A 72,089-nucleotide genomic window follows, 5' to 3' on the forward strand; every position below is an offset into this window, starting at 1 on the left:
GCACCATGCTTAAACGGCTTAGAATCGGGACTTCAAATACGTTTTGAGCGTCATGGACCATATGAGATGTTCCAGGAGTTGAAGTTAATATTTCAAGCAAATACCCGAGTTGAGAGATATAAAGTCTCCAACAAGTTCTATAGCTAAAAGATGGAGGAGAATCGCTCAACTAGTGAGCATGTGCTTAGATTGTCTGGGTACTACAATCGCTTGAATCAAGTGGGAGTTAATCTTCCAGATAAGATAGTGATTGACAGAATTCTCTAGTCACCATCACCAAGTTAGTAGAACTTCGTGATGAACTATAATATGCAAGGGATAATGGAAACGATTCCCAAGCTTTTCGTAATGCTGAAATTGACGAAGGTAGAAATCGAGAAAAACATCAAGTGTTGATGGTAGAAAAGACCACTAGTTTCAAGAAAAGGGCAGAGGGAAGAAGGGGAACTTCAAGAAGAACAGCAAGCAAGTTGCTGCTCAAGTGAAGAAGCCCAAGTCTGGTCCTAAGCCTAAGACTAAGTGCTTCTACTGCAAAGGGACTGGTCACTGGAAGCGGAACTACCCCAAGTGATTGGCGGATAAGAAGGATGGCAAAGTGAACATAAGTATATTTGATATACATGTTATTGATGTGTACTTTACTAGTGTTTATAGAAACCCCTCAGTATTTGATACTAGTTCAGTTGCTAAGATTAGTAACTCGAAACAGGAGTTGCAGAATAAACTGAGACTAGTTAAGGGTGAAGTGACGATGTGTGTTGGAAGTGGTTCCAAGATTGATATGATCATCATCGCACACTCCCTATAATTTCGGGATTAGTGTTGAACCTAAATAAGTGTTATTTGGTGTTTGCGTTGAGCATGAATATGATTTGATCATGTTTATTGTAATACGGTTATTCATTTAAGTAAGAGAATAAATTGTTGTTCTGTTTACATGTATAAAACCTTATATGGTTACACGCCCAATGAAAATAGTTCATTGGATCTCGATCATAGTGATACACATAATCATAATATTGAAACCAAAAGATGCAAAGTTAATAATGATAGTGCAACTTATTTGTTGCACTACCGTTTAGGTCATATTGGTGTAAAGCGCATGAAGAAACTCCATGCTGATGGGCTTTTGGAATCACTTGATTATGAATCAGTTGATGCTTGCGAACCATGCCTCATGGGCAAGATGACTAAGACTCTGTTCTTTGGAACAATGGAGCGAGCAACAGATTTGTTGGAAATCATACATACTAATGTATGTGGTCCGATGAATATTGAGGCTCGCGACAAGTATCATTATTTTCTGATCTTCATAGATGATTTGAGCAGATATGAGTATATCTACTTGATGAAACATAAGTCTGAAACATTTGAAAATTTCAAACAATTTCAGAGTGAAGTGAAAAATCATCGTAACAAGAAAATAAAGTTTCTACGATCTGATCGTAGAGAAGAGTATTTGAGTTACGAGTTTGGCCTTCAGTTAAAAACAATGTGAAATAGTTTCACTACTCACGCCACCTGGAACACCACAATGTAATGGTGTGTCCGAACGTCATAACCGTACTTTATTAGATATGGTGCAATCTATGATGTCTCTTACCGATCTACCACTATCGTTTTGGGGTTATGCATTAGAGACAGCTGCATTCACGTTAAATAGGGCACCATCTAAATCCGTTGAAGTGACACCGTATGAACTATGGTTTGGCAAGAAACCTAAGTTGTCGTTTCTTAAAGTTTGAGGTTGCAATGCTTATGTGAAAAAGTTTCAACCTGATAAGCTCAAACCCAAATTGGAGAAGTCCGTCTTCATAGGATACTTCTATCACAGATCCGAAGGAAAGATATTCGTTGCTTTGAATGGATCCTTTCTAGAGAAGGAATTTCTCTCGAAAGAAGTGAGTGGGAGGAAAGTAGAACTTGACGAGGTAACTGTACCTGCTCCCTTATTGGAAAGTAGTGCATCACAGAAAACTGTTTCAGTGACACCTACACCAGTTAGTGAGGAAGCTAATGATGATGATCATGAAACTTCAGAACAAGATACTACTGAACCTCGTAGATCAACCAGAGTGAGATCCGCGCCAGAGTGGTACGGTAATCCTGTTCTGGAAGTCATGCTACTAGATCATGATGAACCTACGAACTATAAAGAAGCGATGGTGAGCCCAGATTCCGCAAAATGGCTTGAAGCCATGAAATCTGAGATGGGATCCATGTATGAGAACAAAGTATGGACTTTGGTTGACTTGCCCGATGATCGGCAAGCAATTGAGAATAAATGGATCTTCAAGAAGAAGACTGATGCTGACGGTAATATTACTGTCTACAAAGCTCGACTTGTCGCAAAAGGTTTTCGGCAAGTTCAAGGGATTGACTACGATGAGACCTTCTCACCCGTAGCGATGCTTAAGTCTGTCCGAATCATGTTAGCAATTGCCGCATTTTATGATTATGAAATTTGGCAGATGGATGTCAAAACTGCATTCCTGAATGGATTTCTAGAAGAAGAGTTGTATATGATGCAACCAGAAGGTTTTGTCGATCCAAAGGGAGCTAACAAAGTGTGCAAGCTCCAGCGATCCATTTATGGACTGGTGCAAGCCTCTCAGAGTTGGAATAAACGCTTTGATAGTGTGATCAAAGCATTTGGTTTTATACAGACTTTTGGAGAAGCCTGTATTTACAAGAAAGTGAGTGGGAGCTCTGTAGCATTTCTGATATTATATGTGGATGACATATTACTAATTGGAAATGATATAGAATTTCTGGATAGCATAAAGGGATACTTGAATAAGAGTTTTTCAATGAAAGACCTCGGTGAAGCTACTTACATATTAGGCACTAAGATCTATAGAGATAGATCAATACGCTTAATTGGACTTTCACAAAGCACATACCTTGACAAAGTTTTGAAGAAGTTCAAAATGGATCAAGCAAAGAAAGGGTTCTTGCCTGTGTTACAAGGTGTGAAGTTGAGTAAGACTCAATGCCCGACCACTGTAGAAGATAGAGAGAAAATGAAAGATGTTCCCTATGCTTCAGCCATAGGCTCTATCATGTATGCAATGTTGTGTACCAGACCTGATGTGTGCCTTGCTATAAGTCTAGCAGGGAGGTACCAAAGTGATCCAGGAGTGGATCACTGGACAGCGGTCAAGAACATCCTAAAATACCTGAAAAGGACTAAGGATATGTTTCTCATATATGGAGGTGACAAAGAGCTCATTGTAAAAGGTTACGTTGATGCAAGCTTTGACACTGATCCGGACGATTCTAAATCGCAAACCGGATACGTGTTTACATTAAACGGTGGACCTGTCAGTTGGTGCAGTTCTAAACAAAGTGTTGTAGCGGGATCTACATGTGAAGCGGAGTACATAGCTGCTTTAGAAGCAGCAAATGAAGGAGTCTGGATGAAGGAGTTCATATCCGATCTAGGTGTCATACCTAGTGCATCGGGTCCAATGAAAATCTTTTATGACAATACTGGTGCAATTGCCTTGGCAAAGGAATCCAGATTTCACAAGAGAACCAAGCACATCAAAAGACGCTTCAATTCCATCCGGGATCTAGTCCAGGTGGGAGACATAGAGATTTGCAAGATACATACGGATCTGAATGTTGCAGACCCGTTGACTAAGCCTCTTCCACAGGCAAAACATGATCAGCACCAAGGCTCCATGGGTGTTAGAATCATTACTGTGTAATCTAGATTATTGACTCTAGTGCAAGTGGGAGACTGAAGGAAATATGCCCTAGAGGCAATAATAAAGTTATTATTTATTTCCTTATATCATGATAAATGTTTATTATTCATGCTAGAATTGTATTAACCGGAAACATAATACATGTGTGAATACATAGACAAACAGAGTGTCACTAGTATGCATCTACTTGACTAGCTCGTTAATCAAAGATGGTTATGTTTCCTAACCATGGACAAAGAGTTGTTATTTGATTAACGGGATCACATCATTAGGTGAATGATCTGATTGACATGACCCATTCCATTAGCTTAGCACCCGATCGTTTAGTATGTTGCTATTGCTTTCTTCATGACTTATACATGTTCCTATGACTATGAGATTATGCAACTCCCGTTTGCCGGAGGAACACTTTGTGTGCTACCAAACGTCACAACGTAACTGGGTGATTATAAAGGTGCTCTACAGGTGTCTCCAAAGGTACATGTTGGGTTGGCGTATTTCGAGATTAGGATTTGTCACTCCGATTGTCGGAGAGGTATCTCTGGGCCCTCTCGGTAATGCACATCACATAAGCCTTGCAAGCATTGCAACTAATGAGTTAGTTGTGAGATGATGTATTACGGAACGAGTAAAGAGACTTGCCGGTAACGAGATTGAACTAGGTATTGAGATACCGACGATCGAATCTCGGGCAAGTAACATACCGATGACAAAGGGAACAACGTATGTTGTTATGCGGTCTGACCGATAAAGATCTTCGTAGAATATGTAGGAACCAATATGAGCATCCAGGTTCCGCTATTGGTTACTGACCGGAGACGTGTCTCGGTCATGTCTACATTGTTCTCGAACCGTAGGGTCTGCACGCTTAATGTTACGATGACAGTTTCATTATGAGTTTATGTATTTTGATGTACCGAAGGTTGTTCGGAGTCCCGGATGTGATCATGGACATGACTAGGAGTCTCGAAATGGTCGAGACATAAAGAACGATATATTGGAAGCCTATATTTGGATATCAAAATCGTTTCGGGTGAAATCGGGATTTTACCGGAGTACCGGAGGGTTACCGGAACCCCCCCCCCCCCGGGGGGGGGGGGTTATTGGGCCTACATGGGCCCTAAGGGAGAAGAGGAAAGGAGGCAAGAGGTGGCCGCGCGCCCCTCCCCTCCCTAGTCCGAATAGGACAAGGAGAGGGGGCGGCACCCCCCTTTCCTTTCCCTCTTCCTCCTCTTTCCCACTTCTCCTTCTCCAACTAGGAAAGAAGGGAGTCCTACTCCCGGTGGGAGTAGGACTCCCCCTTGGCGCGCCCTCCTTGGCCGGCCGCCCCCTCCCCTTGGCTCCTTTATATACGGGGGCAGGGGGCACCCTAGGACACACAAGTTGATCTTCGTGATCGTTCCTTAGCCGTGTGTGGTGCCCCCCTCCACCATATTCCACCTCGGTCATATTGTAGCGGTGCTTAGGCGAAGCCCTGCGACGGTTGAACATCAAGATCGTCACCACGCTGTCGTGCTGACGGAACTCCTCCCCGAAGCTTTACTGGATCGGAGCCCGGGGAGCGTCATCGAGCTGAACGTGTGCCAAGAACTCGGAGGTGCCGGAGTAACGGTGCTTGGATCGGTTGGACCGGGAAGACGTACGACTACTTCATCTATGTTGCGTCAATGCTTCCGCTTCGGTCTACGAGGGTACGTAGACAACACTCTCCCCTCTCGTTGCTATGCATCACCATGATCCTGCGTGTGCGTAGGAATTTTTTTGAAATTACTACGTTCCCCAACAGTGGCATCCGAGCCTAGGTTTTATGGTTTGATGTTACATGCACGAGTAGAACACAAGTGAGTTGTGGGCGATATAAGTCATACTGCTTACCAGCATGTCATACTTTGGTTCGGCGGTATTGTTGGATGAAGCGGCCCGGACCGACATTACGCGTACGCTTACGCGAGACTGGTTCTACCGCCGTGCTTTGCACATAGGTGGCTGGCGGGTGTCAGTTTCTCCAACTTTAGTTGAGCCGAGTGTGGCTACGCCCGGTCCTTGCGAAGGTTAAAACAACACCAACTTGACAAACTATCGTTGTGGTTTTGATGCGTAGGTAAGATTGGTTCTTGCTTAAGCCCGTAGCAGCCACGTAAAACTTGCAACAAACAAAGTAGAGGACGTCTAACTTGTTTTTGCAGGGCATGTTGTGATGTGATATGGTCAAGGCATGATGCTAAATTTTATTGTATGAGATGATCATGTTTTGTAACCAAGTTATCGGCAACTGGCAGGAGCCATATGGTTGTCGCTTTATTGTATGCAATGCAATCGCCCTGTAATGCTTTACTTTATCACTAAGCGGTAGCGATAGTCGTAGAAGCATAAGATTGGCGAGACGACAACGATGCTACGATGGAGATCAAGGTGTCGCGCCGGTGACGATGGTGATCATGACGGTGCTTCGGAGATGGAGATCACAAGCACAAGATGATGATGGCCATATCATATCACTTATATTGATTGCATGTGATGTTTATCTTTTATGCATCTTATCTTGCTTTGATTGACGGTAGCATTATAAGATGATCTCTCACTAAATTTCAAGATAAAAGTGTTCTCCCTGAGTATGCACCGTTGCCAAAGTTCGTCGTGCCCAGACACCACGTGATGATCGGGTGTGATAAGCTCTACGTCCATCTACAACGGGTGCAAGCCAGTTTTGCACACGCAGAATACTCAGGTTAAACTTGACGAGCCTAGCATATGCAGATATGGCCTCGGAACACTGAGACCGAAAGGTCGAGCGTGAATCATATAGTAGATATGATCAACCTAGCGATGTTCACCATTGAAAACTACTCCATTTTACGTGATGATCGGTTATGGTTTAGTTGATTTGGATCACGTGATCACTTAGATGATTAGAGGGATGTCTATCTAAGTGGGAGTTCTTAAGTAATATGATTAATTGAACTTAAATTTATCATGAACTTAGTCCCTGATAGTATCTTGCTTGTTTATGTTGATTGTAGATAGATGGCCCGTGCTGTTGTTCCGTTGAATTTTAATGCGTTCCTTGAGACAGCAAAGTTGAAAGATGATGGTAGCAATTACACGGACTGGGTCCGTAACTTGAGGATTATCCTCATTGCTGCACAGAAGAGTTACGTCCTGGAAGCACCGCTGGGTGCCAGGCCTGCTGCTGATGCAACTGACGACGTTAAGAACGTCTGGCAGAGCAAAGCTGATGACTACTCGATAGTTCAATGTGCCATGCTTTACGGCTTAGAACCGGGACTTCAACGACGTTTTGAACGTCATGGGGCATATGAGATGTTCCAGGAGTTGAAGTTAATATTCCAGCAGAATGCCCGGATTGAGAGATATGAAGTCTCCAATAAATTCTATAGCTGCAAGATGGAGGAGAATAGTTCTGTCAGTGAGCATATACTCAAGATGTCTGGGTATTGTAATCACTTGATTCAACTGGGAGTTAATCTTCCGGATGATAGCGTCATTGACAGAATTCTCCAATCACTTCCACCAAGCTACAAGAGCTTCGTGATGAACTATAATATGCAAGGGATGGATAAGACAATTCCCGAGCTCTTCGCAATGCTAAAGGCTGCGGAGGTAGAAATCAAGAAGGAGCATCAAGTGTTGATGGTCAACAAGACCACTAGTTTCAAGAAAAAGGGCAAAGGGAAGAAGAAGGGGAACTTCAAGAAGAACAGCAAGCAAGTTGCTGCTCAGGAGAAGAAACCCAAGTCTGGACCTAAGCCTGAAACTGAGTGCTTCTACTGCAAGCAGACTGGTCACTGGAAGCGGAACTGCCCCAAGTATTTGGCGGATAAGAAGGATGGCAAGGTGAACAAAGGTATATGTGATATACATGTTATTGATGTGTACCTTACTAGAGCTCGCAGTAGCACCTGGGTATTTGATACTGGTTCTGTTGCTAATATTTGCAACTCGAAACAGGGACTACGGATTAAGCGAACACTGGCAAAGGACGAGGTGACGATGCGCGTGGGAAATGGTTCCAAAGTCGATGTGATCGCGGTCGGCACGCTACCTCTACATCTACCTTCGGGATTAGTATTAGACCTAAATAATTGTTATTTGGTGCCAGCGTTGAGCATGAACATTATATCTGGATCTTGTTTGATGCGAGACGGTTATTCATTTAAATCAGAGAATAATGGTTGTTCTATTTATATGAGTAATATCTTTTATGGTCATGCACCCTTGAAGAGTGGTCTATTTTTGATGAATCTCGATAGTAGTGATACACATATTCATAATGTTGAAGCCAAAAGATGCAGAGTTGATAATGATAGTGCAACTTATTTGTGGCACTGCCGTTTAGGTCATATCGGTGTAAAGCGCATGAAGAAACTCCATACTGATGGACTTTTGGAACCACTTGATTATGAATCACTTGGTACTTGCGAACCGTGCCTCATGGGCAAGATGACTAAAACGCCGTTCTCCGGTACTATGGAGAGAGCAACAGATTTGTTGGAAATCATACATACAGATGTATGTGGTCCGATGAATGTTGAGGCTCGTGGCGGATATCGTTATTTTCTCACCTTCACAGATGATTTAAGCAGATATGGGTATATCTACTTAATGAAGCATAAGTCTGAAACATTTGAAAAGTTCAAAGAATTTCAGAGTGAAGTTGAAAATCATCGTAACAAGAAAATAAAGTTTCTACGATCTGATCGTGGAGGAGAATATTTGAGTTACGAGTTTGGTCTACATTTGAAACAATGCGGAATAGTTTCGCAGCTCACGCCACCCGGAACACCACAACGTAATGGTGTGTCCGAACGTCGTAATCGTACTTTACTTGATATGGTGCGATCTATGATGTCTCTTACAGATTTACCGCTATCGTTTTGGGGTTATGCTTTAGAGACGGCCGCATTCACGTTAAATAGGGCACCATCAAAATCCGTTGAGACGACGCCTTATGAACTATGGTTTGGCAAGAAACCAAAGTTGTCGTTTCTTAAAGTTTGGGGCTGTGATGCTTATGTGAAAAAGCTTCAACCTGATAAGCTCGAACCCAAATCGGAGAAATGTGTCTTCATAGGATACCCAAAGGAGACTGTTGGGTACACCTTCTATCACAGATCCGAAGGCAAGACATTCGTTGCTAAAAATGGATCCTTTCTAGAGAAGGAGTTTCTCTCGAAAGAAGTGAGTGGGAGGAAAGTAGAACTTGATGAGGTAACTGTACCTGCTCCCTTATTGGAAAGTAGTACATCACAGAAACCGGTTTCTGTGACACCTAAACCAATTAGTGAGGAAGTTAATGATGATGATCATAGAACTTCAGATCAAGTTGCTACTGAACCTCGTAGATCAAACAGAGTAAGATCCGCACCAGAGTGGTACGGTAATCCTGTTCTGGAAGTCATGCTACTAGATCATGATGAACCTACGAACTATGAAGAAGCGATGGTGAGCCCAGATTCCGCGAAATGGCTTGAAGCCATGAAATCTGAGATGGGATCCATGTATGAGAACAAAGTGTGGACTTTGGTTGACTTGCCCGATGATCGGCAAGCAATTGAGAATAAATGGATCTTCAAGAAGAAGACTGACGCTGACGGTAATGTTACTGTCTACAAAGCTCGACTTGTTGCAAAAGGTTTTCGACAAGTTCAAGGGATTGACTACGATGAGACCTTCTCACCCGTAGCGATGCTTAAGTCTGTCCGAATCATGTTAGCAATTGCCGCATTTTATGATTATGAAATTTGGCAAATGGATGTCAAAACTGCATTCCTGAATGGATTTCTGGAAGAAGAGTTGTATATGATGCAACCAGAAGGTTTTGTCGATCCAAAGGGAGCTAACAAAGTGTGCAAGCTCCAGCGATCCATTTATGGACTGGTGCAAGCCTCTCGGAGTTGGAATAAACGCTTTGATAGTGTGATCAAAGCATTTGGTTTTATACAGACTTTTGGAGAAGCCTGTATTTACAAGAAAGTGAGTGGGAGCTCTGTAGCATTTCTGATATTATATGTGGATGACATATTACTAATTGGAAATGATATAGAATTTCTGGATAGCATAAAGGGATACTTGAATAAGAGTTTTTCAATGAAAGACCTCGGTGAAGCTGCTTACATATTAGGCATTAAGATCTATAGAGATAGATCAAGACGCTTAATTGGACTTTCACAAAGCACATACCTTGACAAAGTTTTGAAGAAGTTCAAAATGGATCAAGCAAAGAAAGGGTTCTTGCCTGTGTTACAAGGTGTGAAGTTGAGTAAGACTCAATGCCCGACCACTGCAGAAGATAGAGAGAAAATGAAAGATGTTCCCTATGCTTCAGCCATAGGCTCTATCATGTATGCAATGCTGTGTACCAGACCTGATGTGTGCCTTGCTATAAGTCTAGCAGGGAGGTACCAAAGTAATCCAGGAGTGGATCACTGGACAGCGGTCAAGAACATCCTGAAATACCTGAAAAGGACTAAGGATATGTTTCTCGTTTATGGAGGTGACAAAGAGCTCATCGTAAATGGTTACGTTGATGCAAGCTTTGACACTGATCCGGACGATTCTAAATCGCAAACCGGATACGTGTTTACATTAAACGGTGGAGCTGTCAGTTGGTGCAGTTCTAAACAAAGCGTCGTGGCGGGATCTACGTGTGAAGCGGAATACATAGCTGCTTCGGAAGCAGCAAATGAAGGAGTCTGGATGAAGGAGTTCATATCCGATCTAGGTGTCATACCTAGTGCATCGGGTCCAATGAAAATCTTTTGTGACAATACTGGTGCAATTGCCTTGGCAAAGGAATCCAGATTTCACAAGAGAACCAAGCACATCAAGAGACGCTTCAATTCCATCCGGGATCTAGTCCAGGTGGGAGACATAGAGATTTGCAAGATACATACGGATCTGAATGTAGCAGACCCGTTGACTAAGCCTCTTCCACGAGCAAAACATGATCAGCACCAAGGCTCCATGGGTGTTAGAATCATTACTGTGTAATCTAGATTATTGACTCTAGTGCAAGTGGGAGACTGAAGGAAATATGCCCTAGAGGCAATAATAAAGTTATTATTTATTTCCTTATATCATGATAAATGTTTATTATTCATGCTAGAATTGTATTAACCGGAAACATAATACATGTGTGAATACATAGACAAACAGAGTGTCACTAGTATGCCTCTACTTGACTAGCTCGTTAATCAAAGATGGTTATGTTTCCTAACCATGGACAAAGAGTTGTTATTTGATTAACGGGATCACATCATTAGGTGAATGATCTGATTGACATGACCCATTCCATTAGCTTAGCACCCGATCGTTTAGTATGTTGCTATTGCTTTCTTCATGACTTATACATGTTCCTATGACTATGAGATTATGCAACTCCCGTTTGCCGGAGGAACACTTTGTGTGCTACCAAACGTCACAACGTAACTGGGTGATTATAAAGGTGCTCTACAGGTGTCTCCAAAGGTACATGTTGGGTTGGCGTATTTCGAGATTAGGATTTGTCACTCCGATTGTCGGAGAGGTATCTCTGGGCCCTCTCGGTAATGCACATCACATAAGCCTTGCAAGCATTGCAACTAATGAGTTAGTTGTGAGATGATGTATTACGGAACGAGTAAAGAGACTTGCCGGTAACGAGATTGAACTAGGTATTGAGATACCGACGATCGAATCTCGGGCAAGTAACATACCGATGACAAAGGGAACAACGTATGTTGTTATGCGGTCTGACCGATAAAGATCTTCGTAGAATATGTAGGAACCAATATGAGCATCCAGGTTCCGCTATTGGTTATTGACCGGAGACGTGTCTCGGTCATGTCTACATTGTTCTCGAACCGTAGGGTCCGCACGCTTAACGTTACGATGACAGTTTCATTATGAGTTTATGTATTTTGATGTACCGAAGGTTGTTCGGAGTCCCGGATGTGATCATGGACATGACGAGGAGTCTCGAAATGGTCGAGACATAAAGATCGATATATTGGAAGCCTATATTTGGATATCGGAATCGTTCCGGGTGAAATCGGGATTTTACCGGAGTACCGGGGGGTTACCGGAACCCCCCCGGGGGTTATTGGGCCTACATGGGCCCTAAGGGAGAAGAGGAAAGGAGGCAAGAGGTGGCCGCGCGCCCCTCCCCTCCCTAGTCCGAATAGGACAAGGAGAAGGGGGCGGCGCCCCCCCTTTCCTTTCCCTCTTCCTCCTCTTTCCCACTTCTCCTTCTCCAACTAGGAAAGAAGGGAGTCCTACTCCCGGTGGGAGTAGGACTCCCCCTTGGCGCGCCCTCCTTGGCCGGCCGCCCCCTCCTCTTGGCTCCTTTATATACGGGGGCAGGGGGGCACCCTAGGACACACAAGTTGATCTTCGTGATCGTTCCTTAGCCGTGTGCGGTGCCCCCCTCCACCATATTCCACCTCGGTCATATTGTAGCGGTGCTTAGGCGAAGCCCTGCGATGGTTGAACATCAAGATCGTCACCACGCCGTCGTGCTGACGGAACTCCTCCCCGAAGCTTTGCTGGATCAGAGCCCGGGGAGCGTCATCAAGCTGAACGTGTGCCAAGAACTCGGAGGTGCCGGAGTAACGGTGCTTGGATCGGTTGGACCGGGAAGACGTACGACTACTTCCTCTATGTTGCGTCAATGCTTCCGCTTCGGTCTACGAGGGTACATAGACAACACTCTCCCCTCTTGTTGCTATGCATCACCATGATCATGCGTGTGCGTAGGAATTTTTTTTGAAATTACTACGTTCCTCAACAGATACGTCTCCAACGTATCTATAATTTTTGATTGCTCCATGCTATATTATCTTCTGCTTTGGACATTATTGGGCTTTATTATTCACTTTAATATTATTTTTGGGACTAACATATTAATCGGAGGCCTAGCCCAAAATTGCTGTTTTTTTGCCTATTTCAGAGTTTCGCAGAAAACGAATATGAAACGGAGTCCAAACGGAATGAAACCTTCATGAACGTGATTTTTGGAACGAACAAGATCCAGGAGAGTTGGACCCTACGTCAAGCAACCAACAGGGAAGCCACGAGGTAGGGGGCACGCCTACCCCCCAGGCGCGCCCCCCACCCTCATGGGCCCCCTTTTTCTCCATCGATGTACTCCTTCCCCCTATATATATCTATGTACCCCCAAACGATCAGATACGGAGCCAAAACCGTAATTCCACCGCCGTAACTTTCTGTATCCACGAGATACCATCTTGGGGCCTGTTCCGGAGCTCCGCCGGAGGGGGCATCAATCACGGAGGGCTTCTACATCAACACCATAGCCTCTCCAATGAAGTGTGAGTAGTTTACCTCAGACCTTCGGGTCCATAGTTATTAGCTAGATGGCTTCTTCTCTCTTTTTGGATCTCAATACAATGTTCTCCCCCTCTCTTGTGGAGATCTATTCGATGTAATCTACTTTTGCGGTGTGTTTGTTGAGACCGATGAATTGTGGGTTTATGATCAAGTTTATCTATGAACAATATTTGAATCTTCTGAATTCTTTTATGTATGATTGGTTATCTTTGCAAGTCTCTTCGAATTATCAGTTTGGTTTGGCCTACTAGATTGATCTTTCTTGCAATGGGAGAAGTGCTTAGCTTTGGGTTCAATCTTACGGTGTCCTTTCCCAGTGACAGTAGGGGCAGCAAGGCACGTATTGTATTGTTGCCATCGAGGATAACAAGATGTTTTTTTATCATATTTCATGAATTTATCCCTCTACATCATGTCATCTTGCTTTAGGCGTTACTCTGTTCTTATGAACTTAATACTCTAGATGCATGCTGGATAGCGGTCGATGTGTGGAGTAATAGTAGTAGATGCAGGCAGGAGTCAGTCTACTTGTCTCGGACGTGATGCCTATATACATGATCATACCTAGATATTCTCATAACTATGCTCAATTCTGGCAATTGCTCAATAGTAATTTGTTCACCCACCGTAAAATACTTATGCTCTTGAGAGAAGCCACTAGTGAAACCTATGGCCCCCGGGTCTATCTTCCATCATATTAATCTTCCAACACTTAGTTATTTTCGTTGCTTTTTACTTTGCTTTTATTTTACTTTGCATCTTTATCATAAAAATACCAAAAATATTATCCTATCATATCTATCAGATCTCACTCTCGTAAGTGACCGTGTAGGGATTGACAACCCCTTATCGCGTTGGTTGCGAGGATTTATTTGTTTTGTGTAGGTGCGAGGGACTCACGCGTAGCCTCCTACTGGATTGATACCTTGGTTCTCAAAAACTGAGGGAAATACTTACGCTACTTTGCTACATCACCCTTTCCTCTTCAAGGGAAAACCAACGCAGTGCTCAAGAGGTAGCAGAAAGCTGATGGGCTTCATCATTTTCAATAGAGGGATTGAGGCAAATCCAACCAAAATCCGAGCTTTGTCACAATTGGCTACACCAATCGACCTTAAACGGGTCCAAAAACTAGCCGGATGCGTGGCAGCTTTAAGCCGCTTTATCTCCAGACTAGGAGAAAAAGCATTGCCACTTTATCGCCTTCTCCGACGTACCGACCACTTCGAGTGGACGGAAGCGGCAACGGCCGGACTAAAGGAAATAAATGCTCTTTTAGCGAGCAACCCAATCCTGGCCGCGCCAAACATCGGTGAACCGATGTTATTATACATCTCTGCAACACACCACGTGGTGAGCGCAGTGCTCGTCATTGAGCGAAAGGAGGACGGACACAAGTTCCCACTTCAGAAACCAGTATACTATGTATCCACCGTCCTCACACCATGCAAATCCGGGTACCCTCATTACCAAAAGATAGCATACGCGGTCTTCATGGCATCCCAGAAGCTACGGCACTACTTCGAAGAGTGTTCGATCATGGTGGCTTCCGAAGTACCACTCAGTGATATAATAAATAACCGCGACGCTACGGGTCGGATTGCCAAGTGGGCTATCGAGCTCCTACCATTCGACATAACATACAAACCACGCCGAGCCATTAAATCCCAAGTATTGGCTGACTTCATCACCGAATGGACAGAGGCCGAACTCCCTAAAGAGTACGATACATATTCCAACTGGGTCATGCACTTCGATGGCTCTAATATGCTGGCCGGCTTAGGAGCGGGTGTTGGGGAACGCAGTAATTTAAAAAAAATCCTACGCACACGCAAGATCATGGTGATGCATAGCAACGAGAGGGGAAGATTGTTGTCCACGTACCCTCGTAGACCATAAGCGGAAGCGTTATGACAACGCGGTTGATGTAGTCGTACGTCTTCATGATCGACCGATCCTAGTACCGAAACTACGGCACCTCCGCGATCTACACACGTTCGGCTTGGTGACATCCCACGAACTCTCGATCCAGCTGAGTGTCGAGGGAGAGCTTCGTCAGCACGACGGCGTGAGGACGGTGATGATGATGCTACCATCGAGGGCTTCGCCTAAGCACTACGATGATATGAGCGAGGTGGATTATGGTGGAGGGGGGCACCGCACACGGCTAAGGGATCAATGATCAACTTGTGTGTCTATGGGGTGCCCCCTGACCACGTATATAAAGGATGGAGGAAGGAGGAGGCCGGCCCACATAGGGCGTACCCAAAGTGTGGAGTCCTACTAGGACTCCCTAGTCCTAGTAGGATTCCACCTCCCACACGGAATAGGAAAAAGGGAAGGGAGAAGGAGAAGGAAGGAAGGGGACGTCCCCTTTCCCTAGTCCAATTCAGACCAGTCCATGGGGAAGGGGCGCGACCACCCTTGAGGCCTTTCTCTCCTTTCCCGTATGGCCCATTAAGGCCCAATACGAATTCCCGTAACTCTCCGGTACTCTGCTACCTCTTGAGCACTGCGTTGGTTTTCCCTTGAAGAGGAAAGGGTGATGCAGTAAAGCAGCGTAAGTATTTCCCTCAGTTTTTGAGAACCAAGGTATCAATCCAGTAGGAGACCACGCACGAGTCACCTCGTACCTACACAAACAAATAATAACCTCACAACCAACGCGATAAAGGGGTTGTCAATCCCTTCACGGCCACTTGCAAGAGTGAGATATGATAGAGAAGATAATATAAGATAAATATTTTTGGTATTTTTATGATATAGATTAAAAGTAAAGATTGCAAAATGAACAGTAATGGAAATAACGTTAGATTAATATGATGGAGGATAGACCCGGGGCCATAGGTTTCACTAGTGGCTTCTCTCAAGATAGCATAGGTATTACGGTGGGTGAACAAATTACTGTCGAGCAATTGATAGAATTGAGCATAGTTATGAGAATATCTAGGCATGATCGTGTATATAGGCATCACGTCCGAGACAAGTAGACTGAAACGATTCTGCATCTACTACTATTACTCCACACATCGACCGCTATCCAGCATGCATCTAGAGTATTAAGTTCATAAGAACAGAGTAACGCCTTAAGCAAGATGACATGATGTAGAGGGATAAACTCATGCAATATGATATAAACCCCATCTTTTTATCCTCGATGGCAACAATACAGTACGTGTCATTTCCCCTACTGTCACTGGGATCGAGCACCGCATGATTGAACCCAAAGCTAAGCACTTCTCCCATTGCAAGAAAGATCAATCTAGTAGGCCAAACCAAACTGATAATTCGAAGAGACTTGCAAAGATAAACCAATTATACATAAAATAATTCAGAGAAGATTCAAATATTGTTCATAGAAAATCTGTATCATAAACCCACAATTCATCGGATCACGACAAACACACCGCAAAAAGAGATTACATCGAATAGATCTCCAAGAGAATCGAGGAGAACTTTGTATTGAGATCCAAAGAGAGAGAAGAAGCCATCTAGCTAATAACTATGGATCCGTAGGTCTGAAGTAAACTACTCACACATCACTGGAGAGGCCATGGAGTTGATGTAGAGGCCCTTCGTTATCAATGCCCCCTCCGGCGGAGCTCTTGAAAAGGTCCCAAGATGGGATCTCTCGGGTACAGAAGGTTGCGGCGGTGGAATTAGGTTTTCGTGGTGCTCCTGGATGTTTGCGGGGTACGTGCACTTATATAGGAGGAAGAAGTAGGTCGGTGGAGCGACGAGGGGCCCACGAGGGTGGAGGGCGCGCCCCCCTGCCTCGTGGCCTCCTCGATTGTTTCTTGACGCCCACTCGTAGTCTCCTGGATCACGTTTGTTGAGAAAATCACGTTTGCGAAGGTTTCATTTCGTTTGGACTCCGTTTGACATTCCTTTTCTGTGAAGCACTGAAATAGGCAAAAAAACAGCAACTTGAGCTGGGCCTCCAGTTAATAGGTTAGTCCCAAAATGATATAAAAGTGTAAAATAAAGCTCATTAACATCCAAAATAGATAATATAATAGCATGGAGCAATAAAAAATTTATAGATACGTTGGAGACGTATCATACTCCAAAAAATACCCGAATCACTCGGAACCTTTCCGATGTCCGAATATAGCCTTCCAATATATCAATCTTTACGTATCGACCATTTCGAGACTCCTTGCCATGTCCCCGATCTCATCTGGGACTCCGAACAAACTTCGGTCATCAAATCACATAACTCATAATACAAATCATCACAGAATGTTAAGCGTGCGGACCCTACGGGTTCGAGAACTATGTAGACATGACCGAGACTCATCTCCGGTCAATAAACAATAGCGGAACCTAGATGCTCATATTGGCTCCTACATATTCTACGGAGATCCTTATCGGTCAAACCGCATAACAACATACGTTGTTCTCCCTTTGTCGTCGGTATGTTACTTGCCCGAGATTCGATCTGTTATCATCATACCTAGTTCAATCTCGTTACCGGCAAGTCTCTTTACTCGTTCCGTAATGCATCATCCCGCAACTAACTCATTAGTCACATTGCTTGCAAGGCCTATAGTGATGTTCATTACCGAGAGGGCCCAGAGATACCTCTCCGATACTCGGAGTGACAAATCCTAATCTCGATCTATGCCAACTCAACAAACACCGTCGGAGACACCTGTAGAGCATCTTTATAATCACCTAGTTACGTTGTGACATTTGATAGCACACAAGGTGTTACTCCGGCATTCGGGAGTTGCATAATCTCATAGTCTGAGGAACATGTATAAGTCATGAACAAAGCAGTAGCAATGAAACTGTAACGATCATAATGCTAAGCTAACAAATGGGTCTTGTCCACACATCAGTCTCCTAATGATGTGATCCCGTTCATCAAATGACAACACATGTCTATGGTTAGGAAACATAACCATCTTTGATAAACGAACTAGTCAAGTAGAGGCATACTAGGGACACTTTGTTTTGTCTATGTATTCACACATGTACTAAGTTTCCGGTTAATACAATTCTAGCATGAATAATAAACATTTATCATGAAATAAGGAAATAAATAATAACTTTATTATTGCCTCTAGGGCATATTTCCTTCAGCGGGCGTCGTCTTGTCGTCCCCCACTGGAGACACAGTCCAGTACGTACTCCAAATATTATACACAGACTCCAACAATGCAGCCGAATACGAGGCCCTATTGCATGGTCTTCGGATGTCTGCATCCATGGGCATACAATGCCTGGAGGTGCGCGCGGATTCAAATATCGCGATATCCCAACTAAACGGAGACTTCAACGCCAAAGATCCAAAGATGGCGGCCTATCTAATGTCATACTCAAAGTATCAGCTCGGTTCAAGGGACTCGAGTTTCATCATTTGGCTTGAGAAAGTAATCAAGAGGCGGATGTCCTTGCTCGCATGGGCGCCAAGCGTGACCCCGTCCTGCCTAACATCTTTCTGGAAAGGCTCTTCAAGCCATTCATGGTGTGGCAGGATGAGAGCAGCAACGCGAGTCCAGATCCGATCATACCCCCCAGATTCCAAACACAATACTGATATCATTGGGGGCTCAGCCACCGAGATAACACCATCGGCCCATCTAATAATGGCAGTAATTGCCGCATGGACCGAACCCTTCTTGGCCTACCTTAATAGGCGAGAGCTCCCCGAGGATCAGAATGAGGCTCGCTGCATTGTTCGGCGTTCAAAAGCCTATAAGGTCCACGAAGGAGAGCTCTACAAGAAAAGTGCTACCAGAGTCCTTCAAAGATGTATCTCTGAAGAAGAGGGACGGCAGCTCCTGGCTGAAATCCATGCTGGTCTCGGCGGTCACCATGCCGCGGCTCGGGCCCTTGTAAGTAAAGCCTTCCGTATATGTTTCTTTTGGCCGACGGCCCGAGCAGATGCACATGACCTTGTCCAACGCTGTGTCGGATGCCAGCTTTTCGCCAATCAAAGCCATATGCCACCTACCACTATACAAACAATCCCCATTACTTGGCCTTTTGCGGTCTGGGGGCTTGATATGGTAAGACCCCTTAAAGGAGGAAGCCATAAGAAAAAATACCTGCTAGTCATGGTAGATAAATTCACCAAATGGATAGAGGCCAAACCAGTGAAAATGGCCGAAGCTGGACCGGTGATAGACTTTATATCCGACGTCGTGCACCATTATGGTGTCCCACATAGCATCATCACCGATAACGGCTCCAATTTCACAGCCGATGAAGTGAAACCCTGGTGTCCTAAATTGGGCATTATGCTCGATTATGCCTCGGTCTATCATCCACAAACAAACGTTCAAGTTGGACAAGCTAATGGTCTTATTATGAGCGGCATCAAGCCTAGACTAGTGTGGTCTTTGAAGGAATCAGACAAACACTGGGTTGAGGAGCTCGACTCCGTACTCTGGGGGCTGCAGATCACACCCAATTGCACTACCGAATACACACCATTCTTCATGGTGTACGGCGCAGAGGCCGTTTTGCCCTACGACATCATTCATGACTCACCTTGAGTGCGCATGTACGAAGAGAGAGAGGCCGAGCTCGATCGGCAGGACAGTCTAGATGCCCTGGAGGAGGAGCGCGACTTTGCAAAAGCCCGTTATGCATTCAATCAACAATAGGCTCGCAGATACCAAAGCAGAGAAGTGCGGGCCAGGACTTATAATGTTGGTGTACTCGTTCTGCGCTTGCCAGAAAAGAAAAAGAACAAGCTCAAGCCCTAGTGGGAGGGTCCCTTCATCATATAGATGAGGTTCTCACCGGAGGAGCGTACCACCTGCGTGATGCATCTGACAATTGCCTAGAGCCGAACCCGTGGAATGCCGCAAGACTCCGAAGATTCTATGCCTAGAGCCGTACTCTTTGTTCGTCTTCTTCTCCCTTTGTTTTCATTTTTACCCTCTTTAATTTTCTCTAGCTTTTTAGCTCTTGTGCGGCCAAACTGCACACCTATGATGTGCACATCCTTAAATGTATACACTCATAATACCTAGGGCCTTCTTTTACAGAAGCTTATTATTATTATTTTCCGAGCATCAAGCTCAACACATATGTGTCCTATTCCGCATATGTAACTTTTCTTCACCATTATATGCATCGTTATGACTTAAGCTTTTGCCAAGCTGTGTTGCCTGGCTCCTGTGCTTATGCCCTACGTTCCCGTTTGTTCGGATAGGGCATAAAGGGAGCACCTCTGCAATTGTTATAGCCGGGTCATCCGAACTTGTACCTCAGACTGGGTGAAGCCGGAAGCTAGCGTTCTTAAGGGAATATTCGGTCGGCGAACTAAAGACGTTTTACCTTCATCACACCATGAACCCCCAGATGTTACGTATACTCCGATTTTTCAATCACAGTTCGGACATGCATACTAACGCATATCCGCCCATGGAAAGGAACCCTTAATGGAACTATTCTCCCTGGAAGATGTTTCTTACAATCAACATGTAATATAGCATAGCTAGCCGAATACAACTTGTCTGTTCAAGCAACTATGACTCCTACGTCTGGTTTCCACACATGCCCTGGTCTATGTTACCGAGCGGGTATTCGGAAACACTCCGCACCTTCGGGTCCAGAGGTTGAAGCGAAAAGGTCTGCCATGACAATCGTTTTACAATCCGGCTAGGGACAAATTTGTTAATTGAAGTACATAGTCACTTGGACTCAAAAACTTCTTCCTCTATGCCATCTAACATGTTATCTAGCTTACAATCCTATTGGGAATACTTGGCGGCTATCTTTACTTTGTCATATACCAGACTAACGGGAATTTCTTTTCCATCTGATCCCCGAGGTCCGCCCCGGGCCATATGATTCAGATCAAGCTTGGTGTACCATGTTTTTACCATGGCCCAGGCCTCTCGCGCACCTTCTCGGCAGGCCGATATCTTCCATAATCGGAAGCGCTGCCGAGCTCCCTGGAATAGCTTCACAAGCTCCTCCATACTCCCTGGAGGAGAGGCGGAAGGCCACAAAGCTTTGGCAATGCTCCGCATTGCTTGCCGAGCTCGCTCGTGCAGTTGGGACAGCTCTTGCAGCAGGTCGCCTTGAGAGTCGGACATTTCCTCTTCGGGACGGCCAGTCAGCATACCTGCAGACATAAATCTGTTAGATCATTTCTTCGCTGAATTACATAAAGGTAAGGTTAAAGGCATACTAAATATGCCACCTCGTAGCCTCCTATTCTCCTTGACGGCGTCAGCTAGCTGGGCTCATACATCTTTTAGTTCTTCGCCTAGCAGGATGTTGGAATCCTGCAGCTTGTTCTTGTCGTCCGTGACCCGCATCAGCACACGTTCGCCTATTGCCTGTTGCCTTTTGGCCTCCTGTTCACCAGCCTGGGCGACTTTCAGTTTCTCTCTTAGTTGATCTACTGATACTGTCACCGGAAACACAACAGTATTAATATTACTGGTATACGATTATACTTTTTCTGGATGGAGGGAAACATTACCTGGCTCTGCCTCCTTGGATTTCTCCAATTCAGTGATAGCCGCAGCTAGCTGGGTCTGACACATTTCCAGCTCTTGAGACAGCAGGTTGTTCTTATCTGTAAGTGCCTGATTATACAATGATACTTAAATCAGTTGTATCAACTGCTTCAAGTCTCGGGGGCTACTGGTATATGATTAGAAAGGCTGTACAATGCGTACTTACCTGCATATCTTTGAAATGCTGATCCATGGCTCTGGTAAGCCCGTCCCGAGCAGCTCGGATGTACACATCAGCCGAGCTGAAGGCACTAAATGCCTCTTTTGTAAAACCTAGCTTGCGAAGAGCGGCCCTTCGGTGCCGATGATTCATGGCGCTCTCCACTTGAGAGTTCGTGACGGACATATCATCTGAAACCTCTGTAGAAGGACAATTCGGCGTCACTCCCGTGCCAGCCCCCGTCCTTAGGGCAGGGTCTGGAATTTGACTAGTGGAGGCGCGACCGGCAGGACCCCTGGACATAGTCCGGCGAACACTTTTCCTGATAAGACGCAGCGGATAATGTTACAGTTTGATGTGACGGCCAGGAAGCATATTTAAAAAGCCATACTCTTCGATGAAGGTTCGGCTGGGTTATCGTCTGCCTTCATCTTCGACGACTTGTTCGGCGTGGGCGCCGCGCTCTTACGAGATGCCTCTGGTGTAGCATGGCGCGCCGAGCACCTCCCCTTTGCAACACGAGATAGTGCGGTGGGTGAGGTACAATGAGGAAGCTCTGTCAGAGGAGATGTCTCCTGATTACTTACATGTGAGGCAGGAAGGAGGCCGGGATAGTCGACCATGATTGGCACTACTGTGCCATCATTGCTCGCCTGGTAGAATACTCCCTCCTCAAGCTCTACAAATATCTTCGGATCCTCTTCGTATCCGGGGTCAAGGTCCTGGTTACGGTTCTTCGGCTGTGGAGTGGGGCTATAGATCCCCGCTATAACCTTCCGCCATTCCTGTTGCAAATGGACGGATTAATGGCAATTAAACATGACTCAGGGAGAGGATTGAGTAGAGTGATGGGATTAAAAACTCACCCAGCTAGGAGGATTGTACAGAGAAAATCCTTCCCGGAGCGTAAGACGAGTGAACTCCTCTTTCTCCCCTTTATACAGATCGGCCAGTATTGCGTCCAGGGCGGTAAGGGAATCCGGACCCTTTCGTCCACAGCGCGAGGCGTCGTCTTCCCCATTGTAGTGCCACATGGGAAGCCCCGTGAATTGGAGCGGCTGAACACCTCGCACTATGGAAGTGGCCATTACCTCGATTATTGATAATCCGGACTGGGCGAGTCTCCTTATCTTGCCCATTAATTGTTGGACTTCCGTACTATCTTCCTCCACGAGGCTCCGAGGGCGCCAGCTGTGGCGTTTCTTCAATGGAGCACTGGTAAATTCGAGAAGGCCCATTCGGACTGGGCCAGGGAGAGCGACGTCCTCAATATAGAACCACTCTGAGGGCCACTCTTCGGACGCCTTCTTCGGCGTGCCGGATAAGTATCCGGTCCCGGCTATGCGTCATATTTTGGCGCCGCCCACCTCAAATATAGATCCCTTTTAGGAGCGAGTGACGAGGCATAACAGTTTCCTCCATAGCTCGAAATGGGCCTCGCAGCCCAGGAATAGCTCGCAAAGAGCAACATAGCCGACGATGTGTAGAATGGAACCCGATGTGAGATTGTGCAGTTGGAGGCCGTAGTACTCCAGAAGACCTCGGAGGAAGGGGTGGATTGGAAACCCGACGCCTCTAATTAAGAAGGATGTAAAGCACACTCGCTCCCCCCTGGCTGGATTGGGGAAATTTTCCGCGAGGGCTTCGCCCGTAAAAGAGGTTAATCCTGCCCGGATAGGGACTAGATCCACGGGGGGGGGGGGGGAATCCCTGCGTTTGAAGCTTACTTAGCTGGCCGTGGGATACTGAGCATTTCCCCCAATCGCCTTTTTCGGAGCCATGGGGGCGGGAGGAAGAACTGGGAACGCTAGCCATGCTGGAATGATTTCTCCTAGCAAGCTCTAAGGATTTTCCGCTCGATGTGGAATGGGATCTAAGATACAGTCCCTTTAAATAGATGCCCTTCTTACATGGCCAGGGTGGTATGTGCAAAAAGTACTCTGGCCTTTCGTGGTCACTTGACACGTGGATGCCGAAGCGGTGGAGGCGCAGAAGCCAATGGGTACGACATTAAATGGAAAGCCGAGTATGACTCTTCGGATCAAACACTTTGAAGTCTATGGAGGAAGAACCCGCCTTGCAATGCCGAAGACTATCAACGCGCCGGACACATCGTCATTGAAGCCTGATTCGGGGGCTATTGAGGGAGTCCTGTATTAAGGGGTCCTCGGGTGTCCGGCCTGTGTGACATGGGCCGGACTATTGGGCCATGAAGATACAAGATAGAAGACTTCCTCCCGTGTCCGGATGGGACTCTCCTTTGCGTGGGAGGCAAGCTAGGCGTCCGGATGTATTATTTCCTTTCTCTGTATCCGACTTTGTATAGCCCTAGGCCCCTCCGGTGTCCATATAAACCGGAGGGTTTAGTCCGTAGAGGCGATGACAATCATACAGGCTAGACTTCTAGGGTTTAGTCACAACGACCCCGTGGTAGATCAACTCTTGTACTCCTCATACTCATCAAGATCAATCAAGCAGGATATAGGGTATTACCTCCATCAAGAGGGCCCGAACTTGGGTAAAACATCGTGTCCCCTACCTCCTGTTACCATCGACCTTAGACGCATAGTTCGGGACCCCCTACCTGAGATCCACCGGTTTTGACACCGACAACCTCCACGCGAGAATATCCCCCAAGTGGATTCAAGACCCCTTCATGGGAAGACCCTCCTAGGATTCAAGACCTCTCTCCTCCAAGGATTGGGGTGAACTAGCTACCCTTTGTATTCTTCTTGTGTTGACTTTGGATCTTTGTACCTCCTCTTTGTGTATGTGGATTTAGCACATGTGTGATTTAGATCTTGTTGATCGAGTGTTTCCCCTCTCGTGTTCTTCGTGGGACCCCCTCCAATTCGTGAAAGATTGGCCCTTAGGGTTCTACCCTACATCAGCTGAGCTTTTCTTCAGTCAGCCTCACAACCAATGATGATTGCTGCAGCACATTGATGTCATTGTGAAAGGCATGCCAAAGAAAGCGTACCAAATCCAAAGATCTTGCGATCGCATTGCTTCATGAATTATGGTGGGCTTCTAACATGACCCTGATATTGCCCTTGTTAAGCCTCCGGGAAGTTCTTCCATTTCTAATACATGCAGTCAAGAGATCCAAGCAAACCTTGCCACCCTCTTGCTTCTGAGATTGCCAAGAGCCTCTCCGTGTCTGCCACAGTTGGTCCTCTCAGGTACTGAGGTCTGAACACCTTGACCATTGCAGTTGCAAATCTGACCATGGCATCTCCGCATGTGCTCTCAGACATCCATAGGTACTCATCCAACGAATCAATGGCCATGCCATATGCAAGCATCCAGAGTGCGATAGTGCAGTTCTGATAACCAGAGAACACAATCGCACCTATGGCGTCCTTCTTCAGGATGAAGTAGTCATCATAGGACCGAACGCCATTGTACAAACAATCAAAGACAGTCTTAAGCACTTGAAAACACTGGCGCAAATGGTTAGCGAAGAGTGCATCATGGGCAAAGTAGTCAGCCACCAGTGTCAAATGCCCACGCGCCCTGTTACGATTGATCGCTCGATGACCCTTGATTAAGCCCTTGAAATTGAGAATATGCTCCTCCGCATGCTCGGCGTCATCAAGGACCGCCTGCATCATCGCCATCTCATCGGAGTACTCCCTCTCGTCCGATGAGCCGTCGGATGACTCAACAAACTGCTTGTATATGTACTCGAGATAGGAGTCCATTCCTAGAAAGAAGTAGGGGAAAAAATTAGCTGCGGCAATTCATCGAACAGTTACTGACCATGGTGAGTATAGCAGTAGCTGACAGTACCTGGCGGGGCGGTCGAAGGACATGGGTTGAACGGCGACGGAGGGAAAGCGGGGTGGAGCCCTATCGGAGCGCTGGAGGTGATGGAGACGTAGAATTCCGGCATGGGTGTGGCGTGGTGGCAAAGGTAAGAGACAAAGAAGGAAGAAGAGAAATGGGAAGGATGGAAGCGCCGGGTCCGGGAATGGTTTTGGGTGGGCCGAAGGTGTCGGAGTCCTACGATGTGTCGTGTCCGGACTCCCGTACACCTCCGTCACGTTTGTCCCCGGTTTGCGGGAGAAAACACGTCCGGACTGTTTCGCAAACCGATAGAGGCCCATGTTAGATGGCTTGGGCTGTCGGATAGCGCGATCCGGACGAATGTGGGCGGTTTGCGGGTCGGCCTTGAAGGGAAAATATCCAATGATACCAATACTCACATGCTACCAACTTAAAAATAAATCAAATTTAAACATTCCAAAATAATCTGAAATAGATCATGGATGTTCCCAACACATACGTAGACAACCTCTAAAAAATTCAGATCAAAACTTAAAATACATATGAAGAAACAGAAAAGACAAATTCAGATATGAATAGCGTCATTCCTGTTTTTGTCTTCTTTTGACGCTATTCATGACATATTTCACTTTTTTGTTTCTCGGTGTGTATTTTGAATTTTGATTTGAATTTTTTAGAGGTTGTTGACATATATGTCGTGAACATTCATGATTTTTTTCAGATTTTTAAAAGTATTTGAATTTGAATTTTTCAAGTTTGTATCATGGTAGCTTTTGAGGGTTGGTATCACCCCATACTTCCCCACGCCTTGGAGATGCCCTTACAGCGTTTGAGACCACGAATGCGCCACGATCGAGCCGGCCGTATGCCATTGCTATCCAGTTTATGAGAAATGCCACAGCAGACAGTACTAGTCTCTGACTCACACGAGGAGTGCAAGTAAATGAGTGGATTGATGATAGCCAGAGCCAGAGTCAGAGCCATTTACTGAAGACGCGTTCGACTTTTGCAGTGCACACGGGTAATTAATTACACTGTTGGCTTGAAGTCCATTTGCTTCCAGCTGGAGTACTACGTAGCGGTACGACTCCACCTCGTTCGCTTGAGGACGGCCAACATTGCATTTCCAGCCTGTGAGTGAGGTGCCGAGCACACGGTACACGCGCAAGTTGGCCTGAGCCTGACAGACCCACTGTGGCACTGCTCACTGTTGATGCCCCGCACCGTCGTACACTAGTACTCACCAGCTTCTGCTTACCCAGCGACCCATGCAGATGGATTTACAGCGTGTTCGTTCGTTCGTAGCATAGCATTAGCATTAGGCATTAGCATAGCAGGGCTGGCTGCTGCCTGCTGGTTGCTACTACCTGCCCACTGTTGCTCACGTTCAGATCCAGTGCAGTGCTGCTCCTTTTGAATCGACACGCTGTTTTCTCACTCCTTCACTGGCACTGGCACCGGCACCTACTAGCATGTAGTAGTAGTCTGGTAGCAGCACATTAAGGAAACCTTGGTGGGTTAACTTAATCACCGTCTTTTCATTAGCCCTGCCTATTATTAGCCTCCAAGTTATCCCTGCTCAAGTGCTCAACACCTGCACTGGCCACTACTATACTTTGATGGAGCCGCTGGTGATTTGTTTTTTTTCCCGAGGGTACACCAAAGGCGTACCATAGTCTGGTGATTTGTTTGGACACCAAGGCATGGCTGCGACGACACGCTGTCCCGTAACTTTACAGTGTGACAGTGAGTAAGAGCAGCTCAGCTTATTTGATGTGCTCTAAGCTGAGCTGCTCTTACTCACTGTCACACTGTGACTGCGTGCTGGACGTGAGTCCGGTTAGCGAGCGGCCGATCCGTGGATCATCCCGTCAGAGCGACCTTCGATTAGCTAACAAAATGTAGCGTGGCGTGGATAACACCGCCTCGTGCATGCTTCTAGAAACACCACCAAATACTGTCCATGGCAACAACAAAGATGTGTGCTACCTACACTTGACACTTTGCTCTCCTCTGGCTGGCACGCACGATGATCCCATCCATGATCGGATAAAAGAGGCCGATGAAAGCGCAGTGGACCTGCGGGAAAGGGGTTGCATTTTTCAGGCAAAAGTTAGATCCCCCCGTTGTTGTTTTTGCTGACAGCAACTATCTTCAGAAAAAAGGGCGTTGCATTGTTGGTGCCGCTGTTCGCTGGCGTGACGAGCAGTTTTTACGCCCAGACACCTGGTCCGCAAGCGTGCGCGCCGTGTCGGCCACCTTCCTTCCCGGGACGCACAGAGAGAGCCACGGTAGAAGGAACGAACGTCGCCGTTGTCGACGAGACATGAAGATCAGGAGAGATCTGGAGCGGCGGCCGGCCGGGAGGCAGCGGAGATCGGCGGGGATCGAGCGAGCACGGCGCCGTTGGCGTGCGGGTGTAGAGAGTACACGGGCGGGCACACGCTGATGGTGCTGGTGCAGCTGCTGTGCATGTAGGAGTAGCACGCACGCACGCACGCACGCAAGCATGCTCCGGGCGTGAGCTGGGGAGGCGGTAGGAGCTTGTAGGCCTCCTGGTCATGGGCCATGGCGATGCGGCAAGGGGGCACAGCTGTGGGCCGTACCGGACCCATAAGCCCCTCCGCCCCTGCGGCCTGCGTGCCTGGCTGCAGAAAAGAAAGCAGGCGCCATGGCGTCAGGAGGGTTGACAAATCAAATCAGCCGCGCGCGCGCGCGCTCTGGCGTGTCCGGGCTATCTGATGCATGCGCCAGCGCGTGTCCTAGCGTCATGGACCCGACCCACCGTGCTGCTCCCAGTAGTACGTACGTCGAGGGTGGTTGATTTCAAAACGTGTGGCCACCACGCCTGGCGCTCACTCTTCATGTCTCGGCACTTCACCGTTCAGAGCAATGCTTGGATGCATGGCTGCTCGCAGAATCAGGCGAGGTTCTTCTGAGCACCCTCTTCCAGTTTCACTAGAGAGAGGGACCGACCGTGGAACAGTCGCCTGGTGGCTAAATTTCGGGTTTTGACCATTTTCTGAAACTGACTCAAGATCTGATCCTAGTCTGACCTCTTTTTTTTTTCAAGATTTAACCTTTTTACTACCGCCAGTGTTCATGGCGGTAGGGTGTAACAGAATACCGTCAGGGATCTTGGTGGTAGGAAACAACCCGCTGTAGGCACGATCACACGCTGTGTTCAATACTTAAGAGAAATTTACGATAGGGCATGCAACCCTACCACCAGGGACCTTGGCGGCAGACTGTTACACCCTACCGCCATGGACTCTGACGGTAGCAAAAGGGTCAGATCTCGATTTTTTTCAAACTAGGGTCAGATCTTGATTTAGTTTGAGAAAATGATCAAAACACAAAATTTTGCCTTGCCTGGTTTTTGAATTTGGGTCGGACAACTTCTAATATCTCGTTGATTCTTGACCAAATGGACAGGCAACAAGCCACGACCAAATGGACAGGCAACAAGCCACGTTCGCCCGTTCGCGTGTTGGATCTTCTTTAAGATAAGACAAAACTATAACAAGCTATATTGAAATTCAAACTTAGCAGCAAGTACACTAAATGAACCTGCAGACTCTGCCAGGCAGAGGGATGCCAATATTTACTCAGCAATATGTAACAATACGTGGACATGAAAGAATACATATTTACTCAGCAAGAGAACAACGATTACATTTCAAGAACAATCTCTTCCGTTGTGAAAATCAATGAGGACTAGTTTTTATTTACTCAGCAAGAGAACAACGATTACATTTCAAGAACAATCTCTTCCGTTGTGAAAATCAATGAGGACTAGTTTTTATTTACTCAGCAAGAGAACAACGATTACATTTCAAGAACAATCTCTTCCGTTGTGAAAATCAATGAGGACTAGTTTTTATTTACTCAGCAAGAGAAGAACGATTACATTTCAAGAACAATCTCTTCCGTTGTGAAAATCAATGAGGACTAGTTTTCTGTCATCCCAGAAAACAAAAACATGCAGCAAAGGGGAAACAGTTTTGGGGCAAAAAAGGAGAAGTGCCTCACATGATACTCTTTTGCAATGGAAGCCAAATGGCAAAAGGCATCAGGACCCATGAAGTTATAATGACAAGAATGAGTATTACCTTGCTGCTGGTCTACTTGATGTTGTTTACCGACATCCTTCCAATATTCATCAAGGCAGAGGAATGTAGAATCCTGACCTTCTTTAAGATAAGACAAAACTATAACAAGCTGTATTGGGATTCAAACTTAGCAGCAAGTACACTGAATGAACCTGCAGACTCCGCCAAGCAGAGGGATGCCAATATCACCTTGGACGAGCAGATCCTAGCTGGCATAACAGCATACTAAAAGCTCAAATTTTCTCATCATCCCCTTGGGTAGACATAAACCACTGGTCATTTTTTAATTCACAAACAAGCTCACTTCATCAAGAAGTGAGACAAGGTTTTCTTAATTCTGGTTACATCATCATATTGATTACATTGGAAGCATTAGGAATAAAGAAATTAAATAATATTCTCATTTTCAATGAGTAGTCTAAAATACAGAGGGACTATTATTTCTTCGGTGCCGCATGCCTACTTATCCTATATCTGATTCAATCTCTCACGCGTGAAATCCTCACTTGGGAATCCTGGGTTCTTATTTTCTTCCACAGCCCTTGAAAAGACTCAGGTATGAAGTAGTACTCATGAAACATCAGTCCATTTGACCTGCAAGAGGATGGATGGATGGATGGCGAAATGAGATCATTAGTTAGAGTGATCATGCTGAACACTAATCGAGGAGGAGGTAGGAAGCTAGTAATTGAGAAACCGTACCATTCATGATGATTGCAGTAGGTGAGAAGATGATCAGCAAGAGTGAAGGGCCGCACGGATGGGCAGACCATCTCCTTTCCATCGTGTACCTGACACAACGCCGTTGGCCGCTCGAACGATCGGCTGCTCAAACAATGCACGACGACCGGATCCGGGAGTGATACCGTGAGGTAAATCGAGTTGCTGCTGATGGACGGAAGGTTGTTGGACGACACGGACAAGCACCTGTCCAAGGAGACGAACAATGCCCGGTCGCCGAGACTTCTTACGGGAATCAGTTCATGGTGGCCGCTCATGCTTATCTTCACCTTGAAGCACCTCTACATCAGGGTGCACAAACTTTGGCGACTTGACAACGAGTAGCATGTCTCCATCGGACTCCACGAGATAGTACTTGCAGAAAGGCGGGTTACCAAACTTTTGTGGAACATGAGCAACAACAGGACCGGCGGGTGGGTTGGGACTTGGGACTGGGAGGGTAGACTTGAAGACTGCAGGAAGCCGTAGAGCTGACCTTGGAAGGGCAAGGTGTTGGACAGATACATGTCTGTTTGGATGACCTCCCAGCTCGGGTGGCCTGCATCGGCGCTGAGCACCACAGACGACCAAGGGAACCAGGCCACGACGGCAATGGAGGTGGTGGATGATACACTAGTACAAACCGCAGCGTTCATGCCAAGGACGCAGTTGCGGTTCTTGATCAGCTCCTGGTACACGGGGACGAGGGACGGGAAGTCAACCGCGGCGCCTGTGAAGGGGTTGAGCACGCGGACCGCGGTGGTTCGCTTGTGCAGCAGGATGACAAGACCATCGGTGAAGCCAATGATCCTGTGGCGCCGGAGCTCGGGCAGGCGGACGCGGAGGCACCTCGCCGTTTGAGTGTGGAAGAAGGTTATCTGGCAGGCGTCGCCGTCACAGAGCGCGACCCAGCCGACCGGGCGGAGAGACGGGATCCGGAGGGTGGGGTCACGCGGAGCGGGCGCGCAGGTGCGCCATCCGGAGCAGACGGCGCGGAAGGCAATGTAGTCCACGACGCCGGATTTCAGCACCAGCGCGGCGACCTGGCGGGCTATGTCGTCCGGGAGGGACGCCCAGCCGGTGGCTGCCCGCGCCGGAGTGGGGATAAAGCGGCGTTTGCCGGGGGAGAGAAAGGGGAGCGACGGACCTTTGCGTTTCCGCCCGGCCGGAGCAAAAGGAGGCGCCTTTCTCCCCATCCCGCACCTTGGCTTGTTCGGATGCGTTGCTCTCGCGCGTCGGCCGGAGCTATATACAGGACGGCTCCTACCGCGATCCCAAATCGGAGTTGATAGATTGAAGGGGAATCCGAGTAGCGCCTGGATCTAGATGGAACACCCAGCGACGTATTTAGACACCAAAGACCAGTAAATTGGAGGAGGAATATGAACCTGCGTTGCCGAAGCGGCGGCGGCCGCCGCCGGAATAGGGTGGAATCACGCCGCTGCCAGAACGGCGAATGCAGGGAAGGAGAAAGGCAAGCGCTCCCCGCACTCCTTTTTTTTTTGTTTTCTTCTTCTCTTTGCGATTTCTTTCTTTAATACTCCACGTCATCTCAGACTTTCGGAGCGTGCGGGTCTCAGGCTGGTTCTAATAGCAAGTACTCCCTCCGTCCGGAAATACTTGTCATCAAAATGAATACAAAGGGATGTATCTAGATGTATTTTAGTTCTAGATACACCCCTTTTTGTCCATTTTGATGACAAGTTTTTCCGGGCGGAGGGAGTATCATATATACTAGTATCATGCTTATGATACTAGTGTATGATACTATCCCGTAGTGCATAGTATCATATGTTAGTATTATAGATGACTTCATTTATCAGCATGCATGACACATAGTAGCACAACATTTAATATAATACAATATCATGATGTGATACTCAACCCTCTCTTTCTTCATTTAATTTTATGCCACCTCATCAAATTTGCCTAGTTGGCATGCATGGTACTATCTATGTTACTCCCATTACGACCACCCTCAGCGCGGCCCCTGCGACATCTTTTACTTTTTCGGATTTGCTATCTTGCACTCAACTGTTTTTCAATTCGCCAACATTTAAATCATTGTTCGTCCGCTGTTGCGCGGAGATTCGCTCCTGGACTGTCTAGTTTTCTTTGTCGGGTGCGATTTTCTGTCCCAGCACGAAACCGCTGCGTCCGGCCGCCCCCTCCCCCTCTTTTGTTTTTTGTCGTTTTTGATTTTTCGGCAAGGTTTCCCTCTTTCATTTGAGCTCCACTGTTTCAATTAGGGGAGGGGGAGGGGGGGGGGGGGGGGGGAAGGGGGAACATCCGCTTGGCCGGCGGAGGCGATTCCTCTGTGTTCATGTCGATTCCAAGATCCTCCACCTGTGGAGCTTGATTTCTCTCCCCTTTCTCTTCGATTTCTCGCATCCTTTGGTTGGTTGATCTCATAATTCTCTCTCCCGCACGTAGTTTTTTTCCATTTCTGGTTGTGTGGCTTCCAGATCTAGGGTCTGTTGCTGATGTGATTTTGTTTCGGTTCGTGTTAGGTGTCTGTCGTGATCCCGGGTCGTGCTGTTGTAGATTCGTGGTAGGTGCTTGTAGTTTTAGCGGTTTGTTCTGCTTCATGCTATGCGTAGTCCGCCATTGTTCCTCGTTGCTCATGTTGGATCCCCTCTTGTGTAGGCGCTTTTGTGGCATGCGTGTGTTCTTTTTGTGGTTCAGTTAGATGTATGGATGAGATATAAGTTTTGAGATGGGTGTTTTTGTGGTTAGGGGTTGGTGATTTGCGTTGGTAAATGGTCTCTTTGTTCGCTGGTAGATTGGTGTTCCTTCTCTGGCCGTGTTGGTTTTAGTCTTTTAGAGTTGTAGGTGTTGTCATCCATGGCCTCTGCCGCATGCAATGCACATGCCCCTTGGCTTCTGAGTGCATAGATGGCTCTCGGTGTATGCTATTTACCCAGCACATCAGTGCTCTGTTTTTGGTGTTTCATTTTTGTGTTCTAGCCCTGTATTGGCTTCTAAGTGCTTTTCTCTGTATTTTTGTGTGCTTTTGTAGTGTATCCCAATAAGCTTCTCCTTGTTAGTGCCCCTGGGTGATTGAACTGTATTTCTGCTGCAGGTTTAGAGTGCATCTCAGAGTTGCTGTGTAACCCCATAGTTTCAGCATATATACACTAGAATTACCATGTAATTTGCTCCAGAGTTACTGTGTAATTCACCCCATAGTTTCAGTGTAATATACACTAGATTTACTGTGTAATTTGTCCCGGAGTTACTGTGTAATTCACTCTACAGTTTCTGTATCATTTACAGTGTAATTTGCCCCAAGTTTCAGTGCAATTTATCCCATAGTTTCAGTTTAGAATTTCTGTGTAATTTGTGCCAGAGTTACTGTGTAATTATATGTATTTTACAGTGTGTTCTTGCCCTTATTTACAATGTACTTTTAATGTTTCAGTTATGTAATTTCTGAATTTCTTTGGCTTCTATTCTCAACTATGTGTCTTGGTTGCAGTGTAATTTTCCAAATAATTCATGGTTTCTACATGTATTTTACAGTGTATTTTCCCCTTTTTTACAGTGTATTTTTCTTGATTCAGTTATGTAATTCAGGAATTTTTGGCTTCGTTATTTGGTGATTGTTCTCATGCTTATTTTATGAACTATGTGTCTTGTTTCCAGTGTTGTCTTCCCAAGAATTACAGCGTACCCCTAGTTTTACACTGTAATTGCCTTGCTTATATATATATATATATATATATATATATATATATATATATATATATATATATATATATATATGTATGTATATATATATATATGTATATATATATATATATATATATAATGTATTTTTTGCGCCTAATTTGTAGTGTAATGTTCATGTTTTAACTCTGTAATTCATCGGTTTAGTTTAATGGGTAAGCTTCGGAAAGTCTCTCACCAGGATGTTTCGTTAGTATCATCTTTCAAGTGTGCAGATTCTATTGGTAAACCATTCGTGCCTAATGACTTTGCGGAAGATGGATCATGTCCAATGTCTACAGTAGTTATTTTTCTCTCTTTTTTTTTCTATTTTCAGGAACTTTCTGGTGATGAAGGATCCTTTGACAAAGCTCTTTTCAAGTTTTATCTTCATCAAGTTCGTTATCTTTTTTTTCTTTTTCTTTTTCTTCTGCATGCTGTTTATGTTTTATCTAAAGTTTTTCATGGCAATTTTTATTGACACGATGATGTCAAATTTAGTTTGCAAGTCCAGCAATTTTCTGGCAAAAAAGAAAAAGAAAAAGAACTCACGCGGATTTGGCATACTCGTCAATTAAACATGCAATCCTTGACAAAAAAATTTGCCATGAAAAACATTCGACTTGCTATGCCTAAAAATCTGACGGTCGCTGGATATTCGGGTCCTAAGATTAATCATCTTGTAGTATATTTCTATGTGGCAATGTTTTGGGAGACACAAGAAATCGAAATGTGGCAATGTTTTGGGAGACATAAGGAATTAGTATGTTTCCAACAAAAGGAAAGAAAAAAAAACCTCCCCTACATTTTAGGGGAAGCAGCTACGATCCGCGGAAAAAAATTATATGAGACCAGGTCTCATATAAATCAGGTGAGACCCGCCCTGATGAATGACATGTGGCATTCACAAATCACAAAGCATCTAATCTCTCCCCCCCTGATTTCAGGTGGGGGGTGGGGTGGATGCTTTGTGATTTGTGAATGCCACGTGTCATCCATCAGGATGGGTCTCACCTGCTAATCCGTGAGACCTGGTCTCATAGAATTTTTTTCCGCGATCCGCCACCAGCACCGAACAACGGAAAAAAATTATGAGACCAGGTCTCACGGTTAGCAGGTGAGACCCGTCCTGATGAATGACACGTGGCATTCACAAATCACAAAGCATCTAATCTCTCTCCCCCTGATTTTAAGTAGGGGGTGGGGGATACTTTGTGATTTGTGAATGCTACATGTCATTCATCAGAATGGATCTCGCGCAAGACCTGGTCTCATAGAATTTTTTTCCCGAACAACGGGGGAGAAGGAGAGACCATGCTGCATGCTGACGCGGTCGCGGTGCCGGCACATGCAGACGCGTGCGCAGCGACTAGGGGATCATCGCGGCAACAACGCGAGACCACCAACCGATCCGCAGGCTAGACGTGCGTAGGAATCGAGACACAGATCGATCGTCGTGCGCGCGCGGGCGATCGATCCAGCAGCAGCGGCGGCGATGTCGGACGACGAGGACTGCCGGACGACGGCGGCGCTGCTGGCGTCGACGTCGTCTAACCACCGGGCGGTGCTGCTCCACGGCAGCCTGGACATCTGGATCGACGAGGCGTGCAACCTCCCCAACAAGGACATCCTGTCCAACACCATGGGCGGCCTCCTCAAGAGCTGCACCTCCGACCCCGGCGCCAAGTCCACCAGCGACCCCTACGTCACCGTGCTGGTCGGCTCCGCCACGGTGGCGCGCACCCACGTGATCCAGGACGACGAGAACCCCAAGTGGCGGCAGCACTTCCTGGTGCCCGTGGCGCACGAGGCCGCCGCCGTGAGCTTCGTCGTGAAGGACAGCGACGTGATCGGGGCGGAGCTCATCGGCGCCGTGGCGGTCCCCGCCGAGTCCCTCCTGGCCGGCGACCGCGTGGACGGCGTGTACCCGGTGCTGGAGCCGTCCGGGAAGCCGTGCGCTCCGGGCGCGACGCTGCGGATGTCGGTGCAGTACGTGCCCGTGGCGAGGCTCACCATGTACAGCCACGGCGTGACGCCGGGCCCGGACTTCCCCGGCGTGCCCAACACCTACTTCCCGCTCCGGCGCGGCGGGCGGGTGACGCTGTACCAGGACGCGCACGTGCCCGGCGACGGGCAGTGCCTGCCGGAGATCCGGCTCGGGAACGGGGAGCTCTACCGGCACGGGCAGTGCTGGCACGACGTGTACGACGCCATGTCGGAGGCGAAGCATCTCATCTACATCACCGGGTGGTCGGTGTTCCACACGATCCACCTGGTGCGCGACGGCGACAAGGCGCGGCCGCTGGGTGATCTGCTCAAGAAGAAGTCGCAGGAGGGGGTCCGGGTGCTGCTGCTCGTCTGGGACGATCCCACGTCGAGAAGCGTCCTTGGCATCCAGATGGTAACTGAATTCAGATGTCGATTTAATTAAAATGCTGCAGAATCTACAATTTATATATGTTCATGTCATTTATCCGAATTCTGCTCAAATTTCATCGTTGGCTTTGATGAATTTGAATGAAGTGATAAGAATACTTTGCATATGTAAATTATGACATGCCATGGTCATATGTAGGAAGGTTACATGGGCACACGAGATGAGGAGACACGTAGATTTTTCAAGCATTCTTCGGTTCAGATACTGCTCTGCTCACGATCTGCCGGGAAAAGGCACAGCTGGGTTAAGCAAAAGGTTGTATTTCATTTCATCCGAGGAAATAAACTTACTTAGATATTATCTGTATGGGCAATGAGCTGATGATGGCAACCATTGGAAACCAGGAGACAGGAACTATTTTTACCCACCATCAGAAAACGGTGATCGTCGACGCCGATGCCGGCAATGGTAAACGGAAGATAGTCGCTTTCGTCGGAGGCCTTGATCTATGTGGTGGGAGATATGACACTCCAAGGCACAATCTGTTTCACACTCTTCACACAGTGCACAAGGAGGATTATTACAACCCAAACTTCGCGGTGAGAACTCCTGAATATGATCTGAACTCTGCTGGAGGTTTTCATGTATCAATTCTACATTTGATAGCCTAATGGGCCGCTTGTGTCGATGCAGGTAACTGATGAGCGTGGGCCGAGAGAACCATGGCATGATTTGCATTCCAAGATCGATGGCCCGGCAGCATTCGATGTCCTGAAGAACTTTGAGGAGCGTTGGTCAAAATCATCCAAGCGCCATGGGTCCAAGAAATTGTCGAAATCATGTAATGACACGTTGCTCTGGATCGAAAAGATATCCGAGATGGCAGCTATTGACGACGATGTATACTCCAATGACAATGACACAGAGAGATGGGATGTTCAGGTAAGATCTTCCATAGTATTCCAGAGTTTCCAACCAAAGTCGTCTGTCGAAACATTGAACAGTTTTACTTTGGATTGCAGATTTTCCGATCGATCGACTCGAACTCCGTCAAGGCTTTTCCGAAGGATCCACGAGAAGCAACCATTCAGGTAACTGAAATACAGTTTTCACCTGACCATAACTGTGTTGAGAGCTCCATTTGTTTTACCTGATAGACAACTTTTGCTTTCTTGACAGAATCTTGTTTGCGGGAAAAATGTACTAATCGATATGAGCATACACACAGCCTACGTTACTGCCATCCGAGCAGCCCAACACTTCATCTATATTGAAAATCAGTATTTCCTTGGCTCTTCATTTCAATGGGATTCACATAGAGATCTTGGTAAGCAAGGACTAGTACAGTTTCTTTCAGTTGATCTTAATGGCATGCTAGGTTGTCTTGTTTAGTCTTTAGTGTCGACTTTGCTATCTCTTTGTTCTTGATGAACTAGTGCAGGTCACCAAATTAAAAAAAAAACTGATACGTTAATTTCCCACATCATGCCAGCAACAAATATGCCGGGTACTTAAATTTCTGGCAGCCCCGGACTCTGAAATTCGTTTTCTTGCAGGCGCGAATAATTTAATACCGATCGAGGTAGCCCTGAAAATTGCTAACAAGATCTACGCGAACGAGAGATTTTCGGCCTACATAATAATTCCGATGTGGCCTGAAGGCAACCCAACCGGTGCTCCTACACAGAGAATTCTTTACTGGCAGGTAGGTTCTTTATCTCTCTCAATGTCTCTAAAGCATAGCAGCTTCTACTAACCTTCATTATGCTCTGTCAAGTTTGAAGTATAGCTGCTTCTATTCATATGTGTCGTCCTGGCCAATGCAGAAAAAAACGATGCAGATGATGTACGAGATAATCTACAAGGCACTGAAAGACACGGGACTGAATGGTTCATATGACCCACAGGACTACCTGAATTTCTTCTGCCTCGGCAACCGAGAAGCGGTGGAAAATGCCAACGCTTTCGCCGATGCATTTTCACCCACCAACCCTCAGGTGAGTGAGAATCAGGGATTGCAAGCAGCTGAAATTCTGTAGCAATGGCAGCACTACCAGGAGCCACTCTTTCTGAAAGATTACCCAGTAGCAGTACTCGATCAGACCTGTCTTTGTGATGGTTCAGGACCAAGCTAGGAAGAACAGGAGGTTCATGGTGTACGTGCACTCCAAGGGCATGATCGTGGACGACGAGTACGTGATCATCGGGTCGGCCAACATCAACCAGAGGTCCATGGAGGGGACGAGGGACACCGAGATCGCCATGGGCGCGTACCAGCCCCACTACACCTGGTCCAACATGTTCTCCGCTCCCCGCGGACAGGCAACCAGCCAGCCAACCAAATCCATTCCCTCACCTCATCATCATAAATCTACAACGACTGACGAACTGGAATGTCGCTGCAGATATACGGGTACAGGATGTCGCTGTGGGCGGAGCACATCGGGGGCGTGGAGGCGAGCTTCGAGCGGCCGGACACGCTGGAGTGCGTGCGGCGGGTGCGGGGCATCGGGGACGCCAACTGGAAGCGGTTCGTGGCGGAGGAGGTGACCGAGATGCGGGGGCACCTCATCAGGTACCCCGTCGCCGTCGAGTGGAACGGCAAGGTCGGGCCGCTGCAGGGGTGCGCCGCCTTCCCGGACGTCGGCGGCAACATCTGCGGCTCCTTCTCCGGCATCCAGGAGAACCTCACCATATGATCTCTTCTACTAGTAGGGCACTAAGCATTCATAGACGCACGATTAACAAATTAGTGGTCCAGATGCAAAGAGAGAGACAGCCCAAATTAGTGTTCCCCGCAGTTTTATGCTCTTTCTCCGGTAAAAAAAACGTATGTTCGCATGGGTTTCTTCACAATATTTTCACGCATGCTTGAGCAGTGTTTGCTGAGCTGAACATACTTCCAGGGAAAAAATGTTTTCAACACGTTTGTTTTTCTGTTTTGAAATACGCAATTTCAAACAAGTTCCACGGTTCATTTCCTTTGGCCGCGTCAAGTTTTCCAATAATATTTAGATATATTTCGCATGATTTTGTGAATGCTTGAGCATTTCGCCAAATTTGGTTAACATTTACACATTGCTTACAAAGCCGTTTCATTCGAGTTTCCATAAATGAAAATTTCAAAACATATTCCACATTGATCATGTATCGAAGAGCACGTCAAGACCAAGAGGATGGCAAAAACAGTTCCTGAATCGGACACACTTCAAAAAAAAAGATCTTACTTTGGGTAATTTTTTTAAAGCATGGATCAAATAATCAGAGACCGAAATGGTAGACTGTGGGCAGTTTTTTTAAATAGCTCACATATGTAAGTGAAAAAACTGTTTGAATCTAGATCAGCAAATCGAACGTCAAACAGTTTAGACCCATCAGCATAGTTGTGCTTCCCCAAAAATTTAACCACACATGTGCTTCTGCATGAAGCACATTTGTGCTTCCTCGAAAGTGAAGCATACCGTGGAAGCACATGTTTTTCTAGGGGATGGGGAAGGACATGTTAGTTTACTTGAAAGCACAGGTTAGAATAGTTTGAAGGCAACATATTTGGTGAATCCTACCTAGTTCGTGTATCCGTGTAGCCGTTCCATTTCAGCCCCACGATCTTAATCCCGAGCATCACACGAGCCTAGGGACTAATTACGTTTAGCCGCCCTCTCTGTAATCTAACAACCATCTTAATTCACAGAAAACCCCCCAAAGCCTTTTAACCAAGAGTACCCCGACTGCTAGATGCTGCGATCCGGCTGACTAACATGTACTAGTGCAAAAGACCGTAGCAGTAAACTGTATCAATTTTTGCAGCATAATGAATGGCAATGGCAGGTTCACATCAGAGGCTTTGGTTGAGCTTTTTCCTGTTAGTTTGCTTGGCATTTGGTAAAAAAAAAAAGAGTTCTCTTTGCTGTTGCCAAGAAGGCTAGTGACTTATTCAGTTATGCGTTAGTAAAACAGGTGACCATTTCAGTAAAGCTTTAAAGTACAGAAGTGGAGGACGTGGGCATAGCCCAGTGGTTGGGGGCGCATGATTGTAAACCTAACGACCAGAGTTCGATCCACGTCGGGGACGAATTTCTGGAATTCTCATGAGGGGATGCTTCTTCTATATCAATAAATCCGTGGGTGCTAGTGCCCATGGAGTTTCATTTTTTTTTAAAGTACAGAAGTGGTCTGGGATGGCTATGCAGTTTTGGGATCAAAGCTATAAGCAAAGTTCACCATCATAAGTTTTCTGAACACCTACAAACTTCATTGTGTGCTACTGGACAATGCAAGTCTGATAAAAAAAATAAGGAGGAAATAAACATGCAGTATTGCCACAGTACAAGTTTTAATACTAAAAATAAATTTAATCATGCTTGCATAGCTGATAAAAATGTCTGAAATAGATAAATATGTTCGATATTCTGTAGCAATTTGACAAGCATTAAAATTCTCAGAAATCAAGTCAACTTTAATTGGACACGACGCAAATTCTCATCCATTACATAATTCAGTACATCAGAGTGTGCATGATAATATAGATAAAATCATTCTTTGCTTGGACTGTATCAGGAGGCACCATTTGGCTGCATATCTTGCACAGTCACACTCCATTTCCCTTTTTTGCTTGGACAATTACGACTATCATGAAATACCATTTGCTTTGCATGTCTTGCACAAGCGTGCGACCTTTGCCTTGCCTTCTCTGTCCTTATTTTTTTGACCCCCCTCCTTGATCTCCTTTCCTCGCTTTATTCTTTTGCATCTCCCCACGGTACGAACATCAGTCGGTGGATGAATATGAACTTCAGTGGGAATATTGCAACCAATAAAAGCCTCATTTCCTCTTGCCTAGTGCTTTGGGTGGCTTCAGGGATCATTTGGCCCAAAGGCGCCGCAATGTTCATCACACTTGATGTTAAGAAGTCCAATGCTTCATCTGAATGTTTCGCCTTTTGAATAAGCTCTTCCATCTTATCTCGTACAACTGAAATCTTCTTTCTTGTGGCCGCATCAAATGAATCCATGGGCTTTTCTTCTAGTAGGTTCCCCTGTTCATCATAAACATTCTCCCTGCAAAACAAAAGAATGTTGCTAGTCATATGATTTTGGAATAACAATAAGAAATCGGTTGGCATGCATTATTATTTTTACCTTTTGCACCTTTTCTGCCATCTTTTCATAATGTAGTAGCTAGGAAGCTCATTTTGGTTTTCAATCCTCAAAACTTGGATAATATGGCGACATGGAATACCGAGTGACTCAAATAACTTGCACGAACAATTTGCTGTCATGCTTCCAATGTCATAGCAAACCTCCCTAATCTTACCAGACCGACCTCTCAGGGTCACATTTTTTACCCCCCACACCTTGTGTAATATTCTGAACACAACAACGTCTCTAGCAGCAATAACCTGTAGCTGAAATTTCTCGAACACCTCATATGTGAATACCTCACTACCTTGTTTCTCCATTGTCCATGGCGTAAATAGTTGCAGGGTGGTATGTATGCTTCTGTTGTCTGCCATTAATTCTTCCTCACGTTGGCATTCCAAAGCTGTGTCAAACCTAAGCCAAAACTCAACAAAAGCGAGCCTTCGATGAATGAAGCGGTTAAAAAAGGAATTTGCACTTTCTGATCTTGAAGTGGTTCGGAGAATGCCGGCTAGAGGTATATCCATAAGGTACGCCGGTATCCATTTATCTTGAATGCTAAACCTTTTACTCAACCACTCATTTTCCTCCAACCCAAAATCTGTAATGATGGAATTCCATTGTGACTCAAACTCTGTTGAAGTTTCCGAACCCCAAACACATGAGTTCAATCTCGTCCAAAATTGAGAATCTTCTCTAATCACAGGTCCAACTTTTTCAGGAACCTTTTCCATTATATGCCACATGCACAACCTATGAACGATGGTTGGAAGAACTTCGTCAATACCATTCTTGATGCTAGTGGCTTCATCGGTTATGATGAGTCTAGGTGCTATCCCTCCCATTGCTCTTAAGAAGGTCTCAAATAACCAAATGTATGACTCATCCTTCTCATTTGATAAGAATGCAGCAGCAAAAAATACACTTTGTAAGTGATGATTAACCCCGGTAAATGATGCGAATATCATGTTGTACTGATTAGTGGTGTATGTAGAATCAAAGGATATGACATCACCAAAGTGACTATCACTACTGGAATTCTGTTGTACGCCGGGTGCCACAGACACTCGGCAAAGGGCCGACAACCGGCGGCAAATCCTTTGCCGAGTGTCACCCTCGGCAAAAGCCACCCGGCGTACACCTCTCCGGCAAACAGGAATTTACCGAGAGCCAGAACACGGGCACTCGACAAAGACTTTGCCGAGAGCTAAACAATACAACTCGACAAAATAAAGTAGCTAACGGATAACAGATGGGTTCGGTGGTTGCCACGTTGGCCAACTTTGCCGAGAGCCCCACTCAGCAAAGAGAGCCAGTAGCAGGTCGACGCGTGTCAGCTCCTGACATGTGGGACCAGGAGAACAGGCCGAGGGCCAACTTTGCTGAGAGCCCCACTCGGCAAAGAGAGCCAGTAGCAGGTCGACACGTGTCAGCTCCTGACATGTGGGACCAGGTGAACAGGCTGAGGGCCAACTTTGCCGAGAGCCCCTCTCGGCAAAGAGAGCGAATAGGAGGTCGACACGTGTTAGCTCCTGACATGTGGGACCAGGTGAACAGGCCGAGGGCCAACTTTGCCGAGAGCCCCTCTCGGCAAAGAGCGCGAATAGGAGGTCAACACGTGTCAGCTCCTGGCATGTGGGACCAGTTGAACAGGCCAAGGGCCAACTTTGCCGAGAGCCCATCTCGGCAAAGAGAGCGAATAGGAGGTCGACACGTGTCAGCTCCTGACATGTGGGACCAGTTGAACAGGCCGAGGGCCAACTTTGCCGAGAGCCCCTCTCGGCAAAGAGAGCGGATAGGAGGCTGACACGCGTCATCTCCTGACCTGTGGGACCGAGAGAACAGGCCGAGGGCCAACTTTGCCGAGAGCCAGCGTCGGCAAACTCTATCTGTGACGAGTGCAGCCCTCGGCAAACTAAGCGAATAGGGGAGGGCCACGTCACTTGTCCTAAAAGCCGTGTCCATACTTTGCCAAGCGCCACCGTCGACAATCCTTTTACCTTTACCGAGAGGCCTCTCGGTAAAGTTCTCAGGAGCACTACAAGTTATTATCCTTTACCGAGAGGTCTCTCGGTAAAAGTGCCAGGTTCTACTGGTTGGTACAGTTTTACCGAGATGCCTCTCGGTAAAGGGTGCATGCTGGTCCAGTTTCATAGTCTTTACCAAGAGGCACCCTCGGTAATGGGTGCATGCTGGTCTAGTTTCACACCCTTTTTCATTTTTGTTTCTTTCCTGCAGCGAAACATATACATCAACAACATATAGTTAATCACACATAGAACATGTCACATATAGGCATTATTGAACAAAAAAAAGCAATGATTCTGAATACCATTCCACATAAAAGCAATAGTGCCTAAAATATGAAATAGTAGTCAAGACACTCGAGTACCACAAGTTTACAAGTCTCAAGATGCAAGAGTTCTCAAGCACATACCAGGAACAGTTTCAAACAGAACATAACATGAAGTTCACGCGATTTTGGAGATCAGAGTGATAACATCAACATTAGAAGGCGTCATTCCGTTTGCTGCCCCAACTCCACCAACTTGAGGTAGAACTACCGGAACATTGTTCGACCCTTGTGATGGGTTGAGCTGTGATGGATTGACCCAATAGTGAGATGAATGCATATGGTAATGCCGAAAATGGTGATAGAAATAGCTTGAACGAAACTCACAATGTTCCACTCTGGCGTCGGTGGCATCTCTGGCACTGGTTGGCCTTGCATGGAATAAAGATTGGACACCATATGTTGTAAAGACTTCACTAGATCATCTTGTGCCTTCGGCTTGGCCCGGTTTTCATCTCGTTCTTTCTCGGTGTCAATCAGTCGAGTCTACAATATGGTAATGCAAATGTCATTCATGTTGAAATGCAAATATGCAGGACCATGAAGGATCAATGAAGAAGCACTGGCCTGAATATCCCAATAATGCTCACGGAATGTGGTATGTGACGCTCTACGGTAGGAGTAGAGCCAATACTCATAGCATGGAGCGCGTTGACTCTCGGAAGGGAGGAGGTTATGACAGAATCAAGGTGAACCGCCATCGGGCCATTCGGTCTACCTCCTGCCACGGCAATGGCCACAAGAGGGTCAAACGGTAGCACGTGAGGATCAACATCAGGCCCATATGTGCCTTCAATTTTTTGGTGTAGTTCTCTCCATCTGACCGGGCTTTAGAGCTGATCCAGTCCCTCTCCGGGTGGAGAGGGTCCTTGTCCTTGTCGTCTTTGGTACGTTTGATGGCCCATGCCTCAAAGTAAGTGATATCCTTGCCAGTGTCTTCTTTCTATAAAAGAAAGCGATCCAAACAATCAAGGGAATGCTCACAAATGAAAGAGAACACAATGAAAAGAAAATGATGTGGTTGCCTACATGTTTTGAGACGACACCTGGGATGGTGAGGTTTCCTTGACGGTGTCCTGGACAACCCATCAACTTATGTCATTCAGATATTTCTTCGTGTTCATCCTGCCACCCTGGATTTGTCCACCGTTCGACGATCTTCTCCCAGCATGGACGTTTGTCAGTGCAGCACCGAGGAATCACTTGTAAATTAAACAAATACATCTTAGTAAGGATTCTAATTTTGCGGTAATGTAGGGAATAACAAGCATCCATCGTCACTTTCCTTGAAGTAATTGTCCCATGAAAGATGCTTCCCTCGGGCCTCCTGTTTGGAAATCTTCTGGTTGAGATAGTCCGTGTGATACTCGACCACTATCCGGACGCGCTTCTCATAGTGCATGTCGTGGACTAGTTTCTTGGCAATATTCTCAACCACCACATTTGCACGATCCTTCTGACCCTCAACGCATGTATAGAAATCCTACAAACATGCATACATGTGAGAAGGGTTAAATCATGACTATGGCAAATTTAAACCTTTTAGTATTGACATTTAGGTGTTTGAAAGGACTTGTTGGGGATCGTAGCAGAAATTAAAAAAAATTCTACGCATCACCAAGATCAATCTATGGAGTATTCTAGCAACGAGGGGAATAGGAGTGCATCTACATACCCTTGTAGATCGCGAGCGGAAGCGTTCAAGTGAACGGGGATGATGGAGTCGTACTCGCCGTGATCCAAATCACCGATGACCAAGTGCCGAACGGACAACACCTCCGCGTTCAACACACGTACGGTTGGGAAGACGTCTCCTCCTTCTTGATCCAGCAAGGGGGAAGGAGAGGTTGATGAAGATCCAGCAGCACGACGGCGTGGTGGTGGATGCAGCAGGATCTCGGTAGGGCTTCACCAAGCACAAGCGGGAGGAGAGGTGTTATGGAGGGAGAGGGAGGCACCAAGAGCAAGGTGCGGCTGCCCTCCCTCCCTTCCACTATATATAGGGGCTAGGGGGGGGAGGGCGCATGCCCCCTTGGAGATCCCATCTAAAGGGGGGGGGCTGGGGGCAACGACCCCCTTAGGGTTTCCAACCAGGGGGGCACATGCCCCCTCGGGGGGCAACGGCCTCCTAGGGTTTCCAACCCTAGGCGCCTTGGGCCCTTGGGTGGGGAGCACCAGCCCATCAGGGGCTGGTTCCCACGCCACTTCAGCCCATGGGGCCCTCCGGGATAGGTGGCCCCATCCGGTGGACCCCCGGGACCCTTCCGGTGGTCCCGATACAATACCGGTAACCCCCAAAACCTTCACGCTGGCCGAAACTGGATTTCCTATACATAAATCTTTACCTCCGGACCATTCCGGAACTCCTCGTGACGTCCGGGATCTCATCCGGGACTCCGAACAACTTTCGGGTTACTGCATACTAATATTTCTACAACCCTAGCGTCACCGAACCTTAAGTGTGTAGACCCTACGGGTTCGGGAGACACGCAGACATGACCGAGACGCCTCTCCGGTTAATAACCAATAGCGGGATCTGGATACCCATGTTGGCTCCCACATGCTCCTCGATGATCTCATTGGATGAACCACGATGTCGAGGACTTAATCAATCCCGTATACAATTCCCTTTGTCAATCGGTACGTTACTTGTCCGAGACTCGATCGTCGCTATCCCAATACCTTGTTCAATCTCGTTACCGGCAAGTCACTTTACTCGTACCGTAATGCATGATCCCGTGTCCAACCCCTTGGTCACATTGAGCTCATTATGATGATGCATTACCGAGTGGGCCCAGAGATACCTCTCCGTCATACGGAGTGACAAATCCTAGTCAAGATTCGTGCCAACCCAACAGACACTTTCGGAGATACCTGTAATGTACCTTTATAGTCACCCAGTTATGTTGTGACGTTTGGCACACCCAAGGCACTCCTACGGTATCCGGGAGTTGCACAATCTCATGGTCTAAGGAAATGATACTTGACATTCAGAAAAGCTACAGCAAACGAACTACACGATCTTTGAGCTAATCTTAGGATTGGGTCTTGTCCATCACATCATTCTCCTAATGATGTGATCCCGTTATCAATGACATCCCCATGTCCATAGCCAGGAAACCATGACTATCTGTTGATCAACGAGCTAGTCAACTAGAGGCTCACTAGGGACACATTGTGGTCTATGTATTCACACATGTATTACGATTTCCGGATAATACAATTATAGCATGAATAATAGACAATTATCATGAACAAGGAAATATAATAATCATTTTATTATTGCCTCTAGGGCATATTTCCAACAGGACTTACCCAGAAATCGTTGGCCACCCGCATGGCTCTGTTATTATAAACCCTCTGACATATATCCAGGAAATACGGTGCAAGTTTGTAGTGATCCCATGACCAAGCTGGCTCAATGATACTGTTCGACAAAGTGACCAGTCCAGGATAATTTAACCTACAAAGACCCCCAGTGATGCCACTCGGCGACCGTGGCAGACGCCTCTCACCACCTTTTACTAAGCTTCTGCATTACGAAGAGTGAAGTCATATTATATGTGAGGAAATGACAAAAGGTAAAATTTATATGGGATGAGTCGGGATAACCACTTACTTCTCTCCCATTGGTTTAATCAACACGTCTCTATGCACATATGGACGTCTTGGAAGCTCAGAAGGACCACGCAGCCACACTTTCCCTCTGGAAGTAGTGCTGATAGTCGAACCGCTCGGTTGCGAGCCGCTCACCTCGTGGTGCTCTGTCACCCGTGAGGGTCCATCCCCACCCTGAGAAACCTGACGAACAACCAGCCTCCTCTCGGCGGCGGCGTCCTCCACCACCACCACCACCACCTCCTCCTCCTCATCCTCCACCACCTCCTTTGTAAAATCCTCCTCGTCCTCCTCCTAACTCTCCGCATCCCCATCCTCTGTTTCCTCCTCCCGAGAATGGCGAAGCACTGTATCAGAGGGTCCAAGAGAAGAAAGAGGTGCTCTACTCCGGGCTACTTTACGTGCTCCTCGTCTGCCTCCTCCTCCCGCCTCACCTACCCCTCCTCGCCCCTACTCCCTCCTACCCCCCTTCTCGTCCCCCTACCCCCCTCCTCGTCTGCCTCGTCCTCCTGCCTCACCTACTCCCCCTCCTCGTCCGCCTCCTCATCCGCCGCCTCCTCCTGCCTCACCTACTCCCCCTCCTCGTCTGCCGCCTCCTCTTGCCTCACCTACTCCCCCTCCTCGTCCGCCTCCTACTCCTCCCCCGCGTGATACTCGACCGTGTTTCGCACGTTTTTTCGGACGGGTGTCTAGACCCGCCAATCCTTTGGCCTTCTTGGCGGGTGTGGCAACCGATGAAGGAGCGGCCACCGCTTTCACCGGTCAAGCAAGTTGATAATTGTACATAACATTCACTTTTTCAAACTTTCCTTTGGATTCTTGTTGCTACCTGTCATGTTTCAATCACATGATACGAAGAAGAACAAACCAGTTAGTACAGATGATACAACTTGATGTAAATACAATAAATATATCACATATGAAGAATAAATGGAATTGTCACAATAATACATAGAGTTGTTGCACACACGAATACATAGAGTTGTTGCACACACGAATACATAGAGTTGTTGCACACACGAATACATAGAGTTGTGACACACATACATAGAGTTCTCACACGATTACATGGAGTTGTTAGAAATAAGGGTCAATATTAGGTGCAACATTTGGATCAGGGCTTTCATCATCGCTATCACGCCCGTTCATACATTCATCGTCGAAGTCTTCAGGGGGCCCTCATCCTCATCTAGCCCCATGTGCCATCGCATAAGTAATGCCAAATCTCGAGGGTCAGAAACATCCTCGTATTCGTCCTCTGCATTATCTACTTCCATGTCATCCATGGCCTCATGTTCCATAGCATCATGTTCGTGATGCACGCCATCATCTTCCTCTGCATCATCTTCGTCTTCGTGAGTGTCTGCTTCTTGAAAGAACTCTCCCTCATGCGTGTTAGGGTTTATATGGTAATCGTCCTTGTTTGGGGTAGGTACCTTGATACACGGGGGTACCTTGTACACGACATCCCACTTCAAGAGATCAATATATTCAGTAGACGTGCACGCGTATGGGAGAAAAAACACTTGTGTAGCCTGTTGAGCCATAATATATACATCATTTCCTACATATTTCAATGCTCGTTCAACTTCGACCAAGCCAATACTAGGGATTCGTCTCACTTTCTCAGGATTGAGCCAGCTGCATTTGAATACGATGGGCTTCACTCCTTGTAAACCACAATACTGCAGCTCATAAATTTCTTCGATGGTTCCATAGTAGTTACGTCCATCTGTCCCTAGACAATAGACCGCACTATTTATTGACCTTCGGTTGGGCCTCTCACGTGTGTGTTTATCAGTGTGGAAGCGATACCCATTCATGTCGTAAGCCTTAAATGACTTGGCCTCGTATTCAAAACCTTTGGCCACTTCTCTCACTTTGGCGTCCATATCAACCTCCTGATATGCCTACAAAATCAATAGGAGATTGTCTGGTTCATTAGTGGAAGCATTACCGGCAAGTAAGATCAACATAGCCTCTACGATGTTTATGTTCATGGTGAATTATATCCTATTCAAGCTTGCATTTGGTGTTGATTAATTTTAATGCATGTTCATGACTGTTGTCGCTCTCTAGCTGGTCGCTTCCCAGTCTCTTTCTAGCTTTCACTTGTACTAAGCGGGAATACTGCTTGTGCATCCAACTCCATAAACCCCAAAGTTGTTCCATATGAGTCCACCATACCTACCTATATACGGTATCTACCTGTCGTTCCAAGTAAATTTGTATGTGTCAAACTCTAAACCTTCAAATAAACATTCTGTTTTTTATGCTCGAATAGCTCATGTATCAACTAGGGCTGTCTGTATCTTCCATGCTAGGCGGGTTATTCTCAAGAGGAGTGGACTCCACTCCTCACTCATGAGAAAATGGCTGGTCACCTGGATGCCCAGTCCCATGCTCAAATCAAATCAAAATAATTGCAAACAAAACTCCCCCAAGATTGTTGTTAGTTGGAGGCACCTGTTGTTTTGGGCAAGCCATGGATTGATGCTTGTTGGTGGTGGGGGAGTATAAACTTTACCATTTTGCTTGGGAACCGCCTATAATGTGTGTAGCATGGAAGATATTGACATCTCTCGGTTGTTATGTTGACATGAAAGTATACCGCTCAAAATATTATTCACATCTATTTCAAACTCGAGCTCTGGCACCTCTACAAATCCATGCTTCCCTCTATGAAGAGCCTATCCATTTACTTTCATGTTGTGTCATCATCATCTTATTAAAAAGCACCAGTTGGAGAGCACCGCTGTCATTTGCATCCATTACTGTTAGTTTACATTGAGTATGACTTGACTGGATCTCTTTTACCATGAATTACAATGTCTAGTCAGTCCTTGATCTTTAAAGGTACTCTGCATTTATGTTTTGCGGTCTCAAAAAGGGCTAGCGAGATACCATCCTGTTATATCATATCATGATTGTTTTGAGAAAGTGTTGTCATCCGAGATTTATTATTATTGCTCTCTAGTTGATTATGCCATTGATATGAGTAAACATGAGACCTAAGTGTTATTGTGAATATGGTTAGTTCATAATCTTTGCTGAAAACTTGAATGCTGGCTTTACATATTTACAACAACAAGAGCAAACAAAGTTTGTAAAAGTTTTTCTTTATCACTTTCAGTTTATCAACTGAATTGCTTGAGGACAACCAAAGGTTTAAGCTTGGGGGAGTCGATACGTCTCCGTCGTATCTACTTTTCCGAACACTTTTGCCCTTGTTTTGGACTCTAACTTGCATGATTTGAATAGAACTAACCCGGACTGACGCTGTTTTCAGCAGAATTGCCATGGTGTTATTTTTGTGCAGAAATAAAAATTCTCGGAATGACCTGAAAATCAACGGAGAATTATTTTGGAATATATAAAAAATACCGGAAGAAGAATCCACGTCAGGGGGCCTCCACCTGTCCACGAGGGTGGGGGGCGCGCCCCCTACCTCATGCGCCCCCTGACGCTCCACCGACCTGAACTTTAACTCCATATATTCATGTTCGGGGAGAAAAAAAATTAAAGAGAAGGATTCATCACATTCTACGATACGGAGTCGCCGCCAAGCCCTAAACTCTCTCGGGAGGGCTGATCTGGAGTCCATTCGGGGCTCCGGAGAGGGGAACCCATCGCCATCGTCATCATCAACCTTCCTCCATCACCAATTTCATGATGCTCACCGTCGTGCGTGAGTAATTCCATCGTACGCTTGCTGGACGGTGATGGGTTGGATAAGATTTATCATGTAATCGAGTTAGTTTTGTTAGGGTTTGATCCCTAGTATCCAATATGTTCTGAGATTGATGTTGCTATGACTTTGCTATTCTTAATGCTTTTCACTAGGGCCCGAGTGCCATGATTTCAGATCTGAACCTATTATGTTTTCATCAATATATGAGAGTTCTTGATCCTATCTTGCAAGTCTATAGTCACCTACTATGTGTTATGATCCGGCAACCCCGAAGTGACAATAGTCGGGACCACTCCCGGTGATGACCGTAGTTTGAGCAGTTCATGTATTCACTATGTGTTAATGCTTTGGTCTGATACTCTATTAAAAGGAGGCCCTAATATCCCTTAGTTTCCAATAGGACCCCGCTGCCACGGGAGGGTAGGACAAAAGGTGTCATGCAAGTTCTTTTCCATAAGCATGTATGACTATATTCGGAATACATGCCTAGTCAGTCCGAGATTTATGTTTAGTCAGTCCTTGATCTTTGAAGGTGCTCTGCATTTATGTTTCGCGATCTCAGAAAGGGCTAGCGAGATACCATCTTGTTATATCATATTATGATTGTTTTGAGAAAGTGTTGTCATCCGAGATTTATTATTATTGCTCGCTAGTTGATTATGCCATTGATATGAGTAAACATGAGACCTAAATGTTATTGTGAATGTGGTTAGTTCATAATCTTTCCTGAAAACTTGAATGCTGGCTTTACATATTTACAACAACAAGAGCAAACAGAGTTTGTAAAAGTTTTTCTTTATCACTTTCAATTTATCAACTGAATTGCTTGTGGACAAGCAAAGGTTTAAGCTTGGGGGAGTTGATATGTCTCAGTCGTATCTACTTTTCCAAACACCTTTGCCCTTGTTTTGGACTCTAACTTGCATGATTTGAATGGAACTAACCCGGACTGACGCTGTTTTCAGCAGAATTGCCATGGTGTTATTTTTATGGAGAAATAAAAGTTCTCAGAATGACCTGAAAATCAACGGAGATTATTTTTGGAATATATTAAAAATACTGGAAGAAGAATCCACGTCAGGGGGCCCACACCCTGTCCACGAGGGTGGGGGGCGCGCCCCCTGCCTTGTGGGCCCCCTGACGCTCCACCAACATCAACTCCAACTTCATATATTCATGTTCGGGGAGAAAAAAAATCAGAGAGAAGGATTCATCGCGTTTTACGATACGGAGCCGCCGCCAAGCCCTAAACTCTCTTGGGAGGGCTGATCTGGAGTCCGTTCGGGGCTCCGGAGAGGGGAATCCGTCGCCATCGTCATCATCAACCTTCCTCCATCACCAATTTCATGATGCTCACCGCCGTGCGTGAGTAATTCCATCGTAGGCTTGCTGGACGGTGATTGGTTGGATGAGATTTATCATGTAATCGAGTTAGTTTTGTTAGGGTTTGATCCCTAGTATCCACTATGTTCTGAGATTGATGTTGCTATGACTTTGTTATGCTTAATGCTTGTCACTAGGGCCCGAGTGCCATGATTTCAGATCTGAACCTATTATGTTTTCATGAATATATGTGAGTTCTTGATCCTATCTTGCAAGTCTATAGTCACCTATTATGTGTTATGATCCGTTAACCCCGAAGTGACAATAATCGGGATACTTACCGGTGATGACCGTAGTTTGAGGAGTTCATGTATTCACTATGTGTTAATGCTTTGGTACGGTACTCTATTAAAAGGAGGCCTTAATATCACTTAGTTTCCAATAGGACCCCACTGCCACGGGAGGGTAGGACAAAAGATGTCATGCAAGTTCTTTTCCATAAGCACGTATGACTATATTCGGAATACATGCCTACATTATATTGATGAACTGGAGCTAGTTCTGTGTCACCCTATGTTATAACTGTTGCATGATTGATCGCATCTGACATAATTCTCCATCACCGATCCATTGCCTATGAGCTTTTCATATATTGTTCTTCGCTTATTTACTTTTCCGTTGCTACTGTTACAATCACTATAAAACCAAAACTGCTACCGTTACTTTTACCACTGTTACCACTACTATAATATTACTTTGCTACTAAATACCTTGCTGCAGATATTAAGTTTTTAGGTGTGGTTGAATTGACAACTCAGCTTCTAATACTTGAGAATATTCTTTGGCTCCCCTTGTGTCGAATCAATAAATTTGGGTTGAATACTCTACCCTCGAAAACTGTTGCGATCCCCTATACTTGTGGGTTATCAACGTGCCACGTCAAGGACGTGCGTTGCTTATTCAAATAGCACACCACCCCTGCATGCATATGCATGAGCCACACGCATGTAGGGGTGTCCTCCCCCCTCGGGCGATCTCTATATCGAGCACCCATCCGGTAGCCCCAGCGATCTAGGGCGTTGATCGACACCGAGAGGGTGTAGTCCACGGTGAATAACTGCTTCTCCGTGTTAGTGCATGTCATCGCGAGATGACATACCAAGTCTAGGCCTGTTGTTCGAGATAGTCTATGGGCATTGAGAGGGAATGTGTCCGGTTTGTGTAGGAAGTGTGGGTCCTGTTGCTCCGTTGGCCTTGAAACTTCTTGTGCTCTCAAAGGAGGCCATCGCATGTATATGCATGGGCTATCCGGTGGCCCCTGCGGTCTAGGAAGTTGACCGGCACTGAGAGAGGGGGTAGGCCACGGTCAACAACTGCTTCTTCTCATGTTTATTACTTTACACTCTTTAAAGTTCTCTCTCGGTGCCGGTCTAGAAAGTTGACCGGCACCGAGAGAGGGGGTAGGCCACGGTCAACAACTGCTTCTTCTCATGTTTTTTCCTTTACACTCTTTAAAGTTCTCTCTCGGTGCCGTTCTAGGAAGTTGACCGGCACCGAGAGAGGGGGTAGGCCACGGTCAACAATTGCTTCTTCTCATGTTTTTTACTTTATACTCTTTAAATTTATCTCTCGGTGCCGGTCTAGGAAGTTGACTGGCACCGAGAGAGGGGATAGGCCACGGTCAACAACTGCTTCTTCTCATGTTTTTTACTCTACACTCTTTAAAATTGAGTTTTGAACAAATCTAACCCAAAAGGCATATATACATATATATCTATGAGTGCATCAAAAGTCTTTTATTGAAAAAATTCATCAAAAGTCATGGAATTTTCAAACTTTGGTCGTAAAAACATATGAAATATGAGATACAAAAAGGATAGTGCCAAACAAAAACACAAAGAGAAGGTCCACGAGCAGGAAGCCGAACCTACGTCCAAGCCCCTTGATCCTGAGCTTCTCATCATTGCTGGCCAAGGGAAGGGCCATGGCCGCCACCTCCTTTGCAACGGGGTGATCGCCACCTCCTCGCATCGCAAGCTACACGAGATACGCGCGTCGAGCACCTCCGTCCATACAGAGTCGCCCAACCGCCGCTTCACGTGAGATAGCGCGTCTCAAGGTTAGCATCCTAACCTTTCATTTATGTCCATGCCTCGAAATAGCACCGTTCCAACCTATATGAGCCTAATGCCATGTTACAGGATTTAATGGCGCAGCGGGCTGTTGAAGTGGAGCAAAGGCGGAAGGCTGAGTAGGAGTCCAAAGAAAAGGAACGGGCAGACACTAACAATAGGTTGAAGCTGCTTGAGGATCAACTACAGGTAGAACATTATCTAAACTAGAGTAGAAGATTCATTACATAGGGACGAACCATCCTCACGTGACTCTACTCTTATAGGTTCTTATGCAATCTCGAAGCAGTGCAAGTGATGCCCCTCCTCCTCCTCCGGAATGTTAACCCGATGGCCTCTCCTCCTCAAGATGATCTACATATGAACAAGTGTACTTCTATTGTGACGTGCACGCGTTTTGCAAGTAGTGACAATATGTATGAATTTTCGACTTGTGTGTGACGTCTACTAGGATAATACATTCGACTTGTGTGTGACAATATGTGGACTATCCCTAATTATGCATATATATGTGGACTAGATAAAATTATGCCTATATATGTGCGGACTACTCCAAATTGCACTGTAGTTGTTTTTATCAGCAGGGATCAGAAAAGAAATAGATTAACAACATAATGGATGGGAAAGATTTCTGAGAGCAACACTCGGAAAACGATATACTACCGAGAGCACCTCTCAGAAACCCGGTCGTCTGGGAGACACTACTGTTGTGCCACACCTTTTCTGAGAACAGCTCTCGGAAAAGAAGGCGAGCATTGCCGAGATGAGCTCTCGGCAAAGATATGTAAACTGTCAGCTGCCATGTGGGCCACGTTGTCCTACTGGTCAGGAGGATTGCCGAGAGCACATTTTTTTTCAAAAATATTTATCAAGTTATTTGAAACTTTTATTGATAAATGTGACCAGTGGGACTACATGCCAGTTAGAAAGAACACACACAAAAAAAAGAAAATAGAATGTGGCATATACTTTGCCGAGTGTCGTATGGCGGCTCTCGGTAATGTACGCAGTAACTGACGGAGCCGTCTATTGTGGACGGGCATGCCACGTGGCTCCTCTTTGCCGTGAGCGGCTCTCGGCGTCTGCAGGGTTTGCCGTGCGGTGCCTCTTTGCCGTGAGGCAGTGACGGTAAAGAAGGCAGTTTGCCGTGAAGCTAGGTTTACCGAGTGTGACACTCGGCAAAGAGTGTCCATGTTTAGCACTCGACAAAGAGCATGACACCCGCGCACGTGAAAATTCCAGTAGTGTATAGTTCTTCCTGCCTGTGGCATCCGCCCAAAACACACGCATTAGCTTCCCCTCATCACTCACATCAAAATGATAGAAAATGCTGAATTTACTTCCTGCTTTCTAGCTAATTGGGCCACAAACATTTGAGCATCTGCATCTTTTATACCTGAGTGCTTGGTAGTAATTCTGCAAGTCCCTCTTTGAGCAGCCAACATTCAATTCCGTCCTCGCTAACTTGCAGGAGCCTATATGCTTGAGAGGTTCCAATGCTTGCGTTATGACATGTGTATAAAGTATTCTTTAGCCTCTCACTAACTGTATGATTCGATCTGATCAAATGACGCTTATCAGGTGATACAAGACCGTGAATGTGGTGCTCAACCCATGAGTCTATCTTGTAGGTGTTATCCCCACAAAGTCTAACAAAGATATGGGCATCACAACCACATCGTGTATTTGTCTGCTTACGCCTTTTCTTCAAGGGGTCATCTGTCTCCTTACTATCTTTTGACTTGAATCCTTTCCTATTACACATGAAACACTTAGCCCGGACCACCTTATTATCAATATTTTTCTGTTATCCGATTCGAACACCAAAACCTGATTCATGTGCATATGCCTTGTAGAGTTTCTCTACTGCCTCGAGTCCTTCAAATGTCATACTCACTTTAGGCTTCAAGTGCTCATCACATTCAGGTGTAAAAAGATGAAGACTGCAATGTCAAGAATAAACCAGAATAAGCACTTCATGCATAGTTTCAGTTGTTAGTGCAAACTGAACTTATAATGAGGGGTACGTCAGCGTTCTTTTGGGGTGTACTAAGTCCTCCATGGCTCTTATGCATTTGAACGTTATTGATTGAATCGATACTGCTGCACACATGGCCACATGATTAGCCTTTCAACCTACACTCACACGTGTATACACAAGGACTGAATTTGTGTGTAGTTTTAGCAAATGACATCGTTGTACTACTTGCTAGTTGCTCATCGGTAGTTGCTGCTGCAGCAAAGTATTACCAGTTATAGGGGAGATAGGTCTACGTCGAGAAGTACATGCACAACAGACTGGTGCATAGGGCGTTTGCCGATGGTTGTCAGGTTCATGTTAACGTGGGATCAAACAAGCACGTATAAGACTGGGACGGTACCTGCCTCTCGTGGGTGCCGGACGACGTCGGGATCGAGTCGACGGAAATTAGAGACACACGGCGGCGGCGCAAGACGCGCAGAAGCAGCAGGAGTACTCTTGGTTAAAAGGCTTTGGAGGGGTTTTCTGTGAATTAAGATGGTTTTTTTTTTAGCATCAGTACAGACACAATCGCTCATATACACGCGCATACACTCACCCCTATGAACGTACACATGCACACCCTACCCCTATGAGCACCTCCGAGAGACTGAGCCGGCATATCATCTTGAGATTTACGAAGTCACCGTAGGCGCCTCGTCGTCAACGGGAACGTCTCCTCCCACTGAAAGCGCATCGCCGGAAATTCTGAAATAAATCCAAAAATAATGCGAGCATCAGGATTTGAACCCTGGTGGGTTGGGCATACCACTGTCCACCTAACCAACTCAACCACAGGTTGATTCATGAATTAAGATGGTTGTTAGATTACAAAGCGGGCGGCTAAATGTAATTAGTCCCTAGGCTGCACGTGATGCTCGGGATTAATATCGTGGGGCTGAAATGGAACGGCTACACGGTACACGAACTAGGTAGGATTCACCAAATATGTTGCCTAGTTTGAAAGCACATATTATTGCAAGTTAAAAGCATAAATTAGCTCGAAAAAAGTTCATCGGAAGTTATCAACATGAGATCTAGTTTCGAAGATCTTGACGCGAGGAAGACAATAATGAAAATGGTTCGTGATTTGGATGCACCGTAAAAGTGACAAAACCTTCTTAAAAACTGAATCTACAAAAAGGCACAAACAAACCCACTCGTGTCTCCCTTCGTGGGAAAGAATGCCACCAAAATCGTCAAGTAGCGAGTGTCACACATGCAATGCAGTGTGTCATTTGTAAAAACTCTCAAGGTGTGAGTGATCTGTGTAAGGGGTACCCCTTAACAGACGATGTCCTTTTTTCAAGTGCCAAAGGGGAAAAAAAATCACACGAAGTAAGATCTTTCTAGTGATAGAACCAGTTTCACGGTGGTGCAATGGCGGGCTGGGCCCAAATTATTTTTCCTCAGGGCTGGACACTCACATAAAACATATTTTTCTGTGAGGCATAGTTGCTCCTACAATACTCCCTCAAAAAAAAAAGGTGCTCCTACAGCAAACTAGGTAATTTTTCTTGTGATGAATCCGTTTGAGCTGTTCCCCTGATCCATACATCTGGATACATTCAATTGAGCGACAAGTATTATGGCTCCGATGGAGTAGTAATGAATCCACATATGTGCTACTCTGAAGCTAATACTCCTGTCCGAAAAACTGTCATCAAAATGGATAAAAGAAATGTATCTAGACGTATTTTAGTTTTAGATACATCATTTTTTGTCTATCTTAATGACAAATATTTTCGGACGAAGGGAGTAGTTTGTTTGCAATTGCAAAAGAAAAAAAAAGACGCTCATCTTCCCTGCAAGAAACAGGTCCCGCTCTGCTCAGAGCCGTGTACGCAAGCATGGCCCACCTCGAGTTCCACGAGTGAAATTTAAATCAGTATTAGTTGCTGGCGTAGGAGGAGATGCATGCTTTTAATTCCAACAGTGAGGAGCCCGGCCTGATCGTATCATCTTCCCTGCAAGAAACTGCATGTCCACAAAAGCATGGCCCTCCACGAGTTCCACGAGTGAATTTTTAAATCATGTTAGTAGCTAGCAGAAACACAAACGCATGCTATATAAATCCCTTAAGCCAGCTGAGCAGTCTACACCCACTACACAGCCCTGAGACTCGAGAGCGATAGAGAAAGCATGGCGGCTGAGATGACAGTCCCCAGCGACGCCCAGCTGATCAAGGCGCAGGCTGACCTGCAGCGCCACAGCCTCACCTACCTCACGTCCATGTCACTCAGGTGCGCCATCGAGCTCGGCATCCCGACGGCGATCCACCGCCTCGGCGGCACCGCGTCGTTGCCCGACCTCATGGCCGCGCTGTCCCTTCCGCCACCCAAGGAGCCGTTTCTCAGCCGCGTGCTGCGGCTGCTGGCCAAATCCGACGCCCTGGCGTGCACCGAAGACGGGGTCTACAGCCTGACCCCGCTGTCCTACATCCTTGTGGACGGCGTACTCATCGACGGCGAGGCTAGGCAGATTGCCTTCCCGCTGGCCGTGACCTCGCGGTACCACATGGAGTCAGGTTTAGGCCTGGCCGATTGGTTCAAGAATGATCGTGCCCTACCAGTGCCATCTCCCTTTGAGCATGTGCACGCGGCAGCGCCCTTCGACGAGAGCATGACGCTCCTCGATCCTGAGACCGACAAGCTGTTCTATGAGGCTTTGGCCGCCCATGACCATATGGGGATCGGCACGGTTGTGCGGGAATGCCGTGGCCTCTTCAATGGCCTGCAGTCGCTCACCGACTGCTGTGGTGGTGATGGGACGACGGCCAGGGCCATCGTCAAGGCCTTCCCGCATATCAAGTGCAATGTGTTGGACCTTCCAAAAGTGATCGAGAAAGTCCCGAGTGATGGTGTTGTTAACTATGTCGCTGGTGATATGTTCCATACCGTCCCACCAGCTCAAGCCGTGATGCTCAAGGTACGACGATATGACGTCTCTCTACAGTTATAATGTTCTAATGATATTTCTTTTTCTTTTTGGTATGGATATACGTACAGAGGAATTCTGAGATATATAACCAAACTAATATGGACCGTTAATTCTCCGTGATCCAACTGCTAGCCACTTATAGTATTGCTTGTTAATAGCCACATAGCACAAAGGGAACTATGAGTTTGGATTGCACCAATTTTTTCATGTTTCGGTATTAGTTTTTTGTAGGACTACCAAGTACCAACACCTATGCATAATTACATTATGTGATAACTTCCACGTCCCTGATTATCCATTGCTTAAACAATATAGATTTTTTTTTCCATTCCAGCTTGTTCTACACTTCTGGAGCGACGAGGATTGCATCAAGATCCTCGCTCAATGCAAGAAGGCCATACCTTCCCGAGAAATGGGAGGAAAAGTGATCATCATAGACATAGTGCTTGGATCTTCTCTAGAGACAATATCTGAAACCGAACTGCTGATGGACATGCTGATGTTCATATGTACCAGAGGACGGCAACGGGATGAAAAGGAGTGGAGCACGATCTTTACGAAAGCAGGGTTTAGCGACTATAAGATTGTCAAGAAACTTGGCCATCGAGGTGTCATCGAGGTATATCCATAAGGTTGCTGCAAATGCTCATCTGGTGTGTGTTCCGTATAAATAGCGCTGTGAAATAAGAAATAAATAAGTACAATGCCTCACTCGTCAATGGATAATGCAATGAATACTTAAGTAGACGAACTGTTAAGGGGCCGGTCGCGTCAGAACTGTATGCACGTAACCACTCATATGTATGTATGTATGTATGTATGTATGTATGTATGTATGTATGTTCCAACAAGTTGAGATGTTAAGCTTTGTTGTTTTGGTATGTGTATAATTTTCTTCTCGAATAGTTTAGTGGACGAGCATTTGTGTATGTTTATCATGCCAAAATCAGTATTTACTTAAGAATAGCTACAGATCTGCTGGTTGTTTTGGGAAAGGAGACAAGTCATTTTTTCCATATGCCTCAAATCCCGTCCTGTGCATACCCTCTGTCAGATGCGGCCACGTGTCCCACCACACCATCGCACGTCCCCCTCTCACCCACTACCGTGCGTGGTTTTTGTCGTCTCGATCCCGCTTCTCGGCTCGGCTGGACTGGAGTGGCATACTATCCGATCCGATACGAGCCAGCATCTGCTGCCGCAGTCGCCTCCATCTTCCGCCGCTAGCCCTCTCGTCCGGCATGGGATAAATCGAGTGCAGCCGCCGGCCACACGACATAGGTGCGGGCCGAATTCCTTATCTCTTCCGCTTGCCGCGGCCCCCTCGTCCCCCATTCATCGTTTTTCTGTTTCTGCATTCAATCTATTTCTTTCTGATGAAAGTTGTGACGCCTTTTGTTTCCTCGTTGTTCGGTACCTTTACTAGTTAGCTGTGAGGATTTGTAGGTGTTAGCATATCAACCTTGATGTAACCAAATAAGAACCCAAAGATTAAGATTCTTACTTCTCAGAATATGCAAAGTGCGTATCACTGCATTGATGAAGCATATCTCTACTTCATGGACCTTACTGAAACTATTAGGTGAATGCATTTACATTATTTTGTCTATATCACTTGGTGAAGTAGCTGATTGTGTGCTGGACTTGTTCTTTGTATAGATTAAATAGCTGATTGCAGTGGTCAGGCATATGACCACTTGCCAGTGGATGATGCTACAAAAATGCTGATGTTTTCCTCTGACCAATAGCATCGCAGAAAATGAGAGTAAGAAGAAACCATTGGAGAAGATGAAATGGTTGCTGATTTCTTGGACATCGACTAGGAATGTAAAATTGATGACAAATGTTGTACCACTCTAGTGCTCATTGCTGCGTGGGTACTAAGAACTAGGGATCAATTAAAATTGGTCGCCGCTGAGTTCGTGCTGATGAATGTTGATGTCATGATCTTTTCTAATTCACACCCGTGGGCTATGGTGTGATATCCCAGATCACATACGATTTTTACAAGTAGGTAACAGGGGCTATGTTAAGCAAGTGGATAATCTAGAACTAGTTGAAGCTTTAGTTGTAAGACATAATCTGGAACAAGTGGATAATCAGATTGCTTCTCGTTGATCAACAAAGGTGAAGATAGCAGCCCAAGACAGATCCCAAAATGGTGTCTTGATGTTTTAGTACATTATACTGTAGATCCCTGAAGTTTGTTTCGAGTGACTTTCACCATGTAAATCGCTCTTGTACTGTCCTGCTGGTTTGCATAAGACATATAATTTGATACACCATATAATTTTGTTACGGAGGGAGTATATATAACTTATCAAAACCCCTGCAAAAGCAAGTTTTCTGTGCCTGAATTGTGATCAAATCATGATACACCATATAATTTGATACACGGGATGAATGTAATTTGGCAAAAAAAAATAATGAACACACGAAAATACATTAAAAAAGTCAAACTCCTTACAGGATGCAGCAAATTCTTTTTATTGAAATTTAATTTTCTAGCAGGAATACAATGTGGCATCTTGCGCAAGGTCGTCCGAGTCTGCCGCAAGGCCACCATGGTCGTCCTTGGAGGCGACGGTGTCAGACCGCCCTGGCCATTCCTGTCCTTGACAGTGGTGACGCTTCAGACTGTGGGAGCACGGCGCACAGCGGCCAAGCCGGGCATGGCTATCGTTCCAGCCCGTTGCGGCAATGGAAAGGAGGGGGCGGTCAGGCGCACAGCGTACATGGCTGTCGGTTCCGCCTGCTGCAGTGAGCTCTGGACTGGGAAACCCACGGCGGCTGCCACGCTGCCGGTCTGATCGCGCGGAGGACAGTGCTCCGGTTGCTAGGCCATGAGCGCAAGGTAAACTCTCGATCGCATCGGAGCTCGATCGAGGAAACATAGGAAGCCGATAAGTGGGGTCAGTGGCGGAGCCAGGGAATTCGAATGAGGAGGGCCAAGTATTGTTATGTCTTGTTAGAGAGGGCCAGTTCATAAAAATACATCATTTTAGCAGCAAAAACATCAAAGTTTACACTAATACTAGACTCAAATCAGTAGTGTTAGGGGGGGCCAGGGCCCCTGCTGGCCCCCCCTGTCTCCGCCACTGAGTGGGGTTCGAGCCGAGGAAAGCGACGCAAATGAGCGGATGAGAGAGGGACGTGTGATGGTGTTGTGGGACACGTGGCGGCATCTGACGGCGGGTATGCACAAGACGGGATTTGCAGCCGGTCTGCACGGAATTTTTTTCCCAGCAGCACGGCCCTCCTTGTCGGTTCTCCAGTTTTCTCTATGGTTCCTCGCTTGTTGTCGCGCTTTTCGGTGACTAGATTTGCAATAAGAAGATTTTCACAATAATGACACTAGTGTCAAGAAATAGACATTGCGGGAGGTGACAACAATAAGAAAAGAAGACGGGCCTAGTAAAATAAAAGAAATATGGAAGTTCAATCAATGGTCGTAGAACCGAGAAAGATGGAAAACACACACTACCGGCAAGGCTAGAGTTTGGCATAGCATGCGGATGGTTCAAATCTACAATGACCTGGGAGTGCCAATCCTCCCCACCGACACTCCTCAACACCTCCCCCTCCGCAGTAAAAGTCCTTGCGGCAGCAGCGGCGGGGCATCTATCATCGCTTGCAGACGGTCGCATGGAAGATTGATCGGGTGTTGGTGCACGGCCCACCAGCGTTTACGTGGATCTGGCGGGTGGCCAACATCTATATCTATATTTTTACCTAATCTTTATCTTTATCTTTACCTACTAATAAAGCCATTATCGTTTCTGGTAGTCCGCCACTATAATTACCCTTAAAGTTGTCATAAAATTACCCACTATGCCACCTATGAGTGAATAAAACGTTTCAATTTTTTAAAGTCGCCGAGTAATTCGCTTATTAAAGGATGTTACCATCATATTGTTGTATCATGGACATACGGTACTGGTACAGCTTGCATTACTTCATCTGGGAGACCCACGTTCGATCCCTGGTCCTACCTTTTTATGTTCTTTTCTCTAGGGGTGGACTAACGAGCGCTCGTTAACAAATTATAATATGTTATGATATACATAATGAGTGTGTAGGTATGGTTTTCAAGATAAAATATGGTGACTACAAAAAGAAATGAAGTAGTTTGTTGCCTCATATGTCGATTAGATTAAATAGATGGGCTGAGATGTTACAAAAAGTTTGTCACATAAGATAAAAATATGTGTTGTGTTGTTGCTAACGAGCTTAACGAGCTACTCGTGAAACTCGTTAGCTTACTCGTTAAGCTCGTTAAGCTTAACGAGCTATAATCAATGATTAGCTCTAGTCATTAAGAAGCGAGCTATGAGCTTAACGAGCCGAACTATCGAGCGCTCATTAAGCTCACGAGCTACGAGCTTTTGGTCCAGCCCTACTTTTCTTTGCTTTTAGCAAGCGCTCCTCCTCCTCCTGCATGCCTGCTTTCTTCATTTCCTTTTCTTTTTCTTTTTCTTTTCTTACTTCTGTTTTTTTATTTTTAATAAATTCAGAATTTTTTATGTTCTTTTCTCTGCTTTTAGCAAGCGCTCCTCCTCCTCCTCCTGCACGCCTGCTTTCTTCATTTCCTTTTCTTTTGCTTTTTCTTTTCTTACTTCTGTTTTTTATTTTTAATAAATTCGGGATTTTTATGTTCTTTTCTCTGCTTTTAGCAAGCGCTCCTCCTCCTCCTGCACGCCTGCTTTCTTCATTTCCTTTTCTTTTGCTTTTTCTTTTCTTACTTCTGTTTTTTTATTTTTAATAAATTTGGGATTTCCAAAAAAATCCAAATTTCAGAAACTTGTAAGTTGAAGATTTTTTTTTGAGAAATCATAAAATGTTTGTGAATTCAAAACATGGTAGGCAAATCATAAAATGTTCAACATTTTTGAAAACTTTTTGCATATCATAAAAAAATACGATTTAAGAAACAATGTTCATGATTTTTAAAAAGTGATCAATATTCAGCAATTTGAAAATAATGTCCATAAAATTTTCGAAATGTACAAAAAAAATCAAACAGATATGTAAATAACGAACAAAACGAACCATCACTTACATAGAGCTCTTTTAGGGGATATGTAGACGTTGTTTTATGGTTTTGTTTAGTCCATCATGCATCGGTTAAAAATTGACACAATGTCATATGGGTTAGTTTTTGTAAGCTATATGAAAATGACTAAATGTCTAATTTGCCTCCATACGTAGCATGTTTATTCTGGTACTATAGTTTTACTGGTCACGGAAAACACCGCGATGCTAGGTCAAGGCGAGGCATCATTCATCAATCTAGCTCAGACAGGGTTCATCAATGCAGCTTGCTTAGCCAAACAATATTTCATTGTGGCGCTTTAGGAAATCAAGTCGTGATGAGAGCATTTTCAGTTTTTGAAATGACTTTGGAAAAGTCCCTTATCTCATCGTGACATGATTCAACTGTAGTTTATGAAAAGACATTTTAAAAGTCCGTATCTCATCTTGACATAATCTGATTGTTTTTCTCCCGTTGCAACGCACGTGCATATTTGCTAGTAATATAATAAAGAAAATTAGGTTTCTTCCGTCCGTCATGACATTTTTCAGAAAAAATCCTCTATTTCAGAGAATTCAATCCGCAGTCCCGCTTTAAGTTAAAACGAATCGTTATTTTCGTATTTTACACAAAAATCCTTTTCTTTTCTTGAAATCAACCCGCCATCCGGATTTAAGTCACACCCGAACCGTTATTTTACATTTTCCGAAACCCCCCTAATGTTTTAGGTAATTCATCCGCAGATCATATTTAAGTCAAACAAATGCTTTTTAAAATCATCCATATCTTTAAACCGTAACCCCGATTTGAACATGTTATATATGAAATTTGATTAGAAAAATATGTAGAATATGAATATGAGATTATTTTTACCTGTTAAGTATCTTTAAATATTATTTTGGAATATATTTGAGTCAAATCAAATGATTTTCTAAATTATCTGTATCTTTTAAACCGTAACTTCGATTTTAACATATTATATATGAAATTTTATTAGAAAAATGTGTGGAATCTAAATATGATGTTAATTTTACCTGTTAAATATTTTTAAAATATTGTTATGGAAGCAAACTTATAATTTATAGCGCAAGATCCATTTTTTTTCATACCGGCGGCGATCCAGATTACAAATAAACACCCCACTATAACCGTATAGGGAAAAGAAAACATCGATAACTACACACACATACCTCTGAAAAATGTCGCAGGGGAAAACAATAGATTTCTCATCGCGAAAGTGAGAGAAAGTGAGCGAGAGAGAGAGAGAGAGAGAGAGGAGAGGGAGAGAGAGACGCCTTAGGATTAATCATATTCAACACACGTTTTTTTGTTGTTTTGTGTAAACACCGAGGCCATCGACGATGAGGGTGAGAAAGAGGATAAGCGGTAACACAAATATGATGTCTCGCAAAAATAAAGGAGATGGACCTATTTGTGGTCTTGAGTGATGGTTGTTGAGTTAAGAGTGTGTGCTATGTTTTCTCTCACGTTGCGACGCACGAGCTCTTTTGCTAGTTATAATAAAGTCTTTACCTAATAATAAAGCAAATTGATTTTCTTTCGTCCGTCATGTCATTTTTTAGAAAAGTTCCTCTATTTCAGAGAATTCAACCCGCAGTCCTGTTTTAAGTTAAAACGAATCGTTATTTTTGTATTTTACACAAAAGTCCTTGTCTTTACTTAAAATCAACTCGCCATCCGGATTTAAGTCACACCCGAACCGTTATTTTCATTTTTCGAAACCCCCCCCTAATGTTTTAGGTAATTCATCCGCAGATCATATTTAAGTCAAAGAAATGATTTTTAAAATCATCCATATCTTTTAAACCGTAACTCCGATTTTGAACGTGTTATATATGAAATTTGATTAGAAAAATATGTAGAATATGAATATGTGATTATTTTTACGTGTTAAGTATTTTAAAATATTATTTTGGAATATATTTGAGTCAAACCAAATGATTTTCTAAATTATATGTATCTTTTAAACCGTAACTTCGATTTTAACATATTATATATGAAATTTTGTTAAAAAATGTGTGGAATCTAAATATGATGTTAATTTTTCCTGTTAAATATTTTTAAAATATTGTTATAGAAGAAAAATTATAATTTATAGCGTAAGATCCGTTTTTTCATACCGGCGGCGATCCAGATTACAAATAAACACCCCAGTTTAACCATATAGGGAAAAGAAAACATCGATAATTACACATGCATACCTCTAGAAAATGTCGCAGGGGAAAATAACAGATTTCTCATCGCGCGCGAGAGAGAGAGAGGGGGAGAGGGAGGAGAGAGGGAGAGAGAGACGCCTTAGGATTAATCATATTCAACACACGTTTTTTATTTTTTTTGTGAACATCGAGGCCATCGTCGGCGAGGGTGAGAAGGAGGATAAGAGGCAACACACATATGATGTCTCGCAGAAATAAAGGAGATGGACCTATTTGTGGTCTTGAGTGATGGTTGTTGAGTTAAGAGTGTGTGTTATGTTTTCTCTCCTGGTGTAACGCACGGGCTCTTTTGCTAGTAAATAATAAAGCAAATTGGGTTTCTTTCGTCTGTCATGGCATTTTTCAGAAAAGTTCCTCTATTTCAGAGAATTTAACCCGCAGTCCTGTTTTAAGTTAAAACGAATAATTATTTTCGTATTTTACACAAAAGTCCATGGCTTCTCTTGAAATCAACTCGCCGTCCGGATTTAAGTCACACCCTAACCGTTATTTTACATTTTTTGAACCCCCCCCCGATGTTTTAGGTAATTCATCCGCGGATCATATTTAAGTCAAACAAATGCTTTTTAAAATCATCCATATCTTTAAAATAGTAACTTCGATTTGAACATGTTATATATGAAATTTGATTAGAAAAATATGTAGAATATGAATATGTGATTATTTTTACCTGTTAAGTATTTTTAAATATTATTTTGGAATATATTTGAGTCAAACCAAATGATTTTCTAAATTATCTGTATCTTTTAAACCGTAACTTCGATTTTAACATATTATATGTGAAATTTTATTAAAAAATGTGTGGAATCTAAATATGATGTTAATTTTACCTGTGAAATATTTGAAAATATTATTATGGAAGCAAACTTATAATTTATAGCGCAAGATTCTTTTTTTTCATACCGGCGGCGATCCGGATTGCATATAAACACCCCACCATAACCATATACGGAAAAGAAAACATCGATAACTACACATGCATACCTCTGAAAATGTCGCAGGGAAAAGAACAGATTTCTCATAGCGAGACTGAGAGAAAGTGAGCGAGAGAGAGAGGGAGAGGGAGGAGAGAAGGAGAGAGACGCCTTAGGATTAACCATATTCAACACACGTTTTTTGTTGTTTTGTGTGAACACCGAGGACATCACCGACGAGGGTGAGAAGGAGGATAAGCGGCAACACAAATATGATGCCTCGCAAAAATAAAAGAGATGGACCTATTTGTGGTCCTGAGTGATGGTTGTTGAGTTAAGAGCGTGTGTTATGTTTTCTCTCCCGTTGCAACGCACGGGCTCTTTTGCTAGTCTCTACCAATATAAAAAGACCTAAAGGAGCAGATCCAACTGATCTCGGTCATTGAACTAAATCAATTCAACGACCTAGACTGCTCCAATGGCAAGCGTTAAACGTGTTTAATGTGCAATTAATATCATACCAAATATTACACTAACCACAGAATTAACACACAAATAATAGCATATCTAATATCCGCGTGCAATTAATATATTGCCTAAATATTAACGTGCATTGCACGTGCGCATTTACTAGTGTGGACGGTGGACCTAGTGGCAAATGTGATGCATCGAGGCATGTGGCTCCTCCGAGGTGTCTCAGGGAAAACTGTATCTCACGCGCCTATCCACATCATCAAATAGGTCCAATATGTAATAAACGCTTCTCACTACCTCTTCATGCGCATGCAACCTGCCATAAATAACCATTTTTTCGTGCACTCTCAAGCATCAACATCCTACATTTATTTTGCTATGTGTACATGTGTTGACGTCGTCCAATCGTCCAGAGGTCCGACACGAGTCCCCGACCAACCATTTGGTTAGACTTCGCGTGTTGTTAATGCGATCATTCGATTTCAAAAGCCGAACTGACCGCCTTTTCTAATTCTCATACCCTCACTAGTAGAAAAAGGGTCAAACGTGAAGCACATTAGTGCCGGTTTGTATTTGAGCTGGCACTAATGTAGTTCCAACGGCTAGCCGGGCCGCTTTCATTAGTACCAGTTCGTGGCGAACCTTTAGCACCGGTTCGTGCCACGAACCGGTACTAATGAGAGTGGTGGCAGGATGTTGTCAGACTGGGGCCCCTCCAGCCCCTTTAGTACCGGTTCTTGGCACGAACCGGTACTAAAGGTTGTCCTACATAAACCCTTTGTCCACCCGAGCTCGCTCTGTTCTTCCCCTTTCCCCTCTCCTCTCTCTGTTCTTCCCCTCTTCCTCTCGAGCTCATCACACATTTTGACCAAAATTTGTCAAGATTTGAAGGCCCCCATCCATTCAAATGATCACAAAGGTTAGCAACTTTGTCCTTTCATCTCTCATTGCTAGATTAGCTCTTGCAATGCTTTTTATAGTGATTAATTTGTGAGTTTAGTAATTTGGGAGGATATATATATATATATATATATGCTAGTATTTGATTTATATGCAATTTGAGGTCAAAAATAACACTTAGTTTGCATATGTAGGTGTGGTTTACTTAGTGCCTTCTAAATCTCCATCGTAACCATCGTCGATCGCCCGCACCGTCCCGTCGCCGGCACCACCTTGTGGTGAGCCTCTTGTTCATGAAATTTTATATAAAAATTAATGTTTGTGTGATTTGGATATATAGTTACTCGTATAATTATCTTACCCATACGTTGTTTGTTATACATATAGTGCCATGGTTTTGATATCCGTCCCCGTCGGCCCTCGTCCTTGTTATGATTCGGATGTGGTATATATATTCTCTTTTAAAACTAGTTGCATTTCGTGTTTATGACAAATTATGCCCATCAAGTTGACATAGAAATTTTTTCTAGGAGGTATGTGAATCGGAAATTCCAACTGACCCTATTGTCGAGAGGTTAAATTTAGTTGAAAGAGAAAACGAGTACTTGAAAGAAAAATTGAAAAGAATTGAGGGGGAGAAGATGGAATTGGAGTTGCATGTTGCCGATGTCGTTGATGATCACAAGATCAAGATGGAGAAAATGCGCTTGAAGATTAGAAAGATTAGAAAATATGCCATCGATAGTGAGGCTTGGTATCATTATGCTGTTGGATCCATTGTTACCTTAGTTGCGATCTTGATCGCATTTGTTGTTGCATTTAAATGCTTTAGCTAGAGAGTTATTTGTTTGTTGCATTTAAGTATTGTATGAACTTGTATTAATTTGTTCTATTCGGTGTTGTGTAATGATGATGAGCCGGCAATGGATGTACGATGACCGATGCTCTCCCCAGTTCGTTGAGGGCGTGCATACTTTTCTGCTTGCGGCTGAGGCAAACAAGCGGGCGGATGGTTTTATGCCTTGTCCATGTGCTGGCTGTAAGAATGGTCACAATTACTCTACGTCAAGAACCATTCACGTCCACCTGTTTAAGTCCGGTTTCATGCACCACTATAATGTTTGGACCAAGCACGGAGAAAGAGGGGTTATGATGGAAGACAATGAAGAAGAAGAGGACGATGACATCTATCCTGGCCATGGGTTCCCTGAATATGATGATACAACAATGGGGGAAGAAGCTGAGCCGGTAATGCGGGAAGAAGCTGAGCCGGCAATGCGGGAAGAAGCTGAAGAAGAGGCATCAGATGAGCCCGTTGATGATCTAGGTCGGGCCATTGCCGATGCAAAGAGAAACTGTGCAAGTGATTTGGAGAAGAAGAAGTTGCAGCGCATGTTAGAGGATCACAAAAAATTGTTGTACCCGAATTGCATAGGTGACAAGAAAAAGCTGGGAACCACACTGGAATTGCTGCAATGGAAGGCAGAGAATGGTGTATCTGACAAGGGATTTGGAAAGTTGCTGGTAATGATAAAGGATATGCTTCCAAAGGACAACGAATTGCCCGAGAGTACGTACGAAGCAAAGAAGGCTGTCTGCCCTCTAGGGTTAGAGGTGCAGAAGATACATGCATGCCCTAATAATTGCATCCTCTACCGCGGTGAGTACGAGGATTTGAACGCTTGCCCGGTATGTGGTGCATTGCGCTATAAGATCAGCCGCGATGACCCTGGTGATGTCGAGGGCGAGCGCCCCAGGAAGAAGATTCCTGCCAAGGTGATGTGGTATGCTCCTATAATACCACGGTTGAAACGTTTGTTCCAAAACAAAGAGCATGCCAAGGCGATGCGATGGCACAGAGAAGACCGTAAGAAAGACAGAAAGTTGAGAGTACCCGCTGACGGGTCGCAGTGGAGAAAAATTGAAAGAAAGTACGGGAAGGAGTTTGCAGATGATGCAAGGAGCGTATGGTTTGGTCTAAGCGCAGATGGCATTAATCCTTTTGGGGAGCAGAGCAGCAACCATGGCACCTGGCCTGTGACTCTATGTTTGTATAACCTTCCTCCTTGGTTGTGCATGAAGCGGAAGTTCATTATGATGCCAGTGCTCATCCAAGGCCCTAAGCAACCCGGCAACAACATTGATGTGTACCTAAGGCCATTAGTTGAAGAACTCTTACAACTGTGGAATGGAACAGGTGTACATGCGTGGGATGAGCAGATGGGGGAAGAATTTGACCTAAAGGCGTTGCTGTTCGTGACCATCAATGATTGGCCTGCTCTCAGTAACCTTTCAGGACAGACAAACAAGGGATACCGCGCATGCATGCACTGTTTGGACGATACCGACAGTATATATTTGGCTAATTGTAAGAAGAATGTGTACCTGGGACATCGTTGATTTCTTCCAAGCAGGCATCCCGTAAGAAAGAAAGGCAAGCATTTCAAAGGTGAGGCGGATCACCGGACAAAGCCTCACCACCGTACTGGTGCTGATGTACATGATATGGTCAAGGATTTGAAGGTGGTCTTTGGAAAGGGTCCTGGTGGACAACCTGTTCCGAATGACGCTAACGGATGCGCACCCATGTGGAAGAAGAAATCTATATTTTGGGACCTGTCCTATTGGAAAGACCTAGAGGTCCGCTCCGCAATCGACGTGATGCACGTGACGAAGAATCTTTGTGTGACCCTGCTTGGCTTCTTGGGCGTGTATGGGAAGACAAAAGATACACCTGAGGCACGAGAGGACCAGCAACATATGCACGGAAAAGATGACATAGATCAGGGTCATGCAAGCTACGCTCTTACCAAAGAAGAGAAGGAAATCTTCTTTGAATGCCTGCTCAGTATTAAGGTACCGTCTGGCTTCTCGTCGAATATAAAGGGAATAATAAACAT

The 72,089-nt window shown here is 45.3% G+C and overlaps 3 protein-coding genes across 3 annotated transcripts; 2 read left to right on the top strand and 1 right to left on the bottom strand.

Annotated features, from left to right (window-relative positions):
* Window positions 1-29,870: 29,870 nt before the first annotated feature.
* On the bottom strand, window positions 29,871-31,889 carry LOC123105981 (uncharacterized). Its single transcript, XM_044528171.1, has 2 exons — window positions 30,314-31,889; window positions 29,871-30,205 (listed from the first exon to the last, which is right to left on the bottom strand). The coding sequence occupies exon 1, from the start codon at window positions 31,525-31,527 to the stop codon at window positions 30,634-30,636; it is 894 nt and encodes a 297-aa protein (XP_044384106.1). The 5' UTR covers window positions 31,528-31,889; the 3' UTR covers window positions 29,871-30,205; window positions 30,314-30,633.
* Window positions 31,890-35,327: 3,438 nt separating this feature from the next.
* On the top strand, window positions 35,328-39,345 carry LOC123108404 (phospholipase D beta 1). Its single transcript, XM_044530199.1, has 10 exons — window positions 35,328-36,440; window positions 36,615-36,731; window positions 36,821-37,015; window positions 37,110-37,358; window positions 37,439-37,507; window positions 37,596-37,743; window positions 37,973-38,121; window positions 38,243-38,413; window positions 38,541-38,738; window positions 38,822-39,345. Exons 1-10 carry the CDS (start codon window positions 35,535-35,537, stop codon window positions 39,113-39,115), a joined length of 2,496 nt encoding a protein of 831 aa, XP_044386134.1. The 5' UTR covers window positions 35,328-35,534; the 3' UTR covers window positions 39,116-39,345.
* A 19,451-nt stretch (window positions 39,346-58,796) lies between these two features.
* On the top strand, window positions 58,797-60,513 carry LOC123105982 (flavonoid O-methyltransferase-like protein Os11g0303600). Its single transcript, XM_044528172.1, has 2 exons — window positions 58,797-59,620; window positions 59,967-60,513. Exons 1-2 carry the CDS (start codon window positions 58,835-58,837, stop codon window positions 60,261-60,263), a joined length of 1,083 nt encoding a protein of 360 aa, XP_044384107.1. The 5' UTR covers window positions 58,797-58,834; the 3' UTR covers window positions 60,264-60,513.
* The last annotated feature ends 11,576 nt before the right edge of the window (window positions 60,514-72,089 follow it).

Source organism: Triticum aestivum, chromosome 5A (assembly GCF_018294505.1).
Source record: "Triticum aestivum cultivar Chinese Spring chromosome 5A, IWGSC CS RefSeq v2.1, whole genome shotgun sequence".
Classification (NCBI taxonomy): Eukaryota; Viridiplantae; Streptophyta; class Magnoliopsida; order Poales; family Poaceae; genus Triticum; species Triticum aestivum.

Coding starts and splice junctions, on each gene's coding strand:
- LOC123105981 (XM_044528171.1), bottom strand. CDS start 31,527: ATGGGGAGAAAGGCGCCTCCTTTTGCTCCGGCCGGGCGGAAACGCAAA.
- LOC123108404 (XM_044530199.1), top strand. CDS start 35,535: ATGTCGGACGACGAGGACTGCCGGACGACGGCGGCGCTGCTGGCGTCG. Junction 37,016..37,109: donor ATTACAACCCAAACTTCGCG/GTGAGAACTCCT, acceptor GTGTCGATGCAG/GTAACTGATGAGCGTGGGCC. Junction 38,122..38,242: donor AGAGAATTCTTTACTGGCAG/GTAGGTTCTTTA, acceptor TGGCCAATGCAG/AAAAAAACGATGCAGATGAT.
- LOC123105982 (XM_044528172.1), top strand. CDS start 58,835: ATGGCGGCTGAGATGACAGTCCCCAGCGACGCCCAGCTGATCAAGGCG. Junction 59,621..59,966: donor CTCAAGCCGTGATGCTCAAG/GTACGACGATAT, acceptor TTTCCATTCCAG/CTTGTTCTACACTTCTGGAG.